This window comes from Hyperolius riggenbachi, chromosome 8 (assembly GCF_040937935.1).
Source record: "Hyperolius riggenbachi isolate aHypRig1 chromosome 8, aHypRig1.pri, whole genome shotgun sequence".
NCBI lineage: Eukaryota > Metazoa > Chordata > Amphibia > Anura > Hyperoliidae > Hyperolius > Hyperolius riggenbachi.
This window is the reverse complement of record NC_090653.1, coordinates 150,703,093-150,772,270: the sequence shown is the minus strand read 5'-3', so window position 1 is coordinate 150,772,270 and position 69,178 is coordinate 150,703,093. Positions and strand designations below refer to the sequence as shown.

The following is a 69,178-nucleotide window of genomic DNA, read 5'->3' as shown; positions in this document are numbered from 1 at the left end:
CCCCATTTTGCTACGCATCAGAGAAAATTAAGAGGAGGGAAACTTACAATTGACCCCCTAAATACTCTTTCTCATAATTGGATTCACCTGTGTATGTAGGTCAGGGGTCACTGAGCTTACCAAGCCAATTTGAGTTCCAATAATTAGTTCTAAAGGTTTTGGAACCAATAAAATGACAACAGTGCCCACATTTATGCACCTGCTTAATTTTATGTAAACAATTTTGCATGCTTTCTGTAAATCCAATAAACTTTATTTCACTTCTCAAATATCACTGTGTGTGCCTCCTATATGATATATTTAACTGACATTTTTTATCGTAACAGCCAACGATTTGTACAGGAAAATCATGACAAATTAACAAGGTTGCCCAAACTTTCGCACCCCACTGTATATACAGTAGCTTTTTCAGGAGGAGAGTTACTAGCTGTCCAATAACCCTACTGTCTCTGGTTCTCGATTATTTCACGGAGTACTCTTCAAGACCTCTACCTCATAAGTATTAGGGACTTGCTGTTATAACTGGAAAGAAAACTGATTTTCAAGGTAATGTCCATGTTTCCCTATGGATCAGTTCACATCATACACTTTTTAACTGAAAGCTTTTTCTCAGTGCACTGCTATGGAAAGTTAAAACACATTGTTTTTTGGTATATAGTGTAAAAGAGGTTTTACTATGTATATACAGATAGGTCAATAAATATTTGGACATAAACAACTTGTTTCCAATTTTGGTTCTGTACATTACAACAATTAATTTTAAATGAGACAACTCAGATGCAGTTATAGTGCAGACAAAATAATTGCATACAAATGTGAGGCAACTAAAGCATTTTTTAACACATCCCTTTCATTTTAGGGGTTCAGAATTAATTGGATAATTTAAACAACTGGAAATAAAATGTTCGTTTCTAGTACTTGTTTGAAAACCCTTTGCTGGCAATGACAGCCTGAAGTCTTGAACTCATGGACATCACATGGGTTTTCTCCTTTTTAAAGGAGTTATCAGACAAACTAGCCCAAATGGGCTTTACTCACCTGGGCCTTTCTCCAGCCCCTTGCAGCCGACTGTCCCACGCCGACTGCTCCGCTCCCCGCCGCTGTCAATGTCTCGCTGCTTGTTATTCAGGCCAACCACGTGGTCGGCCTTACTGCGGCTGCACGAAGCAACGCTGTCAATCATGGCCACGTGGGCCGCGGTGTACTGCGCAGGCGCAGTAGTTCTGCGCCTGCTCAATTTGCTGTGGTCCACGTGGGCTGCAAGGGGCTGGAGAAAGGCCCAGGTGAGTAAAGCCCATTTGGGCTAGTTTGCCTGATAACTCCTTTAAAGAGAACCCAAGGTGTTTTTTACAAAAGATAATAGGACACAGAAGCATGTGCTCTGCACAATGACATGCCTCTGTGTCCTTACTTTGCGCTGCTAGTCCCCCCTGGGCTCTGCTGGAAGCTAAGCCCAGGGGGGACTAGCTTGGAAGCTAAGCCATGACCCAGGAAGTACTACCTGGGTCATGGCTTAGCTTCCGATTGGAGGAAGCTGAAAGAGGCGGGGAGCTTTTGCCCTGTTTCACATCATAAATAAACACTAGTGTCCCGGTGCCACTGGCAGCCATACATGCCCAAGCCATCACACTGCCTTCACCAAGTTTTACAGATGATGTGGTATGCTTTGGATATGCTTTTACAGATGATGTGGTATGCTTTTTCTTGCCATCATTCTGGTAGAGGTTGATCTTGGTTTCATCTGTCCAAAGAATGTCTTTCCAGAGCTGTGCTGGCTTTTTTAGATATTCGTTTTTTCTTAGGAAGAGGCAGGGGCGTCGCTAGCCCTGTTTTAGGGGGGCACGTGCCCCCAATCTTTCCTGGGGTGCCACGGATCTCCGCCCGGCCGCCCCCTCTGTCAAGACTCAGCGGCTCCCTCCAGCCGTCGCGTCACTGACAGTCTCAGACCTCAGGATCAGGCGGCGAGCCGGTGACCAATCGTGCGGGCGCTAGGACCCAGCGCCCGCACTGATATGCGGAAATGACATCACTTCCGCATATCGAGCGGGTGCGTCCAGCGCCCGCTCGTACATCTGGTCGGGTCGCCGCTGATCCTGAGGTCTGCTGAGAGGTAGGGGGGGAGCGGCGGCGGCGGCTAGAGGGGGGGCCTCCCTGTCACTCACTCACTCACTCACTCACCAAAGGGGCTCCCTGGCACGCACTCACTCCCTAAAGGGGCTCCCTGGCACGCACTCACTCCCTAAAGAGGCTCCCTGTCACTCACTCACTGCCTAAAGGGGCTCCCTGTCACTCACTCCCTAAAGGGGCTCCCTGTCACTCACTCACTCCCTAAAGGGGCTCCCTGTCACTCACTCCCTAAAGGGGCTACCTGTCACTCACTCACTCCCTAAAGGGGCTCCCTGTCACTCACTCACTCCCTAAAGGGGCTCCCCTGGCACTCACTCCCTAAAGGGGCTCCCTGGCACGCACTCCCTAAAGGGGCTCCCTGGCACTCACTCACTCCCTAAAGGGGCTCCCTGTCACTCACTCACTCCCTAAAGGGGCTCCCTGTCACTCACTCACTCCCTAAAGGGGCTCCCTGGCACGCACCCACTCCCTAAAGGGGCTCCCTGGCACGCACTCACTCCCTAAAGGGGCTCCCTGTCACTCACTCACTCCCTAAAGGGGCTCCCTGTCACTCACTCACTCCCTAAAGGGGCTCCCTGGCACGCACCCACTCCCTAAAGGGGCTCCCTGGCACGCACTCACTCCCTAAAGGGGCTCCCTGGCACGCACCCACTCCCTAAAGGGGCTCCCTGGCATGCACCCACTCCCTAAAGGAGCTCCCTGGCACGCACCCACTCCCTAAAGGGGCTCCCTGGCACACACCCACTCCCTAAAGGGGCTCCCTGGCACGCACCCACTCCCTAAAGGGGCTCCCTGTCACTCACTCCCTAAAGGGGCTCCCTGGCACACACTCACTCCCTAAAGGGGCTCCCTGGCACGCACTCACTCCCTAAAGGGGCTCCCTGGCACGCACTCACTTCCTAAAGGGGCTCCCTGGCACTCACTCACTTCCTAAAGGGGCTCCCTGGCACTCACTCACTCCCTAAAGGGCCTCCCTGTCACTCACTCACTCCCTAAAGGGCCTCCCTGTCACTCACTCACTCCCTAAAGGGGCCCCCTGTCACTCACTCACTGCCTAAAGGGGCTCCCTGTCACTCACTCACTGCCTAAAGGGGCTCCCTGTCACTCTCACTCACTGCCTAAAGGGGCTCCCTGGCACTCACTCACTGCCTAAAGGGGCTTCCTGTCACTCACTCACTGCCTAAAGGGGCTCCCTGGCACTCACTCACTACCTAAATGTGCTCCCTGTCACTCACTATCGGGGTCCCTGTCACTCACTACCTAACTGGAGGCGCCTGTCACTCACTAGCTAACCTGGGGGTCCCTGTCACTCACTACCTAACTTGGGGGGGCTACCATATTAAGGGGGCATTCTGCCTATTTATGTGAAATGCTGTCTATTTATGTGCCTCATGACTGCTGAATGTGTCTTGTTGGGAGCCTTATGATTTGTTGGGGGCCTCATGATTGCTGAATTTGTCTTGTTGGGGGCCTCATGATTTGTTGGGGGCCTCATGATTGCTGAATTTGTCTTGTTGGGGGCCTCATGATTGCTGAATTTGTCTTGTTGGGGGCCTCATGATTTGTTGGAGGCCTCATGATTGCTGAATTTGTCTTGTTGGGGGCCTCCTGATTTGTTGGGGGCCTCATGATTGCTGAATATGTCTTGTTGGGGGTCACATGATTGCTAACTGCGAGACTATGGGAAAAGCTGAATCCTTATCATATGAGACAATAGCATTAAACCTACTTTTTTAGCGTTTTAAAACAGAAAATAAAACTGGGAGGTTCTAAAAAATTGAATACATTTTTCAGGAGTAGGATGGATGAAATTGTTTATCTTCACAGTTTATTTTCAACTTGGATTTTCCATAATGTTCATGTATGAGTTAAAACGTTTGTACAGTATTTAGTTTAAATTGCTGTTGCCACTTTGCGATAGATACCGGTAAGTGACTTTTGGGTTGCAGTTTGGGCACTCGGCCTCCAAAAGGTTCGCCACCACTGTCCTAATCTGATGTCCCACCATTGCTAGGTTCATGTAAATTTGTCTCCACCCGTTACCACACCTATATTCTGGTCCATGGCCCACCCATTTTTTGGTGCGGAGCGATAAGCACGCCGCACAACGTGATCGTCATATTTTTGGCACGCTAGCTGCAGTGTGCTGAATTCTGCTGCCTACAGTATGTACAGTATACGCTGTTCTCTAGTGCTTGCACTGTGTGCTGATTTACCTCCAGTGTGTACAGTGTAAGGTGCTACACTGTGCCTTTATTGATTGTAAACCAGCTGTATTGTATGCTGATCCCTGCTACTTTCAGTATGTACAGTATTAGCTGTAAAGCCTGGTACACTCATACAATTTTGATTAGCCAATTTTAGCTCTGTTCATAAAATTCATTGTCTGTTGGCCCACTTACTGCACGGGGGTGGGAAATTGGGGGTCAGTGATTGACCAATCAAAATTGTATGTGCGTATACATCTTTGATCTATGCCTATACTGATTGTAAATGATCGAAATAAAGGACAGGGGGCTCCGTCCAATATTTCGATGGGCAGGCCCGTTATCCGTAGCTTACACCGCTGCTAAGTTCATGTACATTTGGCCCCACCCATGGCCACGCCCACTCACCGCATGGCCACGCCCATTTTTTTGCCGCGGCGCGCGCATGCCCACAGGTGCCACTGTTCTCCAAGGACCCTAGAAACGCCCCTGGGAAAAGGACTTGTACAAAAATGCTCTCACACAATCTTGCAGTACAAAAATTACAACAACTTTATTGGCACGTATACAAAAATATTTGATTAATACGTTTTAATTCCATGAGATCAATCCTCATAAAGAAACATAATACATCCAAGAGGTTTATTTACTGTATGTGATCTGGCTTGACTTGAAACTGTTTATCAAGTAAAGCCAGATCACAGCTTTTTGAATAAACCTCTTGGATGTATTATGATTCTTTATGAGGATTGATCTCACAGAATTAAAATGTTTTTATCAAATATTTTTGTATACGTGCCAATAAAATTGCTCTACGTTTTTGTACTGCAAGATTGTATGAGAGCATTTTTGTACTTTTCCTAAGAAAAAACATGTTGTAGTGGGTGAGGTGGACCACCTGTTAAAAGGACTGTGTTCTTTGCCCTTTCTCTTATAAGGTCCGTACCCGATTATATATCAACAAGATTTTTTAGATGTTCTTTAGCAAAGTCCATTCTAGCCTTTTTTATTCTTGTGGCCTATGAGTGGCTTACTTTCATGCAGTCTTCTCTTTATGGTAGACTTGGATATCAATATGTCTACCCCCCTTGAACGGAGTTGTTCACTTGGTTGACTGTTGTGAAGGCATTTCTCTTTACCATGGAAATGATTCTGCGATCATCCACCACTGTTGTCTCCTGTGGACGTCCAGGTCTTTTTGTGTTGCTAAGTTCACCAGTGCTTGTTTTCTTTCTCAGGATGAAACATTTTTGCCACTCATAATATTGTAACAATTTCTTTCTTGGATGTTTTTTTTCCTGTTTTCACAGCTTAAGGACAGCTTCTTTCACCTGCATGCAGAGCTCCTTTGACCGCATGTTGTCTGTTCACAGCAAAATCTTCCACATCCAAGCATCACATCTCATATTAACTCTGCCCATGAAGTAGCCTGTGTCAACTGTCCAATTACTTTTGAGCCCCTCAAATGAAGGGATTGTGTTAAAACAATGCTTTAGTTGTCTCACATTTGTATGCAATTGTTTTGTTCACCCCACTGAACTAAAGCTGAAACTCTGCACTTTGACTGCATCTGAGTTGTTTCATTTAATCACTTGAGGACCACAGGTTTATACCCCCCTAGTGACCAGGCCAGTTTTTACAATTCAGCACCCTGCAGCTTTAATGGTTTGTTGCTCAGCCATACAACTTACCAGCCAAATTAATCTTACCTCCTTTTCTTCTCACTAATAGAGTTGTCTTTTGGAGGTCTCTGATTGCTGCTGGTACTGTCAGTTTTTTTTTTATAAAAAAAAAACGATAAAATCACTTTTTTTAATCTTTGTTGTATCCCCCTCCCTTACCCCTTTCGCCCCTAAATTAGCCCTACACTGCGATCCATACAAAACACTCGGCATCAGCCTATGCATGTGATTAGATTCTGAGGCCATCAGAGGAACAGTTAAGTGACAGGCCTGTCCCTTGTACACCACTGGGCTAGATCACAGCGCTGTACATATAAACATATAAATAATTGCTTTTTATTTTTTTTTGCTAATAGCCTGGCAGCTCTGATCGAGGCTGGCAGGCTTATAATGGATACCCATTTTGCGTCACAGCAGGGAACGCATGCGCATGCATTCCCTGCTAATCCCCGCCACCAGGACTTGACGCCAATCGGCGTTAGATGGTGCTGGCAGCACCACCCTCCTACCGCTGGTCGGTGTTAGGCGGTTGGGAGGAGGTTAAAATTAATTGTGGTAATGTACAGAACCAAAACTACAAAAAAGTTGTCCCTGTCCAAATATTTATGGACCTAAGTGAACATCACTCCAAAGTATCCAAGGTATCTTATCAAAGGTTTTATAATACAATACACTCTCAGTTATCAAGAACTCAATAGCAAACAGAAGACAAATATTGGCCAAGCAGGATTCGCAAAGCTATTTTTACACTGCAGTATACAATAGTAAAGCTGTGTCCTATTCAATTTGTCCTCATTTGTTTTTAATTACTGTACTTCATAATTAATGAAGAGTTCATGGTTTGGGTATGGTACAAGATATAGTACAGTATTAGTTAGGCCTTTTTGAACACTGGCCCATAAGCAACTAGAAACTACATTTATCCTGCATCTACCAATCTCTTTAGCTGCTGGATAACTGAGATTCTACTGTATATGGCTCTGTAAAACTAGCAGGCAATAGGTGGGTTTTGAACAGGGCTGTGGAGTCGGTCCAAAAAAACACTGACTCCGACTCCTCAGTTTAGGATTCCATCGACTCCGACTCCTCTAATTTGCATATTACAATTTAGTTGATTAAAAGTATGTAACATGAAATTCGTCTCTTAACTGCCAATGCTTAGGAATTTTACAAGACAACTGAAATGAGAAAGATATGGAGACTGCCATATTTATTCCCTTTAGTCATAGACTAAAACTAGTCCTTGGTAAGAGTACTTGTAAAAGGTACAGGCCGGAACAAAGAACATCTATCAGGCCCTAGGCAATGTAAGTGTGGGTACATGTAAGAATGATGTGCAGGTGCTCTGCAGGGGAATGAGGAGATTCTTCCTCTATTACACATTCTTCATGCACAATCTGAACAAGGTTTATGGGTGACAGACAACACCTCTGTGTTCAATGTGCACAGCATTCTCAGTGGATTCCTTGCAGCTCTGTGGGGAGTGCATATGTAGAGTATAGTACTACTGTGTAACAAAGTAAACCTGAGACACATGAAATTAAAGTTTTATACAGACCTGGGGCTTCCTCCAGCCGCCTTCAGGATAATCAGTCCCTCGTTGTCCTCCTCCACCACCTGGATCTTCTGCTATGAGTCCAGGTACTTGAGCCAGTAGGGCGTAGTGCGCATGCACACACTCCGCCGCCAGGAGCATACTACACCTGTGCAGCACTATTGCGCAGGTGCAGAATGTTCCTGGCTGTGGGAGCGGCATGCGGCCGGACAGCGCTGACTGGCTGAATTACCAGGACTCATAGCAGAAGATTCGGGTAGTGGAGGACAGCGAGGGACTGATTAGCCTGAAGGGGGCTGGAGGAAGCCCCAGGTATGTATAAAACTTTACTTTTCATCCGTCTCAGGTACCCTTTAATTTGTAGTCACCAAACCAAATTTTAACATATCAAATTATTTGATTTCGTCAGCAAAGGGAGTGCATACATTTGCATAAATCAGCATCAGTGCAGAATTATTTCCATCTCATTGACCATCTCTATTAGTGACACAGCTACACATCAGGCTTTATTCTTACAGCATAGATGTTATTTAGTATATATAAGAGATTCCTGTGTACACATCATATATACAGTCACAATCAGATATGTATATCTGACCTTAAAAATACGGGGACTGCTTTATTGAAGCAGCACAAGTAACTAATTTTGATTGGTTTATTTCATTTTTGTGGACTAAGCACAGCTATTACTGTATATATACTGTATATATACATTATTTTTAATTACTATTATCTGAGAAATAGAACATTTTATCATATTTTCTATTTTAATTACAGTTACAAATTCAGGAGTCGGAGTCGGTGCATTTTTTCCCGACTCCGACTCCAGGCACCCAAAATTGCCCGACTCCACGACTCCGACTCCACAGCCCTGGTTTTGAAGCATAAAGCAGTGATTCCTGATGTATTCTTGTGTTATCACTATCACTAATACTATGTGTGCATGATGACCCCAGTTACATTTTCAGCTTTGAAAATGCCTTCACCTTAGCTTTGCCCAATTCCAGAAATGGTTCCACCCACACAGCCTGTTCTTGTACAAATATAACAATTCAATAAACTATAAAGTTAGCAATGTTATTGTGCTTTAGTTTAAAACATAAGACAAACACCATGAGTTGCAGTCTGCTTCATTATCTTTATTTCATTTAGATTAACAATACTAGAGGACACCAAACCAGATAAAATAAACTTTAAAGTAATCTTTTAGCATTGACTGTAGAACTTGTGGAGGTAAGTTCACATTCCTCTTGAATACAATGCAAAAATAATTAAAAATACACAAATGAGTCCTGCATGAGCCTTTTATAAAATATAACTGTAGAAACAAGGATGTTCTGAGAGATGTTATAGTTCTGAGGAGATGAGAATATTATGTAACTGTATGCAGCTTGATAATGGACCAATCAAGTTCATCAGCTGCTGTACCTGATTAGTGCAATTCCAAGCTGCATGCAATTTGTATCAACTTATAACTATATCATTGACCATCTCTATGTAGAAACTATAGTCCTTTTCTGGATTTGCTAACTCTACAGGAATACCAGTTTACCTGTATGCAATGTGGAGTCTGACTATACTAAATCGGTCGCTTTGAATGTTTAGCACATGGGAAAGCTTGACAGTCAGTGGCTAGGGATGGACAATGAGGTGCTAATAATGCTGGACGGGTGAACATTTTATGTAACTGTATGCAACTTGGAAGGAGCCAATCAAATGCAGTAGTTATTGCATTTACATAAAATTTGTATCAGCTTGAACTTATAAGCCTCACTGACCATCCCTATTGGTGGATATAGTATTGCTGCCTTTGTAATTGTGGTGCCACTGACTCTTATTTAATATGGGAGGAATATGTAAATTTAAAGGGGCACTATGGCGAAAATTGTAAATTAAAAAAAAATTATAAACATAGACAAATAAGAAGTACGTTTTTTCAGAGTAAAATGAGACCTAAATAACTTTTCTCCTATGTTGCTGTCACTTACAGTAAATAGTAGAAATTTGACAGAAGCAACAGGTTTTGGACTAGTCCATCTCTTCATAGGGGATTCTCAACAAGGCTTTTATTCTTTATAAAGATATCCCCTAAAAAGGATTTAAACAATGATGCTGACCAGCTTTCCTGCTTACTTACACAGTTTTTTGGCAGTTGGACAGAGCAACTGCCATTCACTAAGTGTTTTTAAAAATACATAAATCCCCGAGAATCCCCCATGAAGGGATGGACTAGTCCAAAACCTGTCACTTCTGTCAGATTTCTAATACCTACTGTAAGTGACAGCAACATAGGGGAAAAGTAATTTATGGCTCATTTTACTTTCTTCTTATTTGTATATGTTTGCACATATTTTAAACTTTACAATTTTTCACCATAGTGCCTCTTTAGGCTACTTGCACACCAAGACGTTGCGTTAGGTGCTACGTTAAGGTCGCATAACGTGCACCTAACACAACGTATGGTGCTGCAAGTGAGGACGGTAGAGTGAGCCGCGTTAGGCGGCTCGATTCCTATAAGGTCTCCCAGAGTGGCGCTGATTGGCCAGCGGGACCACGTGATGCGGAGCGAGACACTCCGCATCACGTGGTCCCGCCGGCCAATCAGCGGTCGCCAGTGCAGTGAATATTAAGTAGCCATGTGCGCGGCTACTGTAGCTGGCTCTCCCCGCCTCCTCTCCGCCCCCCACTGCGCATGTGCAAACAGTCTAACACGGCTATAGCCGCTCTAACGCCGTAGCATGCTGCACTTTCCGGAGAACGTGCAGCGTTACATGTAACGCAACGTGGGCTGTGTGAACAGCCCACTTGTGTTACATTGCTGTGCGTTGGGGGAGCGTTACAGGCGCACTAACGTGCGCCTGTAACGTCTTACTGTGTAAGCAGCCTTAAACTCCATAAAGCTAGCATCTAGTTGTAGAACAGTTAGAGCTATAAAACAAGCATTTCAAGATTTACAGATAGATTATCTCATAATGGTAAAAGGGTTTTAAAGCAAATCTGAACTAAAAATAAACTTATGAGATAATTGTAGGCGTAGTAGTAAAGGTAAGTAGAAATTTTATGGAGACCCACATTCAATATTTTCAAGGGTTGCAATTGTTGTGAGTGTGAAATGTAAACGGCAGCCATATTAGTATGGTGTAAAACTGTTTAAGCCTGCTCCCACAAAGAGCAATCATTACATTTTGAACTTTTCAGCACTATCTTGTTGTCAGCAGATACAAGTGTTTTGGCTTCTATTTACTTTTCAGGAGAGCTGCCACTGCCATTCAACTTTTCTGTCTGCACAGATAAGCACTGGTTTATTAACATTTACAATTAAAAAAAATAAAAGTGAAAAATGAACACAGGCAAGATTTAAATAGGATTGGTACTATATGCACCCATGTTCACATTATCATTTCACATGTGAGTTCAGTTACGCTTTAAAATATTTCCAATATACCTCAGTAACATTGCGGTAGCTATCAAAAGGCACATATGGAGCTCTTGTCTGAAGGATTTTCCTATTACTAAGACAGAGGATGCAATCTTGAATAAAGTGAGAATGTCTAGAGTGGTGAGAGAGAAACCACCTTCCCCACCCCACCACCATGGCCACTGCTTCCAAACCCTTGATCATTTTTTTTTAATTCTCCAGACTACCGTATACTGATTTTATTACCTTTCTATCATAGAGGTTATAACACACCTTCAGCATCAGGAACCCTCTTTTGTTGGTTTAATAGTCAGAAATGTTGCATTTTCATAGTCCATGAATGTATATGGGGTTTCATTTGATTTTTCTTTCCTGTACTCTCCATAATAAGGAGTTTACATGATTCTACTTAAGTTAGCTTTCTTCTGTACAGTTATTCATGTGTCCCGTAAGTGTGGCAGGTATTAATGTAGTTGGATCTTTGTATACTGTAAAGTACTATTGATTATAACGGTGCTATCTAAGTAAATGACGTAAATCATGCATTCATACTAGGCCATGCAGAACCTCTACAATGCTTTTTACTGTGAACCATACGTAAACTGCATAGTTTTATACATTTTTAGTTTTGTTCTAAATCAAGTTTGAGTGTGAATGATTGGTATTATAATGTATTTTATTCTATATTTTGTTCATATTCAGTACTCTGTCAATGCATGAAAACCAAACATCCAGTCAGATCTAAACTGCTAAATGAGTGTAAAGATACAAAATTAGTGAATATGTTTACACTGGAAATAATACCAGTAAATTATTCTATTTAACTTTTATGTAAAACTCAATTCACTAATAGCACAGTATGTGAAATGTACAGCAGATATTTTTCAGGATATACTTTTTTTTGTTACATTTTGTTATTGCTCTTTCCATGTACAGGTAGATTCTTTAGTTCAAAATTCAAACATATATTTGTTCAATGGGAATGTTTATTTATTAGGCTAATTATGGATAATAGACTTTCACTGCAATGATTTAATCAGGAAAATATTTATTATAATAAATGAAAATGTGATATTTGTTTGGAGTACCACCTGTTGATTTGACTGGTGAGTTTTATACATTTATCCAAACCTTGCTTTTCTTACTGCTGTGAAGGAATGAGATGATAGTTGCACAGAGAATAACAGGGTCTAATTGTCATTCACCAAGTCTAGAGAATTTGCATTTGTAATTCAGCAGTGAAATCTGCTCGTAGTCTAGGCTTAGGTCATCACTGGGTTTTCCAACAAGACAATGACCCAAAGCATACATCAAAATTAGTCCCAACAGTTCCTCAAGGATACCAAAACCAAGATCCTGGAGTGGCCTGCACTGAGCCCAGACTTCAGTCCTATCGAGAATCCGTGGCGGTGCTCCATGCTCAGAAACCATGCAACTTGGACCAGCTGGAACAATTTGCAATGGAAGAATGGGCCATAATACCTCAGGAGACCTGTGTCAACCTAGTAAAGAAGTACTTTAACAACCCTGGCGTTCAATTACCTGCGCCAGGGTGGCGGCGCAGCAGTTTACATTTTTTTTTTAAATCATGTAGCTAGCCTAGCGCTAGCTACATGATTCCCCCCTCCCTGCGGCATCCGGCGAGTACCTTCGATCGCTGCCGGCGCGTACCCACGTAAGGAAATCCCGTTCTGAACGGGATTTCCTTAAGGGCTTCCTTTGTCGCCATGCCGACGATCGCGATGACGTTGTGACGTCAGACGGAGTCCCGATCCACCCCGCAGCGTCTGGCATGTGTACAAGTGTCTCCCAACATCTTGCCTCATGACCAACATTCTGAGACCTTTGTTCACATCCTCATTCTGCCCACTGGAAGCTACTCCCATCATCCTCTGTGCCCTTGTTCAATCTCCGCTCTCCATACAAACAGACACATCCCTCAGCTAAAGCCATAGGACACGTGTCCACTGAACTCATACACTGCTGTGTCACCCTAAGGTTTAGACTCAAGCCTGATGGGCAATATGATGGGCAATACTAGTTAGGTGTGTGTAACTAGCTTTTGTGGAAAATCTAGAAGGGCATTCCCATGACTTGCAGTGATGGAAGCAGAATTGAGATCAGGAGACAAAGGAAGAGCAGATACAGTATTTGTACAACAATTTGAGATTTGGATTGGCAAAAGCACATTTTGGAAACTCATCTGTATTTTTTAAATAAACCCATTTATTAGTAGATGTTTCAGTAAGACAGGTAGCATAACATGCTAGCTTTAAGGATATAGCTGAATATGTTTTTGCTATTGGTATATTTAACAGTAGTGTATGCCGGGTCTTGTGATGAACTCCCATTGATCCTTGGTTAACTTCGTTTCTCTCTATACAAGATCATCTGCTATGTACACAATATTATTATCTTTCCTTGTTATAAAGGAAATGCTCAAATAGCTAGTAAATATTTTTAGCAAAGGAACAATCAATGGAAGACTAAAGAAACACTGGAATATTTGCTGGCGTTACATTCCTGCTAGAGTTTAATTGTTGAGCACCTTGGGCCCGTCAATACCAGACCTTGATGATTAGAGGAGACAGCGCCATAATATATATTATTAGATCATTCCTGCTTTAGAACCTGTGCAATGCTAAAAGGCATACAGGCTGCTTCCTGCATCAAGCCTTCCATCTATGTGAGTGCCAGACCATACAGCTGTGTCCTTATTCAATTCACTTTTTCTCCTAGGTGATATTTTCACACATTATCAATAAGATGCCATATAAGCCAGCAGAAAAAACACAATGGCTACACCTTTGCTGAAGAGGATGTTTAAAACTTAACTTTTATTCATTACTAAAAACAGCCTGAGTAAAAAGATAAATGCTTGAATCGCACTCTGGGGGAGGGCAAACTTTGAACCCTGTGTATGGAGAAAATAGCTATTCTGACATACAAAATATTCCCAGACTAGAATAATGATTACATATGCAATTACGCCACCCCAGCAAACTCAACATGTTTCACCCTATATAATTTGGGGCTTCATCAGGGTTACAGATAAAAGTCCTCAAGTGCTTAAATTGCTATACAAAACAATGCAACATTATTCAGAAAAGCAAGGTGTTTAAAGCCACCAGCAAGCAAGAAAATACAATGATTTTGACTGCACTTTCTCACTCAGTACTTTTTCTTACTTTTTTAATTACAGAATGCTGAAAAGCTATTTTAAACAGAAGATGAAAAATTACTGTATCTCCTTGGAGAAAACGTAGAAAAAAAGTGAATTGCATAAGGCCCCAGGTGTGCTAGGCAAGTCTTTGTACTAGGTGTCAGTAGTCTTTGTTGTTTTGTATTTTCTTTGTACATAAAAGTTAGAAAAAATGAAATAAAACCTTGATAATTTTAAGAAGTGGCACAAAAACCTAGCATATCTGGCAAATTAGCTACAGAACTGAACTTTCATTGCTTGTCCCTACTTTCAAAGAGCTTATTTACATGGGTGGCATAATGGGCTTTCCTCTGCAGACTGCCACCACATCACTACAACTTACATTTGGCATTAAAAACTGAGATGCAGCCACCAAAGTGAGACCTAATCCTGAATGCTGAAAAAATACTGAAGTATCACTGTGTTTACAAAGCATTTGTATTTTGGCTGCTTGCAAAAGGCTTTATACGAGTCCACAGTCATGATAACCAAGTGCCTGATATTTTCATAGAGTACTATGGTACTTGTTTTCCCAGTGGCAAAGCCAAAGCTTATTCACAACAAAACCACCAGCAATCTCTTCTCTAAAACACCCAAGTTCATAAGAGCTAATGAAGGACAAGTTCTATATAATTGGGGCTAGAGGGTGTTGCATGGCCTCGGTATTCTGAGAATGTCAAAATGTTACAGTATATCAAGTATTAGGATGAAATACCTTTGTTCTCTTAATTACATTCAATATTTTCAGTGCAATTTTCCTTCTCCTGTAAAATGAATCAGGTATTAAGTGGATCCCTGTCTTTTGTTGCCACAACAAATATTTGGCACAATTCTGGATATCAAAATATACCTTGTTCCTTTTCTGAGTTTAACAACATATAAAATAACAAAAGCAATAATATTACATTATTTACAGTCTTGGCAATTTAGTATGAAAGATTATATTAACTACTGGTTCGTCTTGATCATCCTGTAAGCATGTATATGTGAATTGTACAAGTGTGACTCCTATTACAGTAGTTGATTGTTCCTGCCCAGCCACCTCGTTTTTCATGTTGACCAAACTTCTGATTGCTAATAGCCACCTTGCACATTTCTTCAGTCAGTTTACACAATGACAATATTTTAACATACTGTAGTAAATATGCTAATCAGCATAAATGGCCACCCTTTGTTTTAGCATATTTACATGCCAGAAGAAAACTGCTATTCTTCCGAATAGGATGTTGCTGTTCTGTTATACAGTGCAGATAAAAAGAGCAATCACAACAAAATATTGCAGATGTAATCATTGTCCTTAATTGATACAGTAGGGGAGACCAGGGATAAAATCTTCTGAAGGCAGCAAGCTCAGCTGCACAATATTATAATGCCATCACTGTATCCATGTGACACTGGTCAGGCGGCCCAGTTCCTGAAGAACTAGCAGTCACTTGTCATCTCTTAGTCCAGGATGTCCAGTTAGGCTTCTCATCTGAAAGAAACCCGAGTCCATGCTGTGGGATCCCAATCAATACATACAAGGTGACATGACTTTCTCCTGGTCTCTCTGATACTCCTCTTGAGCCCTTTCTAACTTTTTTACTTTCAGCTTCCATTTATGGAAACAATATGTCAGTAGAGATGTCACCACTAATGTAAATATAATTGTTAGTACCACAATCAAAACAAAGGTGGCAGACAAGGATTCTTCCAAAAGCTCCAGCTCCATGTCCATGGTCACATTCTGCCTTGTGAAGGTCTCGTTGTCCTCGCTGTATGAGGGTGAAGAAGGAAAGTCCAGTAAGTCCACTGTTGGCCTCATTGGAATAAAGGTAAAATGGTAAAAGAGTGATCAGTGCAATTTTACATTAATTCTGATCTATTTTGTTTTGAATGCCATGTCTCTCCTCTTATTTACACAGCAGTAAATAATATTGTTGTTATGAAGGTACAGTAGAAAAATATTAGATAATTTGATACTGCAATGTTTAAGTACTCAGCTGCCCTATCAGTAGAAGAAACCACTTTGTCCCATTCTTGTTAGTAATGTGTACTGGGTGAAAAGTACACACTGCTGTTTTTCCATGACACAGAAGTCCACCATTATCTTATTTCATACAGTCTGTCCCCCAGTAGTATATATTCTGTAAATTGACTGTATATTCTTTTTTTCTTCTTTATGTCTGTAAACTTTTTATTCCTTTAAAAAAGGTGCAATATGTATGCCTTGCAGGTTTGCTTTGGTTCCCTTCTTCAATTAAGACTAATAGATATAGTAGAGTAGCTCCCAATGAATGGAATGCAAATGCTTTTATTTCCGTTTTCCAGTGTTTTTATCTCTAAATTTCATCTGCAAAATAAAATAAGACATTCAGATGAGTTTATAAAGAAACATTAGAAAACATGCACAGAAGTTTAGGGTCAAAGTATGAACATTTAAAGTACTGTCTTTACAGGATGCTTACGATACATTTTCTGCTGACATAATAGTGTCTGGACAGCAGCAGGAGGAAACAGAAGCAAATGTTGCATAAAGTGTACCTTATGGCTGGGTTCATACTGGCATAAAAGAACAGAATGGATTAGCAGACATGTGAACAGATACTATACAAAGCAATAGGATCCATTCACTTCTGTCGGCGGAGAATGGATCCATTCATTCAGTTCTGATAGTAGGACTGTAGGTTCTGTGGTACATGATAATTACAGAAACGGATCGTCAATGCAGTGGATGCTGACGGAATTGTCCAGTGTTTTTGCATACATTATTTTAGTATCTTGTATCCGTCCTCTTCTTGGGGTAAGTTTTTCTTGCCTTTAAAACTGTTTTGAATAATTTTACACAACCTTTGGGTTGCTTCACATTATCAACATAAATTCCCTGGCACGTCTTATGTATAATAAGATTCACTGGAGACCTATATCAGCCAGGTTCCAGCATGTAGCCCCACCACCTTGCAGAAATAGGTCTCTACCCTTCTCTATATCTGATATAGAAAAGGACAGGGCCATTTCCTACGAGGAGAGCTATGCACCAGAACCCAGCTGATACAGGCTTCCAGTGAATCTTATTAAACAGGGAATGTGTTGGGGCATTCTAACTTTTAAGCATTAGTGTTCCTCTGTGTTTTTTATGTACACCAAAGATACACTTTAAACTTAGGATATAGCTGTAGAGTAGCTGTTAAATAGAAATAAAAACTTGTGCTTGGTAAGAGTACATGCAGAGGGTGCAGACAGGAACAACGAATATCCATCAGGCCCTAGGCAATATAACTGTGGGTCCATCAAAGAGTCATGTGTGGGTACTTTCATGATGCACAATCTGAACCAGGTTTATCTGTGCTAAACAACACCTCTGCGTTCAGTTCACACAAGATTCTGAGTGGATTCACAACAGCCTTGAAGAGAGTGCATATGTACAGTATAGTACTCCTATATAACTTAATTTGAATTAACTACTTAATGACCGCCCCACGCGTGGTCGCTGCGGCAGCCCCAGGACTGCCTAATGCCAATTGGCGTCAAGTCCTGGGGCTGAATTTTGCAGGAGATCGCTCGCAGGCTGCACGCGCATCTCCTGCTTGGGGGGCGGAGCTCCGCCCCCTCTTCAGTCTCCGATTGGCAATCGCTGCTCGGGAGACTGTTAGATGGCGTGATCACCGTCTATTTACATGTACAACGATGCAATCGGCTGCAGCACTGTACTGGGGACAGCCATGTGACACGGCTGTCCCCTCCTGAGGCTGGGGAGTGATCGGCTCTCATAAGCTGAAGCATATGACAGCTGATCACGCTGATTGGCTGGCGGGGGGGAGGGAGGGAGCAGGGGAAATAAAATTTAAAAAAGGCAAATTTATTCAAAAAGAAATTAAATAAATATTTATTAAAAAAAACAACAACTGTGGAGCGATCAGACTCCACCAACAGAGAGCTCTGTTGGTGGGGGGAAAAGGGGGGGGGATTACTCGTGTGCGGTGTTGTGCGGCCCTGCAGCTTGGCCTTAAAGCTGCAGTGGCCATTTTAGCAATAATTGCCCTGGTTTTTTGAGTCTGAGCGCGCCCAGCCGGGCTGCAGCTCTCTTAAGCTGCTCCAGACCTTGTCTCAGATTTCTACACCTTTAAACCTATTTGTGCTGAAACTGGACTCAAAATACAGAGGAATTTCACCCACCACGACCAAGGCTACAACTACAACCAACCAGAACAATCGGATTACTTTGGATGGCAGAGATTTAAACTGGATTGAAATCCTCCATGAAGCTTACCTCTGCTGAACACACCAAGCCTTCTAACAGCTGACCTGAAACAAGACCTTCAACCTCTCTGGAAACTTGATTGCCTGTGATTGCCCTCACTCCACCCTGTGAGTAATCCTTTATACATTATCCAAGACATATGCACCAAGTGACTATTTTCCACATTTATGTTATCATTTATCTTCTAAAACAAGGAACTTTACTTAAAATAAATCTATGATCCAACTCTGTGTAGAAATGAAAGGATTTTGCACAGATCCCCTTTGATCCCAGCAGGACTCCAGAAGTACAAGCTATCTGAACAAGTCTATTGTCTCTAATGTCAACATACAAATACTCATCAAAGGACCTTTTCTCTGCCTGCCCTCCCAAGAATCAATTACAAATTAACAACTCTCTGGCTCTTCTCTTAAAATCCTTTGGGATACTCAGGAAATGCAGAAGGGGGCGGAAAGGTAGTGGATCCAAGTATAAAAAACATCGTTGCCCTCAGAAAAGCTTAATCACAGCTACACTCTGCAATGCCAGATCGATAAATAATAAGACTGCAACTATACATGACCTAATAGAGCTCTCTGATTTGACCTTTTTGACAGAGACCTGGCTTGGGAAGCATGCAGGCCCAACTCTTGAAGCAACCGTGCCGGCCAATTATTCAATCTTGCACTGTGAGAGACAAGTCGGCAAGGGTGGGGGGGTTGCCATATGCTTCAGATCCTCCTTGAACATAAGGCCCCTGCCCATATTCCCCACTGAAACCTTTGAATGTATTGCAGCTCAACTGTCAGCAGAAGTAAACATCAACATATTGCTCATATACCGCCCCCCAAAAAATGGTCCAGCCTTTCTTAAGGAAATATCTGAACTCTTATCCTGCGTAACAGTGGAACACCCTAGATGGATCATCCTGGGAGACTTCAATGCATGGGTGGATGATCACGACTCCCAGCTAGGAAGTGAACTACTTCTCATAATGAATGAACTGGGTTTCTCTCAGGCTATCAACCTCCCCACCCATACAAAAGGGCACACCCTGGATCTTATATTTCATTCCGGACTTTTAATATCACACATGGATATAAACCCAGTGGTATGGTCAGACCACCACACCATCCACTTCTCTCTGACAGCACCAGCGATAAAACACAGAGGGAAAGAACTCATAAAATACCGTTCACTGAAAGATGTCTCACCCCAGCACGTTCAGAATATCCTCAACTTCGACGCATTAACCAATCATTGCGCAGACCCAGACTCCATGGTCCTGATATACAACCATGCAGTGTCATCTGCCTATGACGCCCTCGCTCCATTTCGCATCAAACGATCTACACCACTTCACCATGCACGGTGGTTTGACAGCTCACTAAAGGACCTAAAGAAAGAAGTGCGCAGACTAGAAAGGAAGTGGCGAAAATCTCAGAATTCAAAAGATAAACACACCCTTGTCTCTCACCGGGAAAGCTACCAAAATGCGATCACCAAGAAAAAATCCTCCTACCTATCACAGGAGATCGCAAAGGCCGTCAACAGACCAGCCCAACTATTCCGCACAGTTGATAGACTATGTAATCCATCCTGTCTAAAACCCACTATAACTCCCTCAAAGGAGCTATGTGAGAAATTTGCCTGCTACTTTGCTGACAAAGTATCTTCTATTCGGTCTCTCATTCAGTCCACAGCACCCAAGACTCATGCAACTAATGGAAATAGCTGCAAAAACAACCTAACACCCTGGACTGATTTCAAAAGTATTAGTGAGGAAGAGATCTCAGACATCCTCTGTCGTCTCCGCCAGACAACCTGCGACCTGGACCCTGGACCAACTAAACATATGCTGAAATGCCCTGACCTGCTTGGTCCAGCATTTCACAAAATAGTAAATTGCTCTCTGCAAGCAGGGAGGTTTCCTACCTCTCTAAAAGAAGGAATCATCAAGCCCCTTCTTAAAAAACCTTCCATGGATCCAGATGCTATGAGCAGCTACAGACCTGTCTCCAACCTCCCCTTCTTAGGTAAAGTTATTGAAAAGGCTGTCTATCTGCAACTTGAAACCAGGCTGTCAGTAAACAACATCCTGGACCCTCTACAATCTGGCTTTAAGAAACACCACAGCTGTGAAACAGCCCTCATCCAAGTCTGCAACGATCTGCTCATGGCAAGGGACAGAGGGGAATGCTCCATCCTAATCCTGTTGGATCTCTCAGCTGCTTTTGATACAGTTGACCATAAAATCCTGCTTAACAGACTGCAGGAGTACTGTGGCATCAGTGGATCAGTCCTCCAGTGGTTCAGATCATTCCTGACTGACAGAACACAGAGAGTATCCCTAGGACCTATAATGTCCAAACCTGCACCTCTACAATTCGGAGTGCCACAAGGATCAATCCTATCCCCTCTGCTGTTTGCAATCTACATGTTGCCACTCAGTACACTTATCCAACGACATGGCCTGACGTACCACTGCTACGCCGATGACACACAGCTATACCTGTCCTTCAAACCTGGTGGAACAGACCCTACCCCAAAAATAAACTCTTGCTTAGCTGAGCTTCAGGCATGGATGAATGATAACTGGTTGAAACTGAATGCTGACAAAACTGAGGTCCTGTTTGTCCAAAGCCAGTGCTCGCCATCAAAACAGCTCTATCCTAAAGCAACACCAATCAGGATTGGGAATTCAGACATAAACAGCTCCAACCTTGTGCGCAGCCTTGGCGTACTAATCGATGGGGAATTGAGTTTCAGAAACCAAATTTCATCTGTAGTTAAATCTTCCTTCTTTCATCTGAAGAACATTGCAAAGATTAAACATCTGATTCCCCCAGAGGATCTTCAAACCCTAGTCCACGCCTTCATCACATCACGGCTGGACTACTGCAATGCCCTTTATGCTGGCCTCCCCAAAAAAGACCTGCGTCGCCTGCAATTAGTGCAGAATGCTGCTGCCAGATTGCTAACAAACCAGCCTCGCCACTGTCACATTACACCGATCCTTCGCTCACTGCACTGGCTACCAGTAGAATGGAGAATACTCTTCAAGATTGGACTGCTGACATTCAAATCCCTGCACAATCTGGGCCCTGGATACATGAAGGACTTGCTGAAGCTGCACCACACCTCTCACAACCTCAGATCAGCAAGTTCTATAAACTTGGTCACTCCCAGAGTGCACCTCAAAAAATCTGGAGACAGAGCCTTCTGTCATGCTGCCCCTACTCTTTGGAACTCCCTACCACACCCAGTAAAGACAGCACCATCCCTGGAGCTATTCAAATCCAGACTGAAAAGCCACCTGTTTAGCCTGGCATTTCCAGATTTATAAAATTCTTCCTCTGTACCACGATGGTCGGAGCCATGCTTATGCGCTTTGAGTCCCACGGGAGAAAGCGCTTTACAAATGTTATTTGTTGTTGTTGTTGTTGGTCTTTAGGGGGGTTTAACACTGCAGTCCTCATGTGGTTAATCAACCCAAAATTTCATAACATATCAAATAAATTGATTTCATGAGGAAAAGGAGTTTGAAGTGAAAAAAACATTTTTTCTTTTAGTTATAGTTAACATTTATTAGAAGTCAGTGCATTTTTAATGACTCCGACACCAGATACCCAAAAATTGCTCCGACTCCACGACTTTGACTCCACAGCCAAGATGCAAAGAGTGTACATCACATTTCAGTATCCTAAAACATAACTTAGAGCGGTATAAAACTCTAACATAATATTCAATAAAAACATGTTTTCCTACTATCCCATACAGTTATCATATTTGCTTTTGTGCATAAGTATTATTATTCATTTAGAAATTACAAGTTCCCAAAGTACAATTTTTTTGCTCTGAAAGCTGACATTGCATTTTATTCAGAACTGGTGTAGTCATATTGTAATGTACCCAGAAATGCTTTCTGAGTATCTGTCTGTGTTCTGGAGTGTCTGAATTGCCAGAGAATGTTTACATTACTCACTTGATACAATTAAGTAAACACAAGATAATATTATCTCTAGTTCGGATGCATCCAGCTTTCCCTGCAGGGAGCTTGTAAGTTCTGTGTTTAACTAGTTGAATTTTTTTAGTGTAAAAAAAAAAAATGGTGGTAGTATATTATATGCTGTAAATAATATTTTAGAGCAAAGAAGAAATGCTGGGTTTCATAACACTTTAAGTAACTCACGTACATTGCGCATATGATTAAAGCATGAGGATCAGCTATACTACCCAGGAAAAAAAACACATAAATAAGTAGATAAATACTTGTTCTACTTACATAACATATCTATTGTATTGTCCACGTTTTGATTTAAGTGAATTTTATATAGTAAAGAAAGAGAAAACTGGTCCAGGCATTTTCCATCTTTTCTGCATCTGACTGAAGGCAATCCTGATGTAATTTCCTCCCTTACTTTTTCTTCCCTCCTCTGCTTGAAATGGTTTAAGCATTGCCAGCCCTCCTCCCCACTGAGCTCTGTTCTAAAAACTGCGCTGTCATATCCAGCTTGCTTTGTAAACAGACATGATACTACCGGATAGTATAACTACTGGCCAGTCAAATCATCAAAGTGCACTTGAAGGTATAAACAAAGTTCAATGAGGGATAAGAATGCTCCATCAATCCACGTTCCTGTTATTGGATGCAAAGTTTTATGCAATAACTCTACAGATCATGGGTGTAAGTGAGTAATAAAGGCTATCCCCAAGTAGTTCCCAAGAGCTGTGTTCACACCACAGTCAAATAGCTTGCAAGCAACCATATATCTGACAGCGTTTTCAAGTATAATTTCCTGGAGCAATGTTTTAGTCCTGTCCTCTAAGTTTTTCATAAAGGTGGCTACTAACGATCCAATTTGTAGCAAAAAAAATGGTTTGATCGATCACAAAATTCTGATCGGAAGTGAAATATCGTAGTATTTTATCTATTTATTTAAGTATTTATATAGCGCCGACATATTATGCATGCTGATAATACATTGTTTATTACTACTGCTATTGTTTGTAATCAATTGTGGCCATCAGCTGAGATTATTTTCAAACAATCCGATCACATCCGATCTGAATTATGTGATTGCGCTAACAATTTTTCACTGGAAATTGTACCGTTAATGACCACCTTTAGTTTTCTATCAGTTTTACCTGATTGGAACTGTACACCTTTTATGTGCAAAAAAATTAATAAATAAATCATACAAGACTAATGCAAACTGTCAAAAACTGACAGGACTGGAATGGTACTGTACAACTTTTATGTGTGAACCCAGCCTAAATGTTCTGACTACCCAAAATGACAGATTAAATTGCATCCTTGAATTATTATTATTATTGAGAGATTATTGAGAGCATTTGATGAATGGACTGAGTCTATTGTAGATTTTCTTTGGGGGGAGGGGGGGGGGATTCTTAATATTTTTCTTGACTAGGAACTTTGCCGGTGTGGTGTCCTGTGTTCTGGTACGTGTCATTGTGTCATGACGTGCAAGCGCAGTTGGAAGAAGTTGTTTTCCCACAATGCAGAGAGGTTCACAGACAGCAGGACATTGCCATGGTCATGACATCACACTGTGGGAGAAGTTTTACCCCAGTATCAGCTATACAGATCCTCCTGATGATCTTTTCAATAAAAGGTAAAGGTAAAGATTTCTCATGGGAAAGATGGCATCATCTACTGATTGGAATAAAGTTTAATCCTTGGTTAAAGTTGATCTTTAAGCTGTGATAGCTCTGTCCTGACCATGCCCCCTCCCACAACTCTCAACACTGTATCCCAGAAGCCCCCACATAAAACTGATGCTTCTATGTTTCCTGCTTATCAATACAGTTGGGGAGGTCATTGGCTGTACCAGTCACGCCTCTCCTCAAATCAACAGTGAAAGGATGAGCTCAGTGATTCTCATGTCACACCTCTTCCCAGCAGTGATGGCAGGAGGCAGGGCCAACCTGCTGTGATAACATGGCAGCCTGCCTGCCTCCAGAGGACTATTAAAACCAAGCTGCCACAGTACTATTCTCCGCCGGGGAGAGCGCATTGTGCATGCTCAGACTGGCCGAAGTTACTGGACCCGGTACCGGAGCTGGAGAAGGCTGAGGACGGTGGCGTGGGAACGATCCATGCAGATGGGGCTGGAGGAAGCCCCAGGTATGTATAAAACTTTGACTAATATTTGTCTCTGGTTTCCTTTAAGGTTAGTTACCCACCTAAAGTTAGGTATGTGGGGGGGGGGGGGGGGTAAGGGCAGGCGCCAACCAGGGAAGTTTTAATGTAAGACACCACCTGGGAAGATTAGTGTTAGGCATCAAGAAGGGAGGGTTCTGTGTGAGAATAGGGCTAGGTTAGGAGACAGTAAAATACCAATATTCTACTATAGTGGATTATAAAATATCTGTAAGATTACAGACATTCTATTACTGTTATTTCACACCCATTTTTACTTGCAACACTATTATGGGGTTGCGTACACAGTTTGTGTAATTCTTTACAGAAGCTAAACTTAAAAAGCATTACCAATTTTTTACAAGCTATTATTATTAACCTCCTTGCCGGTTATCCCGAGCTCAGCTCGGGGTAACCTGCGTAGGAGGATTGCTCAGGCCCCGCTGGGCCGATTTTAAAAAATTTTTTTTCCTGCACGCAGCTAGCACTTTGCTAACTGCGTGCAGTTTCTGATCGCCTCCGCTCGCCGCCGATTCGCCACTACCCGCCGCGCCGCCCCCCCCCCCCTCCAGACCCTTTGCGCAGCCTAGCCAATCAGTGCCAGGCAGTGCTGAGGGGTGGATCGGGATTCCCTCTGACGTCCATGACGTCGGTGACGTCATCCCGCCCGGTCGCCATGGCGACCGGGGAAGCCCAGAAAATCCCAATCTGAACGGGATTTCCTGCTTATTCTGATCGCCGAAGGCGATCGGAGTGGATAGGGGGATGCCGCTTGTCAGCGGCTATCATGTAGCGAGCCCTGGGCTCGCTACATGATTTAAAAAAAACATTTTTTTTAAAAAGTGCTGCGCTGCCCCCTTGCCGCCAGAATTGGAACGGCAAGGGGGTTAAACAATGATATTCAAAATAAATTACATTTAGGAAAAGGTGTTAAGAAATGGGTAACATTAGCTGGGGGGGGGGGGGGGCTTTAATTTATAGGAAACTTGAAGATACTTAAAAAAAAAAGTTTCACTTAGCTGGGGCTTCTGCCAGCTCCCTGCAGCCGCCCTATGCCCAGGCGCCGTCCTGGGACAATTCTCCGTTCCCCCACCGTGGCTAAGTTTCGATTGCAAGTCAATGGCCACAGCACCTGCGCCACCATGGCTGCATGTGTCCTCACTCACTGAGCAGACCTGTGCATGGGCAGGAAGAAATGACTCTCTCTTCCTGCACATGCATAGGACGGTGACGTCTGTAAGATCGTGAACGGCCAGGCGCAATGCTCATCAGCCGTCGAAAATGAAACTTAGCTGCGGCGGATCGTTCGAGGACCGCGGGCACAGGGCGGCTGCAGGGGGTTGGCAGAAGCCCCAGGTAAGTCAACCTCTTTTTTTTAAGAGAGTATCTTCAGGTTTCCTTTAACCTCCCTGGCATTCTATTAAAATCGCCAGGGAGGCTGCGGGAGGGTTTTTTTTAAATTAAAAAAAAAGTATTTCATGCAGCCAACTGAAAGTTGGCTGCATGAAAGCCCACTAGAGGGCGCTCCGGAAGCGTACTTTCGATCGCCTCCGGCAATCGAAAGTAACAAGATAGGCCGCAATGAGCGGCCTATCTTGTTTCGCTTTCCTCGTCGCCATGGCGACGAGCGGAGTGACGTCATGGACGTCAGTCGACGTCCTGACGTCAGAGCCGCCCGATCCAGCCCCTAGCGCCGGCCGGAACTGTTTGTTCCGGCTGCGCTGGGCTCGGGCGGCTGGGGGGACCCTCTTTCGCTGCTGCACGCGGCGGATCGCCGCGGAGCGGCGGCGATCGGGCAGCACACGCGGCTGGCAAAGTGCCGGCTGCGTGTGCTGCTTTTTACAAAATTGAAATCGGCCCAGCAGGGCCTGAGCGGCGACCTCCGGCGGCATACCCCGAGCTCAGCTCGGGATTACCGCCAAGGAGGTTAACACAAATGGCACTTGGCACTTTCATTTTGGTTCCAGTATAGGCTTTTGAATGTGCCCCCTAAACCCCCCTCCCCTATGGACTGTATATCCCAGCCCCCATACTGTCCCTTACATCTTCCACACCCCTATGGACTATATACCTCAACCTCCTATACAGGGGCGTAATTAGAAGTCATTGGGCCCCCCCTGCAAAACTTTGGATAGGGCCCCCTACCCTTGCACATTGAATAGGAACTATCCACAAATCTTTGTCTACAAAACTTTGTATGATTAGTTATCAGTGGCTGAGCAGATGCAGTCATTAGAACAGTTGTGCAGAGAGCAGAAAGTTTTTTCTCTCCTTGCCTTTAGTTGTCAGTCTCTCAGGACAGGGCCCCCTGCGGCTTCTGGGCCCCCCTGCTGCTGCATCCCTTGCAGGGTCTATTGTTACGCCCCTGCCCCTATACCCCTCCCTTATTTCCACAAACCCCCCCCCCCCCCCTCCCCCATGTTAATGCTTTGTCTTGCTTTCGCAATGCTAAATGTATTTGGTCCTGCCAATAAAGTTTTTTTGGATTTGCATGTGCCCAGTGCAAAAGTGATTACCTAGCAAGGGTTAAAAAGAATTTAAGTTCCCCTGAACTGTGTTAAAGTGGAATATAACCCAGTATTTCTTCTTTGCTCTAAAAAGATTATTAACAGCATATAATATACGAACAATGTTTTTTTTAGTAAAACAGCATTTAAAGGGTTACATCACAGGAGTGATTTTTTCTCCTGCAGGGGCTGCCGCATCCAAACTGGTGATTAGCTTATCTTCTGTATACATTATTTACTTGATACAATTAAGTAAACATTCTCTGGCTGTGCAGAACCTTATGCTAATGAGTCCTGGAGTGAAACACAGGTCAGAAATCAATGATGGCTGCATTCAAAACAGAATTACAACAGTTATAAATAAAATGCACCAGCAACTTTCAAAATAAATAAAATTAATTATAATACTTGTGCACAAAAGCAAATATGATAAATGTATGGGTTATAAAAAGTAGGAAAACACATTTTTGTTGAATATTTTGTCAGAGTGTTAAACCGCTTTAAATGTGTGAAATATTGTCCATGGTGGGCTAGAGTACCTTATACTGAATGCCCTGGCATTGCTTGATGTTGTAGGGGTCCCCCCTCCCCTTTTCCAGTCCTTAGTTTACTCAAATCAGGCCGCTGTCACACTGGAAACCGGCAGTTTTGATGCGGTGCAATGGCATGATGGCATCGCACCGCAAAAAAAAAGAAGCTTTTTGGAGATTATCACGGCAGTGCGCAGTAATCTCCATTCTGGCTGCAGGTCAGTCAGTAAGTGGGGCTCTTTAGCACTCACTTTCTGTGTCCGAAATAAGAATTGGGTGGAGGAAGAAAAAAATGGACTTACATGACTTCTAGTCGCCACACGTTTCCTGACAACGCGACAATGCGCTGTTGCTTTCGCATTCAGTCGGGCACTTGAGGCAGATCGCATTGCGCCAGGTATGAAATGCCCCATAGACTTTCATTGGTGAAATGCTATCCTGCAGCAAAACAGGGTAACGCAACACGCCAGTGTGAAAGGGGTCTCAAGATTCCATAGAAGATTCTGTTTCCTATTACCTCGTATGACACAGAACTGCGCAAGTGCAGTTTTAATTCACTCCAGCACAGCAAAAGTAAAGTGCTCATTTACACGGGCTCTCTTTCACTGCGCATGCCCAGTCCTGAACTTCACCTACGCAGTTCATTCATTGTTCTGTACCGCTCGGAGGAACTTCCAGGTGGCTGCAGAGGAGCGTGGATTGGGGATGGGGAAAGGGGGGACCCCTAGGACAACGAGCAAGGCCAGAACATTCAGTGTGAGGTAATCTAGCCCACACTTTTAACACAGTTCAGTGATACTTTAACCTATTTTGGTTTCTGGACGTAGAAACTACGTCCAGAAACCATGTGCGCTACCGCGCGCCCCCGTGGCCGATCGCGCGCGTGCACGCGCACTCCCGGCCGCGGATTCGGTAGTCAGGGAATCAATGTATCGGACTATGAAGTCCGATCACTGATTCCTCTCCCCCGCTGAAAAAGCGACAGCTTCTCTCGGAAGCTGCGCCTTTTCTGGCCATTCACTTCCTGATGCGCCACTCTAAGCGTATGTTACGCTTAGAGTGACGTCATGTAAACAAACTCATGGCCGCCATCTTGTGGCCAAAAAGTAATACTACACCTGAAAATAAAAAGGAATTAAAATCAACACACATTTACATTATAAATCTATTGTTTACCCCCCACCCTCCCAAAACTATCCAAATAAAATGTTTACTATAAATAAAAAAAAACATTACAATAAAAAAAAAAAAAAAAAACATGTAAATATTTACCTAAGGGTCTAAACTTTTTAAATATCAATGTAAAGATGAAATATTTCTATATTTTTTTTATTTTAAACTTGTTAATAGTGATGGATGCAAAATGGAAAAAATGCACCTTTATTTCCAAATAAAATATTGTCGCCATACATTGTGATAGGGACATAATTTTAACGGTGTAATAACCGGGACATATGGGCATATACAATACGTGAGTTTTAATTATGGAGGCATGTATTATTTTAAAACTATAATGGCTGAAAACTGAGAAATAATGAATTTTTCCATTTTTTTCTTATTCTTCCTGTTAAAATGCGTTTACAGTAAAGTGGCTCTTAGCAAAATGTACCCCCCAAAGAAAACCTAATTGGTGGCGGAAAAAACAAGATATAGATCAGTTCATTGTGATAAGTAGTGATAAAGTTATAGGCTAATGAATGGGAGGTGAACATTTCTCTCGTGAAAACCACGGAACCTGAATGGGTTAAACTCAGAGTTCCCCAACCCTGTCCTCGAGGCCCACCAACAGTACATGTTTTGCAGGAAACCACCCACAATCACAGGTGAGGTAATCAGTGTCTCAGCAGAGCTGAATAACTACCTCTGTGGATTTCCACAAAACATGCACTGTTGGTGGGCCTTGAGGACAGGTTGGGGAACACTGCAGGACAACTGACGTGAGAAGAATATGGAGGCTGCCATATTTATTTCTGGTACCAGCAAGAGCCAGAGACTGCTGGTACGCAAGTGGTTAAACAATACCAGTTGCCTGGCAGCCCTGCTGATCTATTTGGCTGCAGTAGTGTCAGAACAACACCAGAAACAAGCATGAAGCTAATCTTCTCAGATCGGACAATATTGTCAGAAACACCTGATATGCTGCGTGCTTGTTCAGGGTCTATGGCTAAAAGTATTAAAAGCAGAGGATCAGCAAGATAGCCAGGCAACTGGTATTGTTTACAAGGAAATAAATATGGTTGCCTCCATATCCCTCTCATTAGCTATTCAGTAGGGAGTTCAAGGCAAGACTTTCTAACACTGCAGGGTGGCCTCTCGAGCACATCCCAGTGGCTGCAGCTCTTGAGCGCTTTGAGTCCAACAGGAGAAAAGCGCTATATAAATTTTCGAAATATTATTATTATCACAGTTGTCCTTTAACCACTTGAGGACCTAGGGCTTTCTACCCCTTAAGGACCGGCCACTTTTTTTCCATTCAGACCACTGCAGCTTTCACGGTTTATTGCTCGCTCATACAACCTACCACCTAAATGAATTTTGGCTCCTTTTCTTGTCACTAATAAAGCTTTCTTTTGGTGACAAAAAATAAAATCTTCTATGAACTCGCCATACTCCTAACGGAATACCTTGGGGTGTCTTCTTTCTAAAATGGGGTCATTTGTGGGGTTCCTATACTGCCCTGGCATTTTAGGGGCCCTAAACCGTGAGGAGTAGTCTTGAAACCAAATTTCTCAAAATGACCTGTGAAATCCTAAAGGTACTCATTGGACTTTGGGCCCTTTAGCGCAGTTAGGGTGCAAAAAAAGTGCCACACATGTGGTATCGCCATACTCGGGAGAAGTAGTACAACGTGTTTTGGGGTGTATTTTTACACATACCCATGCTGGGTGGGAGAAATACCTCTGTAAATGACAATCTTTTGATTTTTTTACACACAATTGTCCATTTACAGCAGTATTTCTCCCACCCAGCATGGGTATGTGTAAAAATACACCCCAAAACACATTGTACTACTTCTCCCAAGTACGGCGATACCACATGTGTGGCACTTTTTTGCACCCTAACTGCGCTAAGGGGCCCAAAGTCCAATGAGTACCTTTAGGATTTCACAGGTCATTTTTGTTTCAAGACTACTCCTCACGGTTTAGGGCCCCTAAAATGCCAGGGCAGTATAGGAACCCCACTAATGACCCCATTTTAGAAAGAAGACACCCCAAGGTATTCCGTTAGGAGTATGGTGAGTTCATAGAAGTTTTTATTTTTTTGTCACAAGTTAGCGGAAATTTTCCGCTAACTTGGGACAAAAAATAAAATCTTCTATGAACTCACCATACTCCGTACGGAATACCTTTGGGTGTCTTCTTTCTAGAATGGGGTCATTTGTGGGGTTCCTATACTGCCCTGGCATTTTAGGGGCCCTAAACCGTGAGGAGTAGTCTTGAAACCAAATGTTGCAAAATGACCTGTGAAATCCTAAAGGTACTCATTGGACTTTGGGCCCCTTAGCGTACTTAGGGTGTAAAAAAGTGCCACACATGTGGTACCACCGTACTCAGGAGAAGGAGTATAATGTGTTTTGGGGTGTATTTTTACACATACTCATGCTTAGTGGGAGAAATATCTCTGTAAATGACAATTGTTTGATGTTTTTTACACACAATTGTCCATTTACATAGAAATTTCTCCCACCCAGCATGGGTATGTATAAAAATACACCCCAAAACACATTATACTACTTTTCCTGAGTACGGCGGTACCACATGTGTGACACTTTTTTGCAGCCTAGTTGCGCTAAGGGGCCCAACGTCCTATTCACAGGTCATTTTGAGGCATTTGTTTTCTAGACTACTCCTCGCGGTTTAGGGCCCCTAAAATGCCAGGGCAGTATAGGAACCCCACAAGTGACCCCATTTTAGAAAGAAGACACCCCAAGGTATTCCGTTAGGTGTATGGCGAGTTCATAGAAGATTTTATTTTTTGTCACAAGTTAGTGAAAAATGACACTTTGTGAAAAAAAACCCAATAAAAATCAATTTCCGCTAACTTTTGACAAAAAATAAAATCTTCTATGAACTCGTCATACACCTAACAGAATACCTTGGGGTGTCTTTTTTTCTAAAATGGGGTCACTTGTGGGGTTCCTATACCGCCCTGGCATTTTACGGGCCCAAAACCGTGAGTAGTCTGGAAACCAAATGTCTCAAAATGACTGTTCAGGGGTATAAGCATCTGCAAATTTTGATGACAGGTGGTCTATGAGGGGGCGAATTTTGTGGAACCGGTCATAAGCAGGGTGGCCTTTTAGATGACAGGTTGTATTGGGCCTGATCTGATGGATAGGAGTGCTAGGGGGGAGACAGGAGGTGATTGATGGGTGTCTCAGGGGGTGGTTAGAGGGGAAAATAGATGCAATCAATGCACTGGGGAGGTGATCGGAAGGGGGTCTGAGGGGGATCTGAGGGTTTGGCCGAGTGATCAGGAGCCCACACGGGGCAAATTAGGGCCTGATCTGATGGGTAGGTGTGTTAGGGGGTGACAGGAGGTGATTGATGGGTGTCTCAAGGTGTGATTAGAGGGGGGAATAGATGCAAGCAATGCACTGGCGAGGTGATCAGGGCTGGGGTCTGAGAGCATTCTGAGGATGTGGGCGGGTGATTGAGTGCCCTAGGGGCAGATAGGGGTCTAATCTGATAGGTAGCAGTGACAGGGGGTGATTGATGGGTAATTAGTGGGTGTTTAGGGTAGAGAACAGATGTAAACACTGCACTTGGGAGGTGATCGGACGTCGGATCTGCGGGCGATCTATTGGTGTGGGTGGGTGATCAGATTGCCCGCAAGGGGCAGGTTAGGGGCTGATTGATGGGTGGCAGTGACAACGGGTGATTGATGGGTGGCAGTGACAGGGGGTGATTGATGGGTGGCAGTGACAGGGGGTGATTGATGGGTGGCAGTGACGGGGTGATTGATGGGTGATTGATGGGTGATTGATAGGTGATTGACAGGTAATCAGTGGGTTATTACAGGGGAGAACAGATGTAAATATTGCACTGGCGAATTGATAAGGGGGGGTCTGAGGGCAATCTGAGCGTGTAGGCGGGTGATTGGGTGCCCGCAAGGGGCAGATTAGGGTCTGATCTGATGGGTAACAGTGACAGGTGGTGATAGGGGGTGATTGATGGGTGATTGATGGGTAATTAGTGGGTGTTTAGAGGAGAGAAGAGATGTAAACACTGCACTTGGGAGGTGATCTGATGTCGGATCTGCGGGCGATCTATTGGTGTGGGTGGGTGATCAGATTGCCCGCAAGGGGCAGGTTAGGGGCTGATTGATGGATGGCAGTGACAGGGGGTGATTGATGGGTGATTGACAGGTGATCAGTGGGTTATTACAGGGAAGGACAGATGTAAATAATGCCCTGGCGAATTGATAAGGGGGGGTCTGAGGGCAATCTGAGCGTGTAGGCGGGTGATTGGGTGCCCGCAAGGGGCAGATTAGGGTCTGATCTGATGGGTAACAGTGACAGGTGGTGATAGGGGGTGATTGATGGGTAATTAGTGGGTGTTTAGAGGAGAGAATAGATGTAAACGCTGCGCTTGGGTGGTGATCTGATGTCGGATCTGCGGGCGATCTATTGGTGTGGGTGGGTGATCAGATTGCCCGCAAGGGGCAGGTTAGGGGCTGATTGATGGGTGGCAGTGACAAGGGGTGATTGATGGGTGGCAGTGACAGGGGGTGATTGATGGGTGATTGACAGGTGATCAGTGGGTTATTACAGGGAAGGACAGATGTAAATAATGCCCTGGCGAATTGATAAGGGGGGGTCTGAGGGCAATCTGAGCGTGTAGGCGGGTGATTTGGTGCCCGCAAGGGGTAGATTAGGGTCTGATCTGATGGGTAACAGTGACAGGTGGTGATAGGGGGTGATTGATGGGTAATTAGTGGGTGTTTAGAGGAGAGAATAGATGTAAACGCTGCGCTTGGGTGGTGATCTGATGTCGGATCTGCAGGCGATCTATTGGTGTGGGTGGGTGATCAGATTGCCCGCAAGGGGCAGGTTAGGGGCTGATTGATGGGTGGCAGTGACAGGGGGTGATTGATGGGTGATTGACAGGTGATTGACAGGTGATCAGGGGGGATAGATGCATACAGTACATGGGGTGGGGGGGTCTGGGGAGAATCTGAGGGGTGGGGGGGTGATCAGGAGGGAGCAGGGGGCAGGGGGGGGATAAAAAAAAATAGCGTTGACAGATAGTGACAGGGAGTGATTGATGGGTGATTAGGGGGGTGATTGGGTGCAAACAGGGGTCTGGGGGGTGGGCAGGGGGGGTCTGATGGGTGCTGTGGGCGATCTGGGGCGGGGGGGGGGAAATCAGTGTGCTTGGTGCAGACTAGGGTGGCTGCAGCCTGCCCTGGTGGTCCCTCGGACACTGGGACCACCAGGGCAGGAGGCAGCCTGTATAATACACTTTGTAAACATTACAAAGTGTATTATACACTTTGTATGCGGCGATCGTCGGGTTAACATCCCGCCGGCGCTTCCGAATGGCCGGCGGGATGTTGCGGCGGGTGAGCGGCGCCAGGCGGAGGATCGCGTCACTGATGACGCGATCGCTCCGCCCATGCCCCTACAAGGACCGCCGCCATTTGTCAATACGGCGGTCCTTGCGGGGTCCACTTCCCGGCCGCCAATTGTATATACGGCGGTCGGGAAGTGGTTAAAGTGATCCTGAACTCTTGCACAGGACAGAAGGAAAATATTGGGAAATGCACCCTGTATGTATTTAGAGAGTTTAGCCTGTCTCATTCCCCCTCATCTGTGTCTAATCACAAGTTGTAATTTGATCTGTCCCCATGTCAGCTGACTGCCACTGCAGATAAGCTAATTTGCAAACACAGGATGTTAACAATATGTCTGTTTCCATGAATGCAGGAAGTAGAAAACGTGCTGAATTATTGTATGATTTGTATTAGCTGTAACCAAGAAATGTTTTTCTTTAAAGGTTGCTATGTTGTTGCGTATCTTTTATAGCAGGGAGGAAGTTCTGAGTTCAGGTCAAATTTAAGAAGAGAGAGGTAGCCTGCAAAGTATTTGCTTAGTTTTGCATAAACTTTACAATTATGCAATTGATATTGTAGATTTTGTATCTAAATAAGGAACCTTCCCACACACAACTGTCAGTTCCCTGCAGATGATGAAAATAAAAAAGCAGCAAGAAATGCAGGAAAATAGGAGAGCATAGCTTTTACACAATCTACCCTTCTGAATACAATATCAGAGGTCATATCCTATTGTTGATTTTATTTTCTCTCTGCAGCTCTCCAGCAGGTGTGCATACCACAGCACTTACATACAGAAAATCCCAAGAGGATTAACCTACAAGGAATCTACAGGAAATGCCACCAGGAGATACGGCACGGAAAGCATAAAACATAAAAACTACATCAAATAATCCATATAAACTCTAAATGGTAAATTTACGAAGGGCCATTGCACACCAAGAACCTCTGGCGTATCCGTAAATGCTAGTGTTTTTTGAAGCGTTTTTTTTTTTCAGAGCGATTCTAGACTAGTGCAGAGCGATTTTCTACACATGCCTAGCGGTTTTTGGGAGCGTTTTGATGTAGCATATCTTATTTTTTGTTACAGTAAGCTGTAACTGAACACTGTTTCTGTATCAGAAACTCTTGGAAAACTGCTCTGATCTGGCTCTTTTCAGAACGGTTTTCCACTGTCCTATACTTAACCACTTGAGGACCACAGTCTTTTCGCCCCAGAGCCTTTTTTTCCATTCAGACCACTGCAGCTTTCACGGTTTATTGCTCGGTCATACAACCTACCACCTAAATGAATTTTACCTCCTTTTCTTGTCACTAATACAGCTTTCTTTTGGTGCTATTTGATTGCTGCTGTGATTTTTAGTTTTTATTATATTCATCAAAAAAGACATGAATTTTGTAAAAAAAAAATGATTTTATTTTTACTTCCTGTGCTGACATTTTTCAAATAAAGTAAAATTTCTGTATACATTTTTGTCCAAATTTATTCTGCTACATGTGTTTGATTAAAAAAAATCCATTCAGTGTATATTTATTGGTTTGGGTAAAAGTTATAGCGTTTACAATCTATGGTGCCAAAAGTGAATTTTCCCATTTTGAAGCATCTCTGACTTTTCTGACCACCTGTCATGTTTCATGAGGTGCTAAAATTCCAGGATAGTATAAATACCCCCCCAAATGACCCAATTTTGGAAAGAAGACATCCCAAAGTATTCAGTGAGAGGCATGGTGAGTTCATAGAAGATTTTATTTTTTGTCACAAGTTAGCGGAAAATGACACTTTGTGACAAAAAAAAAAGTTTCCATTTCTGCTAACTTGCGACAAAAAAATGAAATCTGCCACGGACTCACTATGTTCCTCTCGGAATACCTTGAAGTGTCTACTTTCCAAAATGGGGTCATTTGTGGGATGTGTTTACTGTCCTGGCATTTTGGGGGGTGCCTAATTGTAAGCACCCATGTAAAGCCTAAAGGTGCTCATTGGACTTAGGGCCCCTTAGCGCAGTTAGGCTGCAAAAAAGTGCCACACATGTGGTATTGCCGTACTCAGGAGAAGTAGTAAAATGTGTTTTGGGGTGTATTCTTACACATACCCATGCTGGGTGGGAGAAATATCTCTGTAAATGACAATTTTTTGATTTGTTTTACACACAATTGTCCATTTACAGAGATATTTCTCCCACTCAGCATGGGTATGTGTAAAAATACACCACAAAAACACATTATACCACTTCTCCTGAGTACGGCGATACCACATGTGTGGCACTTTTTTGCACCCTAACTGCGCTAAGGGGCCCAAAGTTCAATGAGTACCTTTAGGATTTCACGGGTCATTTTGTGACATTTGGTTTCAAGACTACTCCTCACGGTTTAGGGCCCCTAAAATGCCAGGGCAGTATAGGAACCCCACAAATGACCCCATTTTAGAAAGAAGACACACCAAGGTATTCCGTTAGGAGTATGGTGAGTTCATAGAAGATTTTATTTTTTGTCACAAGTTAGCGGAAATTGATTTTAATTGTTTTTTTTTCACAAAGTGCCATTTTCCGCTAACTTGTGACAAAAAATAAAATCTTCTATGAACTCGTCATACACCTAACAGAATACCTTGGGGTGTCTTCTTTCTAAAATGAGGTCACTTGTGGGGTTACCATACTACCCTGGCATTTTAGGGGCCCTAAACCGTGAGTAGTAGTCTTGAACCCAAATGTCTCTAAATGACCTGTGAAATCCTAAAGGTACTCATCGGACTTTGGGCCCCTTAGCGCAGTTAGCCTGCATAAAAGTGCCACACATGTGGTACTGTCGTGCTCAGAAGAAGTAGTATAATGTGTTTTGTGGTGTATTTTTACATATACCCACACTGGGTGGGAGAAATATCTCTGTAAATGACAAATTTTTTATTTTTTTTTACACACAATTGTCCATTTACAGAGTCTCCCACCCAGCATGGGCATGTGTAAAAATACACCCCAAAACACATTATACTACTTCTCCTGAGTACGGCGATACCACATGTGTGACACTTTTTTGCAACCTAGGTACGCTAAGGGGCCCAACGTCCAATTCACAGGTCATGTTGAGGCAGTTGTTTTCTAGACTACTCCTCACGGTTTAGGTCCCTAAAATGCCAGGGCAGTATAGGAACCCCTCAAGTGACCCCAGTTTAGAAAGAAGACACCCCAAGGTATTCCGTTAGGTGTATGGTGAGTTCATAGAAGATTTTATTTTTTGTCACAAGTTAGTGAAAAATGACACTTTGTGAAAAAAACAATAAAAATCAATTTCCGCTAACTTTTGACAAAAAATAAAATCTTCTATGAACTCGTCATACACCTAACAGAATACCTTGGGGTGTCTTTTTTCTAAAAAGGGGTCACTTGTGGGGTTCCTATACTGCCCTGGCATTTTGTGGGCCCAAAACCGTGAGTAGTCTGGAAACCAAATGTCTCAAAATGACTGTTGAGGGGTATAAGCATCTGCAAATTTTGATGACAGGTGGTCTATGAGGGGGCGAATTTTGTGGAACCGGTCATAAGCAGGGTGGCCTCTTAGATGACAGGTTGTATTGGGCCTGATCTGATGGATAGGAGTGCTAGGGGGGAGACAGGAGGTGATTGATGGGTGTCTCAGGGGGCGGTTGGAGGGGGAAATAGATGCAATCAATGCACTGGGGAGGTGATCGGAAGGCGGTCTGAGGGGGATCTGAGCGTGTGGCCAAGTGATCATGAGCCCACACGGGGTACATTAGGGCCTGATCTGATTGGTAGGTGTGCTAGGGGATGACAGGTGGTGACAGGAGGTGATTAATGGGTGTCTCAAGGTGTGATTAGAGGGGGGAATAGATGCAAGCAATGCACTGGCGAGGTGATCAGGGCTGGGATCTGAGGGCGTTCTGAGGGTGTGGGCGGGTGATTGGGTGCCCTAGGGGCAGATAGGGGTCTAATCTGATGGGTAGCAGTGACAATGGGTGATTTATGTGTAATTCGTGGGTGTTTAGAGGAGAGAACAGATGTAAACAATGCACTTGGGAGGTGATCTGACGGCGGGTCTGCAGACGATCTGATGATGTGGGTGGGTGATCAGATTGCCCGCAGGGGGCAGGTTAGGGGCTGATTGATGGGTGCCAGTGACAGGGGGTGATTGATGGGTGATCAGTGGGTTATTACAGGGAAGAACAGATGAAGATAATGCACTGGCGAATTGATAAGGGGGGGGGGGGTTTGAGGTCAATCTGAGCGTGTGGGTGGGTGATTGGGTGCCCGCAAGGGGCAAATTAGGGTCTGATCTGATGGGTAACAGTGACAGGTGGTGATAGGGGGTGATTGATGGGTAATTAGTGGGTGTTTAGAGGAGAGAACAGATGTAAACAATGCACTTGGGAGGTGATCTGACGGCGGGTCTGCAGGCGATCTGATTGTGTGGGTGGGTGATCAGATTGCTCGCAAGGGGCAGGTTAGGGGCTAATTGATGGGTGGCAGTGACAGGGGGTGATTGATGGGTGATTGACAGGTGATCAGTGGGTTATTACAGGGGGGGATAGAGGCATACAGTACACAGGGGGAAGGGGTCGGGGGGTGATCAGGAGGGAACAGGGGGCAGTTTAGGGCATAAAAAAAATTGCGTTGACAGATAGTGACAGGGAGTGATTGATGGGTGATTAGGGGGGTGATTGGGTGCAAACAGTGGTCTGGGGGGTGGGCAGGGGGGGTCTGAGGGGTGCTGTGGATGATCAGAGGGAAGGGGGTGGGAGATCAGGGTGCTTGGGTGCAGACTAGGGTGGCTGCAACCTGCACTGGTGGTCCCTCAGACACTGGGACCACCAGGGCAGGAGGCAGCCTGTATAATAGGCTTTGCATACATTACAAAGCCTATTATACATAGGGGCAGCGGTGATCGGGCAGCTAGTAGCCCGCCGGCGCTTCCGAATGGCCGGCGAGTTACAGCGCGAGGGGACGGAGAATATCGCCAGCGGCTGAAGCACAGCCACGCTAGATGCCGCCGCCAGTGGGCGAATTGCGGTTGTTTGGGCCCAGCCCTTGCCGCCGCCCATCGGCTGGGGGCGGTCCTTAAGTGGTTAACATTGAGGCAGAATCGACTCAGAAATCCACAAAAATGCTGCAGGACCAAGTTAGCATTTGGGGAAAAAAACGAATCGCTCTGGTGTGCACCAACCCATTGAAATACATTAGCCAAGCAGTTTTCAAACCACACGCGTTTTTAAAAACACTCAGCACCGCTCTTGGTGTGCACCAGCCCTAAGACACGCAGGTCAATAAAAAAAGGGGATGGGTAAAATACCACTTTCGGCGCTATAGACTTTTTTTTTCTGAATTCACAAAGATTTTCACATGTGGATATAGTTTGGTAATTTACAGAAAATTGCAATTCACTAAGATTTTACCTCATGTGGTATTTCACCGGGTATTTTAAAGAGAACAGAGGCGTTAAAAAGGTAAAACAGTAAATACTTGCCTAAAGAGAGGAACGCCTCTGGATCCTTCAGAGGCTGCCCAAGCTGTCCTCTGGCCCTTAGCTGCTTGCCGGGACCCTCCTCATGATCTGGGCCACGTTTGTCTTCATTTACGAGCGCGGTCGCACCTGAGCAGTAGCACAGAGCCAATCGTGCATGAGTGGCTCTGACTTCCTGTGCAGACACGGCTTTACTCATGCAGGCGCAATACAGCTGCGCTCATACCTGAAAAAGAGCATGGCACCAATGTGATTACCAGCAAGTTCTTGTCTGTAATCTTCTGGGAGTCCGCGCTCGGCAACAGGGGACCAGAGGACAGTTTGGGAAGCCTCCGCAGTGTTCCCCAACCCTGTCCTTAAGGCCCACCAACAGTGCATGCTTTTGTAGAAATCCACACAGGTAGTTAATCAGCTCTGAGGCACTAATTACCTCACCTGTGCATGTTTGTGGTTTTCTGCAAAACATGCACTGTTGGTGGGCCTTGGGGCTATGGGGGAACTATGCTCTATAGGGCCCAGAGGCTTCCCTCTTAGGCAAATACAGGTTAATGAATGAGCTAGGGATTGTAGGTTCATTCTTAACCCTCCTGGCGGTTTGCAAAAAAATCGCCAGGGGGCAGCAAATCTTTTTTTTTAAATTTTTTTTTTTTTTTCATGTAGCGAGACGAAGTCTCGCTACATGATAGCCGCTGCTCAGCGGCATCCCCCCAGCCCCTCCGATCGCCGCCGGCGATCGGAGATCCGGAGATCCCGTTGAAAGAACGGGATCTCCTGGAGGGCTTCCCCCGTCGCCATGGCGACGGGCGGGATGACGTCACCGACGTCATCGACGTCGTGACGTCAGAGGGGACTCCGATCTGCCCCATAGCGCTGCCTGGCACTGATTGGCCAGGCAGCGCACGGGGTCTGGGGGGGGGGGGGCGGCCGCGGCGAGAGGAATTGCGGCGGATCGGCGGGTAGCGGCGGCGATCGGGCACTGCACGCAGCTAGCAAAGTGCTAGCTGCGTGCAGCAAAAAAAAAATTATGCAAATCGGCCCAGCGGGGCCTGAGCGGTGCCTTCCGGCGGCATAGCCCGAACTCAGTTCGGGCTTACCGCCAGGAAGGTTAAAGGAGTTATCAGGCATTATTAGTCAAAATAAGTGCTATTTACCCGGGGCTTCGTCCAGCCCCAAGCTCCCAGCATGTCCCTCGCCGCAGCTCTGCCCGCAGCCGTTCGCCGCCTCTCCCTCCTGGTCCGCGGTGATGACGTCAGGCCGACCTGGAAGTCGGCCTGTACTGCGCACGCGGCGCTGTCAATCACCGCCACAAGGACCGGAGTGTACTGCGCAGACACAGTAGTTCTGCAGCTGCGCAAACGCGTAGCCTGCATCATTTTCATTTTACCATCGCTAACGTTTTGCGATCAGCAAGTGTGAATGGGCTCTAAAAATCTCTCCCATTCACTTTCATTAAAATCGCCATGATTTTTTCGCGTACGCGATCACGGCGATTTTTTAAAGTCAATGGGAGAAATTTTTAAAAAGCGCTCAGAAAGCGCTCACCAATCACAAAGCTATCCAGCCTAAGGCCTCTTTTCCATGGGCAGTTGACAGGCAGTGAAATGTCTCTCAAACTCTCACAACTGCTTGGTTCTGCCTGGTAACTGCTCACTGCTGCCTGGTAGCTGCTTGCTGAGCACACAGTGCAATTGTCCATTGAAAGGAGGCCTTAGGGCCCATTTCCATGGGCAGCTGAACTGTGTGCTCAGCAAGCAGTTACCAGGCAGCAGTGAACAATTAAGGCCTGAGCCCACTGATGCAGTTGTATCCGCTTCTGTCCGCTTTTCAGCATCTCTTAGGGCTCGTTTCCACTAGGAGCGGTGCAATGCGGCTACATAGCCGCATTGCACCGCAGGTGTGCTGAAACACATGCACGCCAGTGGAACAGTTTCCACTGCGTGCATGGTGTGCGGAGCGGTGCGATCCGATAATCCGCAGCATGCTGCAGATTTTCGCACGGCCGCATCCGCCCGCAGCCGTGTCCCATCTCCTCGATACACTTCCGCATCGAAGATGCGGAAGTGATGCGGCCGGCGGCGGAAGTGATGCGATGTGGCAGCGTAGCCACACTCGCATCACTTCACAAATGGAAACCCGCCCTTAACATTGATGTTTAACTGAAAAGCGGACACAACTGCGTCAGTGGGCTCAGGCCCTTACCAGGTAGCAGCAAGCAGTTGTGAGAGTTTGAGAGGCTTTTCACTGCCCATAAACTGTATGTGGAAAAATGGCCTTAGGCCTCCTTTCCAAGACCTTAGGCCTCCTTTCCAAGAACTGTTGGTAGGCAGTGAAATGCCTCTCAAACTCTCTCAACTGCTCACTGGTGCCTGGTAACTGCTTCTTGCTACATGGTAACTGCTTACTTCTGCCTGGTAACTGCTTGCTAAGCACACAGCTCAACAGTTCGTGGAAAGGAGGCCTTACTCGGGCAGTTAAACTGTGTGTGTGGCCTGACATATCATTGCTATGCTGATGACACCCAGCTATATTTGTCATTCAAACCTGGCATCACAGACCCTACTCCACAAATAAACTCATGCTTAGTGGATGAATATTAATTGGCTAAAACGTAATGCTGACAAAAATGAGGTTCTTGTTATCAAGGGCCAGGGCTCAACAGCAAAGCAGCCCCAGTCTCAACCAACACCGCTAAGGATAGGGAGCTCAGACCTGAACAACTCAGACTGTGTGTGCAGCCTGGGAGTACTGATTGATGGGAAATTAAGCTTCAGGAATTAAATCTCAGCTGTTGTGAAACATTCCTTCTTTCATCTAAGGAATATTGCAAAGATTAAACACCTAATTCCTTCAGATGATCTTCCAACCCTAGTCCATGCCTTCGTCACATTAAGGTTAGAATACTGCAACGCCCTCTACACAGGCCTGCATAAGAAAGACTTACGCCGCCTGCAATTAGTACAGAATGCTGCCTCAAGGCTGTTAACGAGCCAACCCCGCCATTGCCACATAACACCAACCCTGAGCTCACTCCACTGGCTACCGATAAAATGGAGAATTCTGTTTAACCACTTCCCGACCGCCCCCAGCCGATGGGCGGCGGCAAAGTCTGGGCCCAAACGACCGCAATACGCCCATCGGCGGGGGCGGCTGCGGGAGTGGCTATGCGGCGATCGCGTCATTCGTGACGCGATCAGCCGCCGGGGACTGGCTCCGCCCACCGTTCGCTGTAACCCGCCGGCCGTTCGGAAGCGCCGGCGGGTTACTAGCACCCGGATCGCCGCTGAAACAATGTATAATAGGCTTTGTAATGTATACAAAGCCTATTATACTGGCTGCCTCCTGCCCTGGTGGTCCCAGTGTCCGAGGGACCACCAGGGCAGGCTGCAGCCACCCTAGTCTGCACCCAAGCACACTGATTCCCCCCCCCCCTGCCCCCTGATCGCCCACAGTACCCCTCAGACCCCCCCCTGCCCACCCCCCAGACCACTGTTTGCACCCTGTCACCCCCCTAATCACCCATCAATCACTCCCTGTCACTATCTGTCAACGGTATTTTTTTTTTAGTCCCTAATCTGCCCCCTACTCCCTCCTGATCACCCCCACCCCTCAGATTGTCCCCAGACCCCCTCCCCCCCTGTGTACTGTATGCATCTATCCCCCCTGATCACCTGTCAATCACCCATCAATCACCCCCTGTCACTGCCACCCATCAATCACCCCCTGTCACTGCCACCCATCAATCAGCCCCTAACCTGCCCCTTGTGGGCAATCTGATCACCCACCCACACCAATAGATCGCCCGCAGGTCCGACATCAGATCACCTCCCAAGTGCAGTGTTTACATCTCTTCTCTCCTCTAAACACCCACTAATTACCTATCAATCACCCCCTATCACCACCTGTCACTGTTACCCATCAGATTAGACCCTAATCTGCCCCTTGCGGGCACCCAATCACCCACCCACACCTCAGAACGCCCTCAGACCCCAGCCCTGATCACCTCGCCAGTGCATTGCTTGCATCTATTTCCCCCCTCTAATCACACCTTGAGACACCCATCAATCACCTCCTGTCACCCCCTAGCACACCTACCCATCAGATCAGGCCCTAATTTGCCCCGTGTGGGCTCCTGATCACTCGGCCAAACCCTCAGTTCCTCCTCAGACCCCCTTCGGATCACCTCCCCAGTGCATTGATTGCATCTATTTTCTCCTCTAACCGCCCCCTGAGACACCCATCAATCACCTCCTGTCACCCTCTAGCACTCCTATCCATCAGATCAGGCCCACTACATGCTGTCATTTAAGAGGCCACCCTGCTTATGACCGGTTCCACAAAATTTGCCCCCTCATAGACCACCTGTCATCAAAATTTGCAGATGCTTATACCCCTGAACAGTCATTTTGAGAAATTTGGTTTCCAGACTACTCACAGTTTTGGGCCCGTAAAATGCCAGGGCAGTATAGGAACCCCACAAGTGACCCCATTTTAGAAAGAAGACACCCCAAGGTATTCTGTTAGGTGTATGATGAGTTCATAGAAGATTTTATTTTTTGTCAAAAGTTAGCGGAAATTGGATTTTTATTGTTTTTTTCACAAAGTGTCATTTTTCACTAACTTGTGACAAAAAATAAAATCTTTTATGAACTCACCATACCCCTAACGGAATACCTTGGGGTGTCTTCTTTCTAAAATGGGGTCACTTGTAGGGTTCCTATACTGCCCTGGCATTTTAGGGGCCATAAACCGTGAGGAGTAGTCTAGAAAACAAATGCCTCAAAATGACCTGTGAATAGGACGTTGGGCCCCTTAGCGCACCTAGGCTGCAAAAAAGTGTCACACATGTGGTATCGCCATACTCAGGAGAAGTAGTATAATGTGTTTTGTGGTGTATTTTTACACATACCCATGCTGGGTGGTAGAAATCTCTCTGTAAATGGACAATTGTGTGTAAAAAAAATCAAAAGATTGTCATTTACAGAGATATTTCTCCCACCCAGCATGGCTATATGTAAAAATACACCACAAAACACATTATACTACTTCTTCTGAGTACGGCGATACCACATGTGTGACACTTTTTTGCAGCCTAACTGTGCTAAGGGGCCCAAAGTCCAATGAGTACCTTTAGGATTTCACAGGTCATTTTGAGACATTTGGGTTCAAGACTACTCCTCACGGTTTAGAGCCCCTAAAATGCCAGGGCAGTATAGGAACCCCACAAGTGACCCCATTTTAGAAAGAAGACACCCCAAGGTATTTGTTAGGTGTATGATGAGTTCATAGAAGATTTTATTTTTTGTCACAAGTTAGCGGAAATTGATATGTATTGTTTTTTTTTTTCATAAAGTGTCATTTTCCGCCAACTTGTGACAATAAAAAAATCTTCTATGAACTCACCATACTCCTAACAGAATACCTTGGGGTGTCTTCTTTCTAAAATGGGGTCACTTGTGGGGTTCCTATACTGCCCTGGCATTTTAGGGGCCCTAAACCGTGAGGAGTAGTCTAGAAAACAAATGCCTCAAAATGACCTGTGAATAGGACGTTGGGCCCCTTAGCGCACCTAGGCTGCAAAAGAGTGTCACACATGTGGTATCGCCGTACTCAGAAGAAGTAGTATAATGTGTTTTGGGGTGTATTTTTACACATACCCATGCTGGGTGGGAGAAATCTCTCTGTAAATGGACAATTGTGTGTAAAAAAAAATCAAATAATTGTCATTTACAGAGACATTTCTCCCACCCAGCATCTGTATGTGTAAAAATAAATACACCCCAAAACACATTATACTACTTCTTCTGAGTACGGCGATACCACATGTGGGGCACTTTTTTGCACCCTAACTGCGCTAAGGGGCCCAAAGTCCAATGAGTACCTTTAGATTTTCACAGGTCATTTTGCGACATTTGGTTTCAAGACTACTCCTCACGGTTTAGGGCCCCTAAAATGCCAGGGCAGTATAGGAACCCCACAAATGACCCCATTTTAGAAAGAAGACACCCCAAGGTATTCCGTTAGGAGTACGGTGAGTTCATAGAAGATTTTATTTTTTGTCACAAGTTAGTGGAAAATGACACTTTGTGAAAAAAAAAACAATTAAAATCAATTTCCGCTAACTTGTGACAAAAAAAAAAATCTTCTATGAACTCACCATACTCCTAGCGGAATACCTTGGGGTGTCTTCTTTCTAAAATGGGGTCATTTGTGGGGTTCCTATACTGTCCTGGCATTTTAGGGGCCCTAAACTGTGAGGAGTAGTCTTGAAACCAAATTTCTCAAAATGACCTGTGAAATCCTAAAGGTACTCATTGGACTTTGGGCCCCTTAGCGCAGTTAGGGTGCAAAAAAGTGCCACACATGTGGTATCGCCGTACTCAGGAGAAGTAGTATAATGTGTTTTGGGGTGTATTTTTCCACATACCCATGCTGAGTGGGAGAAATATCTCTATAAATAGACAATTGTGTGTAAAAAAAATTAAAAAATTGTCATTTACGGAGATATTTCTCCCACCCAGCATGGGTATGTGTAAAAATACACCCCAAAACACATTATACTACTTCTCCTGAGTACGGCAATACCACATGTGTGGCACTTTTTTGCAGCCTAACTGCGCTAAGGGGCCCAAAGTCCAATGAGCATCTTTAGGCTTTACAGGGGTGCTTACAATTAGGCACCCCCCAAAATGCCAGGACAGTGAACACACCCCACAAATTACCCCATTTTGGAAAGTAGACACTTCAAGGTATTCAGAGAGGGGCATGGTGAGTCCGTGGCAGATTTCATTTTTTTTGTCGCAAGTTAGAAGAAATGGAAACTTTTTTTTTGTCACAAAGTGTCATTTTCCGCTAACTTGTGACAAAAAAATGAAATCTTCTATGAACTCACCATGCCTCTCACTGAATACTTTGGGATGTCTTCTTTCCAAAATGGGGTCATTTGGGGGGTATTTGTACTATCCTGGAATTTTAGCCCCTCATGAAACCTGACAGGTGCGCAGAAAAGTCAGAGATGCTTGAAAATGGGAAAATTCACTTTTGGCACCATAGTTTGTAAACGCTATAACTTTTACCAAATCCAATAAATATACACTGAATGGTTTTTTTTTTATCAAAGACATGTAGCAGAATAACTTTCGCACTCAAATGTATAGGAAATTTTACTTTATTTGAAAAATGTCAGCACAGAAAGTTAAAAAAGTCATTTTTTTGACAAAATTCATGTCTTTTTTGTTGAATGTAATAAAAAGTAAAACTCGCAGCAGCAATCAAATAGCACCAAAAGAAAGCTGTATTAGTGACAAGAAAAGGAGGTAAAATTCATTTAGGTGGTAGGTTGTATGAGCGAGCAATAAACCGTGAAAGCTGCAGTGGTCTGAATGGAGAAAAAGGCTCTGGTCCTTAAAGAGTAACTGTCAGGCTGCAGAAGCTAATTTAAACCTCTATTCTCCTGTGTTAAACAGTTTAGAAGGAAGCCAAAAAGGCATTATTGAAGATAAAAATCTCTCTTACCTTTGATGTGTGCTTATCAGCAAAGCTGTTAGACCCAAGAGGACGCAAGCCGCATACTATACTGCAAAGCATTCTGGGGCCCTCCCCTCGGCTGCTAATGAGACGTTACAGCAGCTTGTAATCAGTCCAGCGCCTAGCACTGATAAATCTCTGGGCAGAGTACACTGCAGGAGTCAGCTATTGTTCCTAGCCACATGGCTCATTAATATTCACTGCACACTGTGTTATTCAGTACGAGCTTTTCTGTTATCAGGAAGCAGGCAGGACATGACGACACATTTGACAGAAAAACATGGAGCCTGCCATGAGCTGTCAGGAGCATCTATCTCTGCATATACTATATACAAATTCTGTGAAATCCAAACGTGGACAGTGAAATGCATATGTAATGTAAGTACAGCCAATCTTTAGCTACTGATATATGTGTTTATTTTCTCTGAGACCTTATACCTAACAGCTCCTCTTTAACCTCCCCGGCGTTCAATTTTCCCAGGATTTCTTTGCAAAATGTGATAAAATTTATTTTTAAAACTTTTTTTTTTCCTGTAACTTGCCAAAATGTGTCAAGCAAGGGTCTAGTATACAGTGCAGGAGAGTATTGATGTGTATGCACGTTTATACTGTTCACAGCATGTTTTTATGGATGGACATTTCTGTCCATACCGCTGGGGAGGTTAAGGGGCGAAAAGACTGTGGTCCTCAAGTGGTTAAGATTGGCTTACTGACATTCAAATCCTTGCACAATCTGCGCCCTGGATACCTCAAGGACTTGTTGCAACTGCATCACACCCCCCACAATCTTAGATCAAAAGGACGTAACTCCATCGTCACCCCCAGAGTCCACCTCAAAACCTTTGGAGACAGAGCCTTCTGTCATGCTGCCCCTACACTTTGAAACTCCCTGCCACACCCAATCAAGACAGCTCCATCCCTGGAAGCATTTAAGTCTAAACTGAAAACCTACCTCTTTAGTCTGGCATTCATGAACACCTGACTATCTCCTCTGTAACACAACCCAGCCTGCAACCCTGTATTAATCTGAGACACAACTATGCGCTTTGAGTCCTATGGGAGAAAAGCGCTTTACAAATGTTATTGTATTATTGTATTGCTCAGCAAGCAGTTACCAGGCGCAGGCAGCAGTGAGCAGTTGTTAGAGTTTGAGAGGTATTTCACTGCCTATCAACTGCCCGTGGAAATGAGCCCTTAAACAGTTGCGCTTAGTTATAACTTAAAGGACAACTGATTTTCAAAGTGATATCCATGTTTTCCTATCTCTCAGTTCCCACTATACGTGTTTTAACTGAAAAGCTATTTCACAATGCACTGCTATGAAGAAGAATTATTATTCACCTCCTCCTTTTCCTACACAGAGTAAACACTCAGCATCCCCACTCTCATGGGTCACCATAGCTGGAGGCGAGGACAGGCAACTTGGGGACAGGCAACTTGGCCCTGACCAATGCATTAAGGCCTCTTTTCCACGGACTGTTGAACTGTGTGCTCAGCAAGCAGTTACCAGGCAGCAGTGAGCAGTAGGGATGATAAATGAGATGCAATTTTTTCCAAGGCCTCTTTTCCACTGACTGTTGATAGGCAGTAAAATGACTCTCAAACTCTCACAACTGCTCACCAGGGATGATCACAGATATGCGAATTCTTCCGAGTTGATGCAAATTTGTATGCAAATATATGCAGCTTGAAAATGCAGCTTGAAAAACCCAGGTTTAAATTGATTGGGCCATTTTCAAGCTGCATACATTTGCATACACATTTGCATCAACTCAGAAGAATTCACATATCTGTGATCATCCCTGGTGAGCAGTTGTGAGAGTTTGAGAGTCATTTTACTGCCTATCAACAGTCCGTGGAAAAGAGGCCTAGGCCTCTTTTCCATGGACTGTTGATAGGCAGTGAAATGCCTCTCAAACTCTAAGGCCCCATTCACACTTACAAAACGCAAAACACCAGCGATTTTTTCCGGCATTTTGCAGGAGTGATTTTTCCACTATTTCACACGGAAAAAAATCACTGAACGCTGCTGCGATTTTGGCGCGATCGCGTTTAGCGCTTCTATAGCACTGAAACGCGATTGCCGGCAAATCGCCTGAAAATGGTGCAGGTGATGCGTTTGTGTTTCGTGTTTTTCCCCGTTTTTGGGCGATTTGCTGGGTGATTTGCGGCGACTAGCGCAAATCTCCCAAGTAAGAACGAGCCCATAGGGTTTCATTACGCTAGCGCTTTTAAAAAGCGCTAGCGTTTGAGCGTTTTGCCGAAACCGTGGCAAAACGCTCTAGTGTGAATAGGGCCTCACAACTGCTCACTGCTGTCTGGTAACGGCTTGTTGCTGCCTGGTAACTGTGCTTTGCTGCCTGGTAACTGCTTGATGAGCACACAGCTCAACAGTCCTTGGAAAAGAGGCCTAAGCGTAAAAGGGCCCTAGGTGAATTGACATTTCACAAACTGTTCGGTAAATCAGATGTTTTCTGCGGTAATGCTTGGTCACTCCCAGAGTGCGCCTCAAAAACCCTGGACACAGAGCTTTCTGTCATGCTGCCCCCACTCTTTGGAACTCCCTGCCACACCCAGTAAAGACAACCCCATCCCTTCAGTTATTCAAATCCAGACTGAAAAGCCACCTGTTTAGACTGCCATTTCCATACTTATAAAATTCTTCTTCTGTACCATGATGGTCTTAGCCATGCTTCTGCGCTTTGAGTCCTATGGGAGAAAAGCGCTTTACAAATGTTATTTGTTGTTGTTAGTGGATTGAAGCCATTAAGATTTTCCAATTAAAAATGCTACTTGCCTGGCAGTTGTGCTGACTTTTGCCTTCATTTTTATTATTATGGCCTGAATTCACTAAGGTCTCTTTTACACGGGCAGTTTAACTGTGTGCTCAGTGAGCAGTTACCAGGCAGCAGGAAGCAGTTGGGAGAGTTTGAGAGGCATTTCACCTCTAAAGGGATGCCAGGGATGCAGGGCCGGTTCTAGCTACAATGGGGCCCTGGGGCAAGAGTAACCTAAGGAGGGCCCCCACAACATCCACCCCTGGCAACAAATACCCCTCCACCCCCCACTATGTCCCAAGACAATTCAGGAGGAGACCTAGGGGGCCCAACAGCTCTTAGGGGCTTTGTAGCAATTGTCCAAGTTGCCCTTATGGTAGTGCTGGCCCCCTCCCCCCAGTATTATAGCCATATGCACCCCTAATGACCTCTCCAGTATTATAGCCACATGTGCCTCTAATGACCACCCCTCCCCAAGTATGTTAGCCATATGTGCTCCTAACAATTCCCCTCCCACAAGTACGATAGCCATATGTGCAGCTAATGACCACCCCTCCCCCAATAGGATAGCCATATATGCCCCTAATAACCCTTCTCCCCCACTATGATAGCCATATGGGTTGGCCCCTTATGTCCCCCCTCTCTATGACAGCTATATGGGCCCCTTGTGTCCCCCCTCCCCCCACTAGGATAGCCATATGGGCCCCTTATGTCCCCCCTCCTCTCACTATGACAGCTATATGGTCCCCTTATGTCTCCCCTCCCCCCACTATGATAGCTATATGGGCCCCTATAAAAACAAGGAACACCAAGAGCCCCAATAGTGTAATATGTACTGGTAAATGGTTACTAGATAGAGTAAATATTAATACTCACAAACCAGGGTTACCATTAGGCAACCACTGTAAAGGCAGGTGGGGAGATTTTCCTGACCCCACTCAGGAATAAGAAGAGAAAAAAGGGAGTTCAACCCTCCACCCAGGGTGGACTCAATATTATGCAGGAGAACAGAGGCGCCAAAAGGATAAAGGGAAGCTAAATGAGCTTAAAAACCAAATTCTTGGTAAATAGAGGAGGTAGTGGTGGACTTACCTACTCCAAGTAGACACACAACGACTGTAGTAAAGACAGTCAATATATTTTATTTATGAACTCCAAATATGCAACGCGTTTCGCAGGTTTGATCCCGCTTCATCAGGCAATAACAACGGAGCAATAGCATATATGGTCAGTAGAAGAGCCAGGCACCTCCACTCTCATACTACATGAAAGTGGTAAGATTAAACAACAAGATTGTGCGGTGTGTTGTGAGCATAAGGCCAATTTTATGGGGAAGTCAATTAAGGTATCTATATGTTTTAAGAATGTGATAGGAAAATAGAGTGGGCGGAGGGAAATCACACAAACACAAAGAGAACATCATTACTTTCTAATTTTCTAACCCTGAAGAAACTTGGAGATCAGGTTATCACTGGCTGCATGCTTGTTTCACGTGTGTTTCTCAGAAACTACTAAAGCAAAAACCCAGGCATGACAGACAGGAAAGTGGTATTTTAAAAACAGAACAAAATGGCAGCCTACATGCTCCTCCTTTTGTTGAGCGATAAAGCAATCCCTGCAGTCACCTGACTTCTCCAGATGAGTAGGAAGCATCCCAATGCTTCCTGCTCTGTGCAGCTAGATACTCACACGGGAAGATGCGGGTTACTAGCAAGTCTCTACAGAATACACAAAAGAAGTACCGCTTTAATGGTTGGAAAAACAGCTTTCTGAGTTTCTGGGTAAACATGGACATTTTTAACTGACAGCAAAGTGTAATGTATTACACAGTATATATTTACTACATACGATACATGTGCTTTTTGTTTTAAAGCTGTGGTTCAGTTATTCTAATATTGAAGGACCACTGTCGCAAAAATCTTAAAATTTAAAATATATATAAATACATACAAATAAGTACGTTTCTTCCAGAGTAAAATGAGTCTTACATTACTTTTCTCCTATATTGCTGTCACACTTACAGTAAGTAGTAGAAATCTGACATTACCAACAGGTTTTGGGCTAGTCTATCTCTTCATGGGGGATTCTCAGCATGGCCTTTATTCTTTATCAAGACATTCCCTGAAAATGTTTTATACAAAGATGCTGGCCGCCCACCTGCTCACCGTACACTTTTTTGGCAGTTGGATGGAGCAACTGCCATTCACTAAGTGCTTTTGAAAATAAAGAAATCCCTAAGAATCCCCTATGAGGAGATGGGCTAGTCAAAAATGTTGTATGGCTCATTTTAGTCTGTGAGAAATGCTCTTTTTATCTGTACATGTTTACATATACTTTAAATGTTAAGATTTTCGCAACAGTGGACCTTTAACACCATTTTTCTATAACTGTATATATTACAGTTCCAATTCAAAAAAAAAACCAAAATCTACATGCTTAAATGATTACAGGCCTGTTGCCCTGACATCATTGGTCATGAAAGCATTTGAAAAACTAGTAATGACTTATCTGAAAACCATCACAGATCCCCTGCTGGACTCTTTGCAATTTGCCTACAGGCCTAATAGATCCGCAGACGATGCCGTGAACATGTGTATGCATTATGTACTACAACATCTAGACACCCCAGGAACCTACACCAGGATTTTATTCATATATTACAGCTCTGCATTTAATACCATAATTCCATCACTGCTACACAGCAAGCAAGACAGTGTGTTAGACTTGGTAAACTCACATCAAGCTCTCTGACAGTCAGTACTGATGCACCCTAGGGCTGTGTGCTTTCCCCACTGCTCAACTCACTTTACACCAATGACTGCATCTCCACAGATCCATCTGTTAAGGTTCTGAAGTTTGCAGACGACACAACAGTAGTTGGTCTTATAGAAACCGGGGACGAGTCTGCATACAGGCATGTGGTGGGACAGCTTTCCTCCTGGTGCAGCAGCAACAACTTGGAACTAAACGCTCTCAAAACTATGGAGATGATAATAGACTTTAGGTGATCTCCCCCCAAGCATCTCCCCTTAACCATAAATGGATCCACAATAACCCAGGTAGGGTCATTCAAGTTTCTTGGGTCCCCGATCTCAAACGACCTAAAATGGGACAACAACACTTCCACTATTGTCAAGAAAACGCAACAGAGGATGTACCATCTACGGCACCTGAAAAAAAGTTTGGCCTACTTTAAAATCTAATGGTGCAGTTCTACACTGCAATCATCGAATCCACCATAACATCATCTATGACTGTATGGTTCGACTCCTGCTCAGCATTAGAAAAGGGGAGACTGCAGCGGATCATCTGATCAGCGGAAAGGATAATTGGCTGTAGCTTACCTTCCCTGCAGGATCTTTACGCTAGCAGGTGCAGAAAGAGAGCGACCAAAATTGCCTCTGACCCCTCTCACCCAGCTCACTCCATCTTCCAGCGCATGCCTTCAGGAGTAAGAGTCCGGTCAATCGCTACCAAAACCTCTAGACACAGGAACAGCTTTTTTCCTCAAGAGGTAGCCATACTCAATGCTGAACCACGTTAGAGCTGCTAGGACTTGAAAGTAATCAGCACAGAACTGAAAATGAACAATTCTCACATTGCTTACTGCCACTATACTTATTATGTCCTTGACTTGTAATATACACACTGTCTGTCCTTGTATTGTTTTTGTTTGTGTTAAGCAACTGCCAAGACAAATTCCATGTAGGTGCAAACTTACTTGGCGAAAATAAATTGATTCTGATTCTGATGTAGCCATTCTGGAGAAAAAGAAAAAAAAAAAGCTAGATACTTACCTAAGTAGGGGAAAGATCTCATGCCCCTCCCCCCCAGTTTAGGTAGCCAGATGTGCCAAACCAGGTTGTTTTGGCGCATGGTGCTCAGCACTGAAACTAGGCGCCCCATAGCAGTAATGTAATACTGCACAGGACACGTAAGGGTAATTCGGGGGACCGGCGGTTATCCAATCACTAAGCAGAAGATAAGGCTGTAGAGGTTTAGCTCTCAGGCGTTGTTGCTTAGTATAGTGAAGCCACATAAGAAGGATAGCTGGATAAGTAACAGTGTGGTCCTATGAGAATATGCAAATAACAAATCCCCCCCCCCCCCCCCCCCCAAGCCAAGCTGCCTTTTTTGAAGTGAACCTGAGGCGGACCTCATGTCAAAAAAACAGATACTTACCCTAGAAAAGCATCTGCATCTTTGCAGGTATAGCCACACCTGCGCAGTAGCATGGAGACGCTAATGCACAAAAAGGAGTGCAGTTGCAATCACAAATCCAACAAGCTCTTGTCAAATTACCTTCTGATGGTCTGGAGGACAGAGTGGCAAGCCTCTACAGGATTTAGAGACTTCCTTCTTCTTAGGTATATATCTGTTTTTTGACCCAAGGTTCGCCCCGGAAACACTTTAAAGGAAAGAGAGTGGCCCATCTAATCATTAGGTGGGCCACTCTCTTTCCTTTAAAGAGAGCCCAAGGTGGGTTTATAAAAAAAAAAAAAAATAGGCTACCTGATCTAGGGGCTGGATGGATCAGGCAGCCGCCATCCCCAATCTTCATTGGCCCACATGTCTTTTCTTTCACTTTCGTGACCTCTGGGGTCCGACGCTGGAAGGAGAGAGATTGTCTCTCATTGGGCAAGGAGGCAGGGGTGCAGCGGGGGTGTGGCCAGCGAGAGACAGCTGCCCAAAGGCAGTGGACATTTTGAGCAGGCAATACCTCTTTCCTCCCTTACCCTCCGGAATAGCGACAATTATTGTCACCAATTTCAGGGGGTATTAGCGCTGCAGTGTGGGGGCAGAGAGCAGCATGGGGGGGGGGGGGGACAGAGGCATGTCATGAGCAGGGAACATGCCTCTGTGTCCCATTTGCATCCCTGTTCCACCGCCTCGTGTTTCTTTAAAGTGTACCCAAGGCGAACTTTCAGTTACGTGGATAAATTATTATGTTATTCTAAATGTGTTGAATAAAGTGGTCACCAAAGTGTTCTGTGTATGCCACAACTGTGTACACTCATTGACACGAATATTACATGATTACCCCCCATTATGTTTGTTAATTTCCTGGATCCTCTAGCCACTGTCTCAGCTGTGTGCACGGGTGTAACTACAGGGGAGCAGCGCCTGTGAGTGAAAGGGGGCTTAACTACAGGGAAACAGCCCCTGCAACTGCAGGGGGTGTAACTACAGGGAAGTAGCCCCTGCGACTGCAAGGGGGTGTAACTACAGGAGAACAGCCCCCTGTGACTGCATAGGGGTGTAACTACAGGGGAGCAGCCTCTGAGACTGCAGGGGGTGTAACTACAGGGGAGCAGCCCCTGCGACTGCAGGGGGTGTAACTACAGGGGAGCAGCCCCAGCGACTGCAGGGGGTGCAACTACAAGGGAGCAGCCCCTGTGACTGCAGGGGGTGTAACTACAGGGGAGCAGCCCCAGCGACTGCAGGGGGGTGTAACTACAGGGAAGTAGCCCCTGCGACTGCAGGGGGTGTAACTACAGGAGAACAGCCCCTGCGACTGCAGGGGGTGTAACTACAGGGGAGCAACCCCTACGACCGTAGGGGGGTGAATCTACAGGGGAGCAGCCCCTGTGACTGCAGGGGGTGTAACTACAGGGGAGCAGCCCCTGTGACTGCAGGGGGTGTAACTACAGGGGAGCAGCGCCTGTGAATGTAGGGGGGTGTAACTACAGGGTAGCAGCGCCTGTGGTTGTAGGGGGTGTAACTATAGGGGAGCAGATCCTGCGACTGCAGGGGGGTGTGACTACAGGGAAGTAGCCCCTGCGACTGATGGGGATGCAACTACAAGGGAGCAGCCCCTGCGACTGCAGGGGGTGTAACTACAGGGGAGCAGCCCCTACGACTGCAGGGGGGTGTAACTACAGGGGAGCAGCCCCTGTGATTGCAGGGGGTGTAACTACAAGGGAGCAGATTCTGTGACTGTAGGGGGGTGTAACTACAGGGGAGCAGATCCTGTGACTGTGGGGGGGGGGGGGGGTGTAACTACAGGGGAGCAGCCCCTACGACTGCAGGGGGGTGTAACTACAGGGGAGCAGCCCCTGTGATTGCAGGGGGTGTAACTACAAGGGAGCAGATTCTGTGACTGCAGGGGGTGTAACTACAGGGGAGCAGATCCTGCGACTGCAGTGGGGCTCGGAGGCTCACTCCATCTAATAAAGGGCTCCATCCTTCGGATTAGGTTTTTTGTGGTTTTTTTTAAGATAAGGGTGTAAAATTGGTCACCAGGCTGTGAGGGCCACAAGGGGAAGCCAAGGGAAAGGGTGTGAACATTAGTGTGGGGGGGGGGGGGGGGGGGCAGGATTTATAGTTACGTGCCTATCTGTATGGAGAACCTTAGAATTAGTGATGATATATTTTATTGTAAGTAAATAAAATCTATGTATAGTCACAGAGCTTCTTCTCTGTGTAATTTATGAGCCTGGTGTTTCCGTGGATATCTGGAAAGTAGCAGCTGTTTTCTTACCACTGGCCGAAAAGTGGCTATTTATTTCTGTAGCAAGCTCTGAATTTATAGTACAGTCAGTTTGCCTTTCATCTTCTAGCAGTGTCTGCTAGCTAATGATGACAGCTTCACATCTTTGCAGTTAAACCGTGAAACTAAGACACAGCAACACAGCAGTGTAAAATATTAGCAAAAATAACAGCATTGAGCCATTGCCTGTGCGTTCAGCTCTAAAATGTCTTCTCATTTCCCCAGGATTTTTGCCTTTTTACTCCAAGGTGCTTCCTTGACAAAAATGGACATTCAGCTTTAATATATAACAGAAAAGGTGCCAACCACACCTACTGTATTGTCCTATGTATGTTACATCTCATGCAATTAAGCCTAGTCATCTGCAGCAGCAGTGCAATATATGCAATAAAAATTTGTGTCCAGCCCTGTCCAGTGCAGCAGTCGCATATACAATACTTATTTTGTGCCATAAATCCTCATGCCTCAAATTATATTTACTCAATAATCATATATAATCAGTTTTTCCGAAACTGTTCCGTTTTGGGCAAATGTATTAATATGAATACAATCTAATTGAAGTTTATCCCTCTGAAATTGATCAATTTCCATCAGTGTTAAATTCAATAAGACATTATTCAAAAGTGTCAGATAATCTTGTTCAGATCTGTTTAAGTTGGACGTTTGGATAAAAATATATGAAAACAGGATATTTCTATTTGCGTAATCAGTTTTGCACAGAATCAGAGTCCCCTGTCTGATATGTCACATCCTCTGTCCCAACAGATCGAAGAATCCATAATATTGATGGTTTTGTTTGAGTTGATCAGGTAAGTATGGCCACAGGAATTGTATTATCTAGGCATACACACAGCCTTCCTTAAACTCTACACCTCCCTTTTCTATTTATTCTTGAAATAATTCTCAGCTAGTATACAAGAAAATACTAAAACTCAAAACTACTCTGCCATGTGCCCATCTTTTAATGGAAGTAAACACAGCCACACCAGTATGTTGTCATCTCTCACTTCTGCAGTGATAACATATCATGCACAATCTCACCCTACAGTACTGTTTAACCATCATCTCTTCATCACTACAGCATAACTTTTATATCAGCCTACAGCAAAGCTTCAGCAGATGGGCATGCGTTTTCCTATGCAACCTCCCTCTCCTCTCCCTTTGTGAACACAGATGAACAGTGAACCCTTTCTGGTTAGTGCAGCACTACAAGAATGGTTGCTAGTTGCCTGAAAAACTTCAGTTCCTCCTTAGATTAGTTACTCCTGATTTATTGACAAAGGGATCCTGTTGAGTTATTCAGTTGCTGTTGTATGGAAGTAGGTTTCTCTGCTGCATTACATCCGCATAATGCACTTACAAGCCATACATGCAGACTACCGCAGGTGGATTTGGGATGGATGGGAAGCTAGAAATAGTCTGAACATTTATCCTCATTTAAACCTTCAGAAATGCTGCTGCTTGACTTTATAGGTGCTGAAAAACTGCAGCTTGGACAAGCACTGCACTCTGGTATCCTCAGTATTTCAGCAACATACTGTTTATGTTACCAGATCACATCACTAGAGCTCAGCTGAAATGACTGCTTTTTTATTTCAGTATACAGTATCACTAGCATCTACTGTATGTTTATAGCATGCATTTGTTATCAGCCATGCACATATTCCTCATCTCCTTACCTGTATTATCCAGGCTTGGCATCTCCTGATGGGTCTTCACAGCAGCACGCATCAGATGGACCACAAGGAGGACAATGAGTGAGGAACCTGCTTTGTTAGAAAGTTTTGCTGCAGAATGGAAGACATCCACAATCCAGGCAGCTGAGCAGATATACGTCCAACTTTATTTGGGAAGGGCTCGATCACATGGGGCTGTTGGTGAACTGGGAGGGGCAATGGCACTGTGAAATCAGGTCAGCAGCACGGCGTGCATTAGAGATGCAGTGGAGAGTCTGCAGACGCGTCACACAGGCAGCTCCTCAGCGTCTTCTTGTGAGACCTGCACGCAGCCTGAACTTATAGCTTCCAGTAACAGCCCTGTTTGCCGTGTAGGCGTGATATTACCATGCCCAATTTAGACAAAGTAATCATCCAGAGACTTCATTTTCATTACCACGTTACATTTCTGGCTCCGCGTGAGACCTCCCTTCAGCTTTTAATAGCTGCAATGGTCCAAGGCACTTCAACTCTGTTACGCAAGACGTTATTAAATTATTCCTTAATTCAGCTAGTACGCTTCTGAAGACAATAATGTGGAACGTTCTGAGGGAGTGAGTCGTGAGACGTTTATTGACAGGGTGTGTTCTATTCCAAGGACTGTCGAGGCAGCGTTGCCAGCTAATTAAAGGGACTTTAACAACTGTCGCTCAAAGTGACTTTACAGGTCCCTGGAGTAGGCAGAGGTTGTCACATCACGTTACTGAATGTTTCTCCACATGATATGCTAATAGGAAAGTAGCAGCAGCAGCGTTTGTTCTGTGAGAGCTGTCCCTGGTGCTAAATCCTGCCCCACACTGCCTCAGTCAGTCTATTGCTATGGCTACAGTTAGGAGACATGCAGAATAACTTGCTTTAAAAGTCACATAATAATTTGCAGTTAGTTTATGAAAACAATTCTAAAAAATGTGATAAAAGAAAGAAGCAATTTTAATCTACCAGCTTGCTCTTAAAACGTGTTTTCTGCCAGTATGCTGATGATTTGGTGTGTTTTTTAATTATTTACCTTAGACGAATATGCTGATAGGGTTTTATACTGTAATACAGTACTTGCAACACAAGGAGTAAAGGTGGCCATACACTTAGCAAGTCTCCTGATCCCTGGCAAATAAGATCACATCTGCCAGAAATCTATTGACCCAACATTTCTGATTGATCAAATTTCAATCAATTTTTACTTAAACTAGATTAATTTTATTGAACGATTAGCACAGAAGATTTGCATTGATCTGGGTGGGACAGAAGCAGTGGTCAACTGACAGACCATACTTATAGATTGCTACCCAATGTGGTAAAACAATTCCTCTGTGCAATCCATGCAGTGCAATCCTGTAGTTAGATTGAATGTCAGTATATTTCCAAATGAACTCTATTGCATATCGATGTGCTGTGTGTGGTAGGAATCAATTCCTCTCTGGTCTGATTCTGATCACAGAGGAATCAATTGTTTTGTCACACTGTGTAGCAATCTATAAGTGTATTAAACAATGCATAAATTTTTTTTATCTGAATTGATTGTACGGGCAGGAAATGCCGAACCATACACCAGTCAATATTTGTGGCAGACAACTCAAAACAAATAGATAGATCCACATAAAGCAAAACAAATGCATGGTCATGGAAGTATAAACATTATCTTAAAGAGAATCTGTATTGTTAAAATCGCACAAAAGTAAACATACCAGTGCGTTAGGGGACATCTCCTATTACCCTCTGTCACAATTTCGCCGCTCCTCGCCGCATTAAAAGTGGTTAAAAAGAGTTTTAAAAAGTTTGTTTATAAACAAACAAAATGGCCACCCAAACAGGAAGTAGGTTGATGTACAGTATGTCCACACATAGAAAATACATCCATACACAAGCAGGCTGTATACAGCATTCCTTTTGAATCTCAAGAGATCATTTATGTGTTTCTTTCCCCCTGCAGTTCTCATGCACTGAAGTTTCAGGCTGCTCTTTTCTTCCTGCAAACAGCTTTGCCCTTGTCTGTAATTCCTCAGTATGTGAAAGCCCAGCCAGCTCAGAGGACGATTTATCCAGCTTGTAAAAGATAAGAGAGAAGAGAGAAGCTTCCTAGAGGGGCCTGGAAGGGGAAGTTCATAGCAGAACCACAACACTGAAGAACTTGGCAGCCTTCCAGACACAGGCCGACAAGTCTGACATGGGAAAGATACATTGATTTATTACAGAGACAGTGATAGTATAAAGTGCTGCAGTAAGCCAGAACACATTAGAATAGCTTTTGGAACTTGTAGGATGATAAAAAACAGGATGCAATGTTTGTTACGGAGTCTCTTTAACTACACCAGACAACCATGACACCAAGCAAAAAAGTCAAATGCAACTAATCATGTCAAACATATGAAAATACTTTATTAGGGATGTGTCCCTTTAAAAACAACTAAAACCCGGGCGGTAGGTGGTAAAGCAATGTGGAAATACACAGTATACGAGGTACAATATTATATCACAGTCAACCTGGGAGTAACTTCTGGTAAAATAAATCAATAGAGCATCCTTCAGTACATAATATCTCGATCCATCCCACACTGCAAAAAGTGGCCGTGGTGAAATACTCTAACCAGGCCAATGCACAAATAGGCAGGAGTGACAGGAAAGGATGTATATAACCAGGCGTGATTCCTGGTGATCACAAACCAGGAGTCCAATGGTGCAGTAACGTTTGTAATGTTTGGATTTATAAAATGTAAGTATTATACTCACAAGGATGGGTTGCAATGATCTGGCAGCCGCCGGAGAGATACGTAGAGGGCGCATTTCTCTTGTGCAGACTGCCCGTGACTGGCTGAAGTTACGACATCCAGTACCGGAGCAGGAGAAGGCTGAGGACAGCAACATGGGAGCGATCCGTGCGTATGGGGCTAGAGGAAGCCCCAGGTATGTATAAAACTTTTATTAGTGAGCTCCGGTTTCCTTTAAGGTCATTTTTACGGCTACATGCCTGCCTTTAGCCATGCAGAAAGAATCCTAGCCTTTATGAAGATTCGCTACCCTGAAGAATTGTTTTGATAGCTAATGTAGTGTGTTCTAACCATTTTTTTATTCGCAGATTTAGAATAGTTAGAGCAGTTTTCCCTTTTCCGGATAAAAGGTATGGTGGCAGCCCGGTTTCTGAAATATTGTGTAGTTTGTGTTTCTGTAGCTCGCACGCTTCCTTCTAGCCTGTCTGCTGCCCAATTCTGGCGGTTTCAGCCCATCAATTGCAACCACAAGGTTGGGCGGTCTGTGGGTTGAAATAGATTGGAAGGCATTGGGCCACTAGGGGAGTGTGGCATAAACCGAGGCCAAGTTCTTCTCAACGTTTTCTGTCACTATGGAAGGACAACGGCCCAGTGCACAATGGTGCGGATTCCAGCAGGAGTGATGAGGGATGAGGATAAGTTAGGCCTATGCGTATTTACGCATTGTAATTTGCATTTACGCATCGTAATCCTAATGCTTAATTAATTTCGTATGTAATTGTAAGCATTCATGTTTATGCAGGAATTAATGAAGAATAGCGGGTACAAGTAAAAAATAAAACGTTTTTTCTAGAAAGACCTTGTAGTTTTTGAGAAAATCGATTTTCTTTTTTACAAAGAAAAATGGTAGGTGAACAGAGGCGCCAGAAGGATAAAAGTACATAAAATTGCTATAACTGAATTGCTGTTGTTTATCCCCTGAAGAAGTGGGCTGTGCCCGCGAAACGTGTTGCATCTTTGGGGTATCTATATATTTACAGTCCTTGGTGTCTGCTTTAACGGAGGCGAGTCCACCACTTCCTCCCAGCAATTTTTTAAAAATGTTATGTACTTTTATCCTTCTGGCGCCTCTGTTCACCTACCAATATATTTGAGTCCACCCCAGATGGAGGGGTGATCTACCCCCTTTTCTTCCTATCTACAGAGAGCGACTTCTTAATCCTGAGTGAGGACAGGTCTAATCTCCTCACCTGCCTAATGAGTGGTTACCTAGTTGGTAACCCGTGTTTGTGAGTATTACCATCTCACTGTTTCATTTATCCAATCAATTTTGACATACTACACCATCAACTTTAAAGAAAAATGGTATTTTAAACAGTCATTTTTCCGAGTTTAAAAAGTCATTTTTCTTTGCATTTTTAAAAGGATTTACTCAAAAACTACAAGGTCTTTTTGAAAACTTGTACCCACTATTCTCCTTAACATGTGTAGCCATTTTTGTTGCAATAGCTTGTATGGCGGCTTTGCTATTCACTGCCAAAGTCAGCACGAAATTATGCGTAATTACGTGTAAATTCATGCGTAATTACGAATGATTTTACAAAATCAATTAAATGAACCGTATGTAATTACATATAGGCGTAACTGCAAAAATTCACGTGAAATTTCACGTAATCATAATTAGCTGATTACGATCCATCACTGGGAGCGATAAGGGGGAAACCAATATGGTCGGCTGAGATGATCAGGCCCGGCCCTAGACTTTTTGCCGCCTGAGGCAATTTTCAGTGAAATTTGTCGGACCCCCCCCCCCCTCCCTCGCCTGGGTCCCCCGTCCTCCGCTCCCCTCCAGCTTTAAAAAGGTCCGTGCTGTGGCTGCAGCTATTCGTAAGAGGCAACGGGCGGGGATTACTCACCTCTTCCTCGTTCCAGGCCAGCGTGCGCTCCACTGACGTCACTTCCTGCCCGCTATCCCCTCCAGCTCGGGCGGCCCCCCACACACATGGACGGGCGGGTGCTGCCCCCTCAGAAGTGCCGCCTGAGGCAAAAGTTTCACCCCGCCTCATGGGCGGGCCGGCCCTGGAGATGATCCATCATTTTGAGTCTCTCAGAAACACATTAACCACTTGAGGACCGCAGTGTTAACCCCCCCCCCCCCCCCCCCTAGTGACCAGGCCATTTTTAGTTAAATAGGCCACTACAGCTTTAAGGCCAAGCTGCAGGGCCGTACAACTCAGCACACAAGTGATTTCCCCCCCCCCTTTTCTCCCCACCAACAGAGCTCTCTGTTGGTGGGGTCTAATTGCCCCCTTCCCCCCAGTGTTTGTTTGTTTTTTATAAATATTTATTTATATTATTTTTAATAAAATCCTGCTTTTTTTTTTAATTAAGTTTATTACCCTGCCTCCCTCCCTCCACCCGCCAGCCCATCCCTGGCTCTTTGGTCTGAAGTCACCCGTGCGCGCCCCCACCGCGCACATTACGCCTCATCACACCGGCTAGTGTGAGACTCCTGCTCATGTGCGGTTCTCTAAGACTGAACTGTGCATGTGCAGGACACTCACGCTGCCCGGCACGATGACGTGTAGCGTGCACGGCGGGGGCACGCACAGTAGACTTCAGGCCAAAGCCGCTGATTAATGGAGCCACCATCGGGACTGGGAGAGGAGCCAGGGGGGTGCCGGGGGACCTCACAGGCTATGGAGGGCTGGAGGCAGCGCCAGGTAAGTCCAAATTGCGATTTTATGCAGAGCTCAGGGTCCCTTTAACATATGAACTCAGTGCAGTAGTTTTATGATGGAGCTCTGTTGTCGTTAAGTTTAAGCAACGAGGAGGAATGCTCAACACAAATTGTATCTTAACCCCCTTGGCGGTATGAAAAATACCGCCAGGGGGCAGCGCAGCAGTTTTTTTTTAATTATTTTTTTTTAAAATCATGTAGCGAGCCGAGGGCTCGCTACATGATAGCCGCTGCTCAGCGGCATCCCCCCAGCCCCGCCGATCGCCTCCGGCGATAGGCGATCAGGAATTCCCGTTCAAAGAACGGGATTTCCTGGAGGGCTTCCCCCGTCGCCATGGCGACGGGGCGGAATGACGTCACCGACGTCAGCGACGTCGGGACGTCATTGGGAGACCCGATCCACCCCTTGGCGCTGCCTGGCACTGATTGGCCAGGCAGCGCAGGGGTCTGGGGGGGGCCGCGCGCCACACCGGATAGCGGCGATCGGGGTGCTGGCGCAGCTAGCACAGTGCTAGCTGCGTCCAGCAAAAAAAAATTATGTAAATCGGCCCAGCAGGGCCTGAGCGGCACCCTCCGGCGGCTTACCCCGTGTCACACACGGGGTTACCGCTAAGGAGGTTAAACCTTTGTGCGTATGGAATTCGTCTAGGTACACCAGATTTTTTAAAATGTGGCTTGAGTTCCTCTACGCTGATATATTGCCTTACGTAACAGTAATATGGTACCTGTTTTACAGATCTAATCCACTCGATCTAGTGAGTAATTTGCATGCAATATGTAGCACCTCCATGACAAATTGTATCAACAATTTTTCAATAATTAGTCACATCCAGAAATCTGGATCCAGAAAAACTCATGCATCACTAGTGGAAACAGGCCCTTAAGGATTTGGGGAATATGCAAAGGAGGCCTACTATGGGGTCACATGCTAGTGGACAGCACATGTAATCGTTGAAATACTTGATAATTTGCTCCTAATATATGTTTACCTGAGGACAGGTCCACATCACATCATATGTAGAAATGTACCTCTCTCTATAAAGCATTTAGGACAATTAGATAGTGTATTAGGTTTAAATTTGGCGAGGCGTACTGGGGTGAGATAGGCTCAGTGTATGACAAATAAATAGACTAGATGATCGGGCTTATGAGGAGCAAATTTTGGCTCTTGCTCAAGTGTTAAATCTTATTTATCTTCTGAAATCTCCCCTACATCTCTCTCCCAAGCAACACGACAACAGGAGGCTGCATGGATACTGTCTGTGGGTAACATTATCGTACTATATAGGGCTTAGATGAGCTGCGGATTTGGGTGATTTTAAAGATAGATTAGTGTACCTTCCAACAGGATGACCTCATTGTGGTGAAAGGGTCTAGTACAAAATCTTTTGCATGCAAATTATTATGGAAGCGAACATCATCCATAAGTGTAAGTTTGTAGCACCTGTTTCAGCTGTAACAAGCACAGTTATACCTTTAAGAGGCTTTGCAGCCCTGTGCAGCTAGTGACAGTCAAGTGCAGCTTGGTTTTAAATTCGCTGCCATTTCTTTCTACTGTGTTCTTAATGTGCTTGTGTAAGGGCTTGAGTAGCCTTATTTTAACTGGTGCTGTCATACTTTTGTACTGAATTTATGATTGGAACACTGTCACTTTGCATGGAGGTTTCAGAATCATTGTGGACGGACTTTTGTTAATAAACCTTAATTACACGATAGTGATATAGATTTGTCTGCTTTCTTTAACTACTCCCAGTATGCATCAGTGATATAATAGGTAGGAGCATGGTGATCCCCCTCGGATAATACCTACTCCCCCATTGATTTCTCCCCTGCCATTAGTACCAGTAAAATTGCCATTCACCTGGGGAACTACACGACCCATCACGATTAATGACTTTATTTTTATTTTATTTATGGCTAGTGCACTAATCACCTTCTTCTACTCCCCGAATGCTTTACAATGCTGTAACTGAACTTTATAATGTAATTTTTTTTGTAGCATCGATTTAATCTTTTAAGTTTATGCTGACTGTTTCAGCATCTATCTTTAGATTGGAAAATATAAAAGTTTACTAAATCTGCTAAATGCCAAACTGGTCTAATTAAGTTTGCAGTTAACCATGAATCCTTTATCCAGAAGATTTTCATGCACTGAAAAAACAGATTATTATTTGAAACAAATTGACCTATTTGATCAGTAGTGGCAGCAAACTGAATTAAATTGTAGGAGGAAAAATGACTGAGAAATTTTTGTACAACTTCAGATGGTGAGGTGAGTGTTGCCTTTGGAGAACTTACAATTTATTTATTTTATTTTTACAAAATTAAAAAAAAAACTGCAAAAACTGCCCCAGAAAACAAGAAAACATTAAGGTTTTATGAGATCCAGGCCCGGATTTACCTCACAGGAGCCTATAGGCACAGATGTCTTGGCACCTTAGACTTTGCCCTCCATGACCTCCACCTTAGACTTTGCCCTACAAACACCTGACAAACCGCACCGCAAGTGTGCTGGCTGGCCCAACCGTCACATCTCCCTATTTCCCTTGCCGTCATAGGTAGCTTTAGATGCCCCTTAGTATTAGGTAGCCAGAGGTACCCTCAATATTAATATCTAGGGGCATCCCCAAGTATTAGGTAGCTAGATGAACCTCAGTAGTAACCTCCCTGGCGGTAAGCCCGCGCTGAGCACGGGCTATGCCGCGCAGGAGGATTTCTCAGGCCCTGCTGGGCCGGTTTGCATAATTTTTTTTTGCAACACACAGCTAGCACTTTGCTAGCTGTGTGTGCACTCTGATCGCTGCCGCTCCGCGCCGAGTACCCGCTGCTCGCCGCGTAGCGCCGCCCCCCGACCCCGTGCGCTGCCTGGCCAATCAGTGCCAGGCAGCGCTGAGGGGTAGATCGGGACTCCCAATGACGTCACGACGTTGATGGCGACGGGGGAAGCCCTCCAGGAAATCCCGTTCTTTGAACGGGATTTCCTGATCGGAGATCGCCGGAGGCGATCGAAGAGGGTGGGGGGATGCTGCTGCACAGCGGCTATCATGTAGCAAGCCCTGGGTTCGCTACATGATTTAAAAAAAAACAAAAAAAACTGCTCTGCTGCCCCCTGGTGGTTTTTAATAGACCGCCAGGAGGGTTAAGTAACTAGAGGTGCCCCTGACTGAAGGGTGATCTTGTCAGTGGAATGCAGAGAGCAGGGTGAGTAACCTCTCTTTTACACTCTCCTCAGGACTCTGCATATGGAAGGAGGGAGGCACTCGGGGGGAGCCACCTTTCCATCATTATGTGCCTGTAGGCACGTACCTACAATGCCTTATGGTAAATCTGGCCCTGATGAGATCCCTTAAAGAGGTATGTGATTGTCATAAGTCCCTCATAGTAAAAACGACAAATCAAACATAGAATAGCTAGGCTTGAGGCCAAAAACCTCTGGGCGCTGTCATCGGCTATTGTAATGTATACAAACACATCCTACACATCCCTATTAAAGACAACTGTATAAATAGAGATCAGTACAGTTTAAAGTGTATCCGAGGCAGATGCTATATTACAAATAATACACAGAGGCATGTTCCTTGCTCAGTGACATGTCTCTGTGTCCTCTCTGTGCTGCTCTCTGTTCCCCCTTCCATCTGCTGTGCCCCCGCGAATTCACCAACAAGTAACTTGTCGGCATCTTAAAAGGGGAAGGGGCATCCTTTGCAGTAAAGACACTCCTGCAGAATGCCCACTCTGGCATTAGGAACGCCCCTTCTCTGCCTCTCTCCTCCCCTTTCCCGCCTCTCTCTGCCTCTCCTCGCCTCTCTGTCTCTCAGTGTAAGAATCTATACGTTGGTTGCTATTGGCAGCAACACTACACCTTCATTCGGCACCATATCACAGGCAGTGTGATAACTTGACTCTCATCACAGCAAACAGCATAGGAGATAGGACTTCGTAGACGTTGTCAAAGTTCAAGAGTTTATTTGTAGAACAAATATACAGATATGTTCAGTAGCAATACCTAACCTCGGCAAAGCAAACCGTCTGTAGAATCTTATGCGTTCTTTGCATACTTAATTTATCTCTAATAGCTAGATCAGGCCTCTCTTAGTTACATCTATACATCTATGCTAGGCATATATATACAGCATACAGATCATGTAGAATGAAAGTAGGAAAAGGATTGAATAAAGTCCTCAGTCAGAAGTACCCCCCAAGAGCCCACGTTTGCTCTTATACTGAGTTCTAAAGAGTTAAATGTGACATCATCTGAGCAGGGACGGATCAATAACTCATCACCTGCTATTGGCTAATAAGAACCCTTGATATCATGACAAGCACAGTCTTTACTGCACATGCCCTGGAAAATTCCATGTTCCCGTGACATGTCCCCTTGTTCTGAGGAGACCATTGTTTAATGTACTTGTGAGAATATTTTCATAACAATGGCTCATGTTTATGTTGTTCGTCGCTAGCTGGTCTGGCCTCTGCACTGAATATCTCTGATACAGCCTTGGGAGTTCCAGTACAATGTTCTACCGAAAATCAGAACTGTCTTTATTTATCTCTAAGAGAAATTCTCCTTAAAGAGAATCTGTATTGTTAAAATGGCACAAAAGTAAACATACCAGTGCGTTAGGGGACATCTCCTATTACCCTCTGTCACAATTTCGCAGCTCCTCGCCGCATTAAAAGTGGTTAAAAACAGTTTTAAAAAGTTTGTTTATAAACAAACAAAATGGCCACCAAAACAGGAAGTAGGTTGATGTACAGTATGTCCGCACATAGAAAATACATCCATACACAAGCAGGCTGTATACAGCCTTCCTTTTGAATCTCAAGAGATCATTTGTGTGTTTCTTTCCCCCTGCAGTTCTCATGCACTGAAGTTTCAGGCTGCTCTTTTCTTCCTGCAAACAGCTTTGCCCTTGTCTGTAATTCCTCAGTATGTGAAAGCCCAGCCAGCTCAGAGGACATTTATCCAGCTTGTAAAAGATAAGAGAGCAGAGAGAAGCTGCCCTAATCTAAATAATACACAGGCAGTGTGCATAGAGGGGCCTGGAAGGGGGAGTTCATAGCAGAACCACAACACTGAAGAACTTGGCAGCCTTCCAGACACAGGCTGACAAGTCTGACAGGGGAAAGATACATTGATTTATTACAGAGACTGTGATAGTGGAAAGTGCTGCAGTTAGCCAGAACACATTAGAATAGCTTTTTGAACTTGTAGGATGATAAAAAACAGGATGCAATTTTTGTTACGGAGTCTCTTAAAAGGGAGATTCTGCACATCAAGTCTTTTAACTAAACTCAGTTAAAGTAACTGAGGCCTACAAATTCAAGCATATAATACTTAAATTCTAACACTCAGCACAGCTCTGCTCAGAAGCAGAGAGCTGAGTTGCTGCAGTGTCTTAACTCCGAGAACTCAGCCATCTTGGGAAAAAAAACCTTCCCTGAAACCTGGTGGACAAACGGAGCGACATGGGAAGGCAAGGAGCAGATAAATGGACTTGGGGAGAAGATCTGGTTCAGGCAGTATTGTTTTTTTTTTTATTTATTTTCTGCCTTGGGTTCTCTTTTATGTTTTGGGGTGTTTTTTTGCTCA

The 69,178-nt window shown here is 44.5% G+C and overlaps 1 long non-coding RNA gene across 1 annotated transcript; it reads right to left on the bottom strand.

Annotated features, from left to right (window-relative positions):
* Positions 1-12,020: 12,020 nt before the first annotated feature.
* LOC137527123 (uncharacterized) lies at positions 12,021-58,269 on the bottom strand. Its single transcript, XR_011023134.1, has 2 exons — positions 58,108-58,269; positions 12,021-16,523 (listed from the first exon to the last, which is right to left on the bottom strand). It is a non-coding gene; the product is annotated as an uncharacterized lncRNA (long non-coding RNA).
* Positions 58,270-69,178: the final 10,909 nt, after the last annotated feature.